General features: G+C 41.7%; 3 protein-coding genes across 12 annotated transcripts in view; 1 reads left to right on the forward strand and 2 right to left on the reverse strand.

The window, feature by feature from the left end:
- BCAS3 (BCAS3 microtubule associated cell migration factor) overlaps positions 1-5,322 on the reverse strand; it is a 488,663-nt gene extending 483,341 nt beyond the window's left edge. For 3 of the 8 annotated variants that reach the window (XM_034752354.1, XM_034752352.1, XM_034752353.1), the window contains exons 1-2: positions 5,202-5,303; positions 3,433-3,520 (exon numbers count right to left, since the gene is read on the reverse strand). In XM_034752354.1, coding sequence (XP_034608245.1) covers positions 3,433-3,503 — 71 coding nt within the window. In that variant the 5' untranslated portion in view covers positions 3,504-3,520; positions 5,202-5,303. Of the gene's footprint in view, positions 1-3,432; positions 3,521-4,471; positions 4,743-5,201 lie in introns of those variants that run through there. The other 5 variants (XM_034752355.1, XM_034752356.1, XM_034752349.1 and 2 more) reach the window with 4 other exon arrangements.
- Positions 5,323-12,064: 6,742 nt separating this feature from the next.
- PPM1D (protein phosphatase, Mg2+/Mn2+ dependent 1D) lies at positions 12,065-56,950 on the reverse strand. Of its 3 annotated transcripts, XM_034752598.1 has the most exons (7): positions 54,917-56,950; positions 54,005-54,064; positions 39,406-39,634; positions 36,641-36,765; positions 20,893-21,083; positions 20,101-20,343; positions 12,065-13,532 (listed from the first exon to the last, which is right to left on the reverse strand). In XM_034752598.1, the coding sequence occupies exons 1-7, from the start codon at positions 54,981-54,983 to the stop codon at positions 12,978-12,980; spliced, it is 1,470 nt and encodes a 489-aa protein (XP_034608489.1). In that variant the 5' UTR covers positions 54,984-56,950; the 3' UTR covers positions 12,065-12,977. The 3 variants fall into 3 exon arrangements, with proteins under 3 accessions (XP_034608489.1, XP_034608490.1, XP_034608488.1); XM_034752599.1 differs by lacking the exon at positions 54,005-54,064 and having other exon boundaries at positions 54,917-56,947; XM_034752597.1 differs by lacking the exons at positions 54,005-54,064; positions 54,917-56,950 and adding an exon at positions 49,729-50,414.
- A 4,453-nt stretch (positions 56,951-61,403) lies between these two features.
- APPBP2 (amyloid beta precursor protein binding protein 2) overlaps positions 61,404-72,089 on the forward strand; it is a 39,686-nt gene continuing 29,000 nt past the window's right edge. Inside the window, exon 1 of the mRNA XM_034752347.1 lies at positions 61,404-61,737. Within this exon, the coding sequence (XP_034608238.1) occupies positions 61,597-61,737 (141 nt within the window). The 5' untranslated portion in view covers positions 61,404-61,596. The remainder of the gene's footprint in view (positions 61,738-72,089) is intronic.

Below are 72,089 nucleotides of genomic sequence, written 5' to 3' on the forward strand. Positions count from 1 at the left end.
ATGGTTGTGCTTTCAAACATTTCCAATTCAATATTGACTTAATACAGCTTTGAAATTTTACTCTGAAGAAGAAAAATGCTGCTTTTACCCATCTTAATTTAAATTAAACAAGCACAGAAACAGGTTTCCTTACCTTGTCAAATCTTTATTTTAAAACTTTCCCTTTATTTTAGTAGTTTTGTGTTTAACACAGTACTTTATTGTACAGTATTTGTCTTTTTTGGAAGGGGGTCTCTGATGCCTGATTGCGTACTTCCTGTTCCAAATGAGGCATTTGGTTAACCGGTCAGTTCGTAACTCTAGTGTTCATTACTCTGACGTTCTACTGTACTACACAATACCCATAAAGTCTGGAAAATTTAGCACCCAAATACTTGATAAACTGACTATCCCACACTGGTCACAAAGTAAGGGCATTGAAGTCTGTAAAGGATTAAGACGTCTCTGCCTGTCACATGTCAGGGAAAAGTGTAAAAAGAAGGGAAAGTTGGATCAAAGGAGAAGGCTGTGTCCTCTTCCCTCCTGGCTGGTTAAAGCAAGCAAAGCCTTTGGGAATTATTCTTCAGTGTTTTTCCATTTGCTTTTTGTTTTGTGATTGATGTGTGGACAATAAAACAAGCCCTGAAGAAAGGGCATTAAAAGACTAATAGCTGAAACATTATTTCTCTTCCTGGGCTGGGGAAACTACCCGCCAGATTACATATGCTAGGCACTACCATGAAGTTAGTAGAAACCTCTCTTATCTGTTCCCAAGATAAAGCTGGCTAAGATTAGTGGGAAGGCATTTTCAGTGGAGGTCTTACGCTGTGGAACTCACGCCTCTTGGCAATTCATTATCAGCTGCAATTTAGAGTGCTGTGGGGTACAGTGCAAGGTACATATGTTCTGATAGACTTTAACTAAGGTTTTTATTAAAGTATCTTACATAAGAGAGAGGTGAGCATCTCAGATATGCTGTGTAGCTGCTGAACAACAAAATATGTAGACTGACCACATAAGGCTGATGATATCTTCGTATAATGCTAATCACCTAACTTGGCAATGGACATGTTCAGCTGCTCATATAATTTTTAAAAAGTTAGCAGTGATTCTAAATTTTATTCAGCTAACTCTCTGCATCCAACAACTTTGACATACTTCAGATTGAATATGTACCAAAATAATCATCAATCTGTTTTAACACAACGACTTAAGTGTTAAGTCTAGAATTACCAATAGCAGCAAATACAAGTTGTTGCCACTACTGCCCTTGCTGCTGGAACAAAGAAATCCAGATTCCTGCTACCAAAAGGCTCAGCCACTTTCCTTCTCAATAGAACTGTGTAAATATCTTGTCCACATAAAATGTTGTGGACATTCAGTACTTGGAAGGCTTTGTTCTCTCCAGTCATGACAGCACTAGGGGAGGTGATGTAAGTTTCTGCATACACTTTTATAACAGGTCGGTCCTACAGCTCCAGGAGCATCAGTTCTAAATGTAACAAGTTGCCTGCCCTGTGAAATGAAGGCAAATCTGAAAAACTGTTCCTGAAGATCGAGAAACGGTTTATTCTGGACCAAAACTGACAAAAGTGGATAAAAAGATTACTAAGCTAAAGAGAGTTTATCCTAGTGGTTAGAGCAGAGCACTTTAAGACAAGACTCCTGATTTCTATTCCTGATTGACTCATTGTGTAATCTTGGCCAGGTCATGATCTCTGCCCCTCTATAAACTTGTCTATACTACAGGATAATTAAAACCTAATTAATGTTTATGTATACTAGCCTTAACAAAAGGGTGGTAATGTCTTCATTTCATAAATATGTGCTGATGCTTTCCAAAGTATATCTTTAATGAGTAAACCAAGCAGGCAGGCTTTGGAAATGTTTTGTTCAATGTATGTACACTAAACCTCTCTTGGAAAGAAATTAAGCAAAGGTTAGCAGACAGAATGCTGAAGGCTAAGAACTTCTGAGAGAATTTCTTCTTTGATGTACTTATTTAAAAAAAAACTATGACACTTTAGTTTTTGCGAGGGTAATTGATAAATCAATAGTTGAAGTAGGTCTCAAGCTAGCTTCTCTTTTGTATATGGTTCTCTTGTTTTTGTGGGTTGTTAACATGTTCTGCCATTTGTTTGATAACCTACTAATTCAAAATGAGGGCAGGAAGTTCAGGTTTGTAACATGCGACCCAAAAAAAAAATCAGTTCTGAGATAAAGGATGAGAGATGTACCCATACCTGAGATATGCAAGTTGGGAAAACATAACCTGGAAAATAATCACCACACAAAAAGCACATAATCAAATATTCTTATAGAGCTTTTCTCTTTTAATTACTGTTTTTCCAAAGAGCAAGCTCCACAGAACAGGTTACTACAAACAGAACTGCATTTAGCAAATTGTAAGCTTTCTTTTACAGGCTTCTCCTCCCTTATATGAAAGCTTAGGTTGCAAAGACCTAGTTGTTTATGCAACTCACTGAGTTACAGGAACAGCTGCATTTTATTTGCTCCTGCTAAAAATTAAGTGAATCCTGAGATCTAAACAGACAGTCATCCCCATCATTATCACTGTACATGTTTTGTCAGCTCTTGTACGTAAAGTACAAGGTGCCAAAACACACATGAAATTGCAATGCAATAACATAGCAAAAAAAAACTAGTCAGCAGCATAATGCCACCACTAAGAATATTTCACCCATTCTGCTACAAAAGAACTTATGACAGGCAAAGCCAGGACTACACAAGTTTTCTGGTTACTCTAATTGAGGATGTTCACCATTCAACCATTGACATGTGAAGGTAACTTAGGGGAGACCTGGAAAGGTAGGAAAATCTATTACGCACTGTGTTTTGGAGGGACATAGGTAACTACATTTTTATTTTTTTTAACCTTCACTGTATTTGTCTTCTTTGTTCTCCTGAGTGAGTACACTGAAATCCACAACAACCCCACTTACCGAGACAGTGCAGATATCAGGATCTTTATACCTTTTAATATAAGAATGGAACAGAGAGAGACAGCACTGGGGGGAGGAGGAGGGAAATCTACAAATTCCCACTAAACACAAATTTGTTATGACTCAGTTGTATCTAGTGTCGAGTTTGTTTAGCAAGCAAAATATGTTTTGCAATCTTTTCTTGTTTATTTATAAAGTGTTCAATCATCTACCCTGTAACTTGTAAGGTTGGTGAACATTTTGGCCTACCAATTTCAAATGTATCCCTTTCAAAGAGAAGGCCTGCTGTGTATAATCTTGTAAATCTGGAAAGAGGCATTTATTTATTTTCTTTTGCTGGAAAATACTGAGCACAACAAAACTGTACAGTTTAGGACAGAAAGTTGCTGCTGATTTTGAGAGGACCACATTAGTGCCATGTACTTGTTGTACAGGAATATTCTAGGGATTTCAAACAAAGATAACTGGACATCTTCTAAAACATGCTTACGTGACAGCCTGTGGGCGAACCACAACTCCCCCTGTACATCGGCTAGGGCGACGAGGAGATTCTGTTGCCATCGTTGCTCTGCAGATACCTATGGGCAGTAGATTTCTTTTAAATCATCATTTATAGGGAAATGTTTATTTATGTTATCAATTTCTCTAGCTAGGATGACTGTAAGCTCTTCAAGAGGAGGGACCATTCCCTCAGATACATCTAAATCACTATACCCACCTCTGGCACTGTTTAAATAAATCTCTGCTTGTTCAAATATCCCAATCTATACCACAGAAAAAAAGGGAAAACAAAATCTTGCACGATAAAATGAGTTTTATTTCAAGAAACCATGTATTATGTAAACTGCACATATGCACCAACATCTTAGGAAAATATATAACAACAAATTTTATAAATATAGCAACTGCAGTACACCAGGTCGAGAGCAGCATTTAATCATGAGATATTGACCAGGAAGAATACACACATAAATTATAGAAACATAAGACTTTTAATCACAATGAATATGCTCTTGGGAAACAAGTCATTCAGTAAGTAATCACAATGGATCGGGTTAAACCCAATGCATAAGATTTCATGAAACAAAAGCATTCTGCTTTTAGTTGTTCAGAACAATTCAGATCAGTTCTCTTATGTAGAAAAACAAAACAGTTTTACCCACAGGGCAAAAGGCATTGACCGGACAGCAGTAATTATGACAGGTCCTAACCATGCCCCTCAACAGCTTCTATCATCCAATTAGCAATCAAGCAACAACAAAACAACAGTTGAATCCAGGTCACTGCAACCATATTACCCAAGGTAGTAGTCATTATTTAGTGTTGCATGTATGCATGGTACTTTGTACAGACAATAAAGACTGGAGATGAAATCCTGACCCCATTGACTTCAATGGGGTCAGGATTTGATCCATGATCCAAACATTTTACAGTCTAAGAGACATGGAGTGGAGGAGTTGTTTCGAACCCAGTGGTACATCTGTACCAGTCAGTGCCTGCTGTTGTCATGCAGCCATGAGCACTGTTACCTGCAACAGAACTCCGGCTCTTGTGCCACCAGAGTCCCAGGGTGGAAGAGAGCCTGAAGTGCACGGCTATTGGGAATAAACCAGTTCAGTCTTGAGAAACCCCACTGGCAATTCTTGAGCTGGGAGATTGAGCCTGACCAGCCTCCCACACTTGTGATCCCCAAATTGCCGCCCAGATACCACAGCTCACCAGACCAGTCCAATTTATTTTACTTCTCCTTACTCAGGCACCTTCAGTCTCTCCCCTCACCTTAGCCCTCCCTTCCTCTACCTCTGCACATCCCTCTATCACATCCCTCCTCACCTGCCTCCCCTGCCCCAAAGCCCCCTTTCCCAGACGTTTCCCCTTGCTCCCCCAACCCCCAACACTCCCTGCCTCCCCTCCCTTCTTTTTCCTCCCCTATCCCCACCCCCTCTCCCATCCTCCTTCCCCCCACATCCTCCTTTCCCAGCCCTTCTCCTTCCTTCCCTGTCACCACCCTGGCTGCTCCCCTTCCTCCCATCTCCCCTCCCCAGACCCTTCCCCTTCCTCCCTGCCCCCACCCCCTTCGCCCACTTCTTTCCCTTCCCGAGACCCTCCCTCCCTGCCCCACCCCCTCTCGCACTTCTACCCCTTCCTCCCCTCCCATCTCTTCCTCCCCTGCCCCATCCCCCTCCCCCTCCTCCACCAGTCTCCTCCCCTTCTATCTCCCCCCTCCCGTTTCCCATCTCCCCCTCCCCCGCCCCTTACCTGCTGCGTTGCTCCTTCGCCCTGGCTCCTCACTGACAGTGTTTGGGACCCTCTCGGGGACTGACACCTAGCACACGTTTACGCCAACAGCCAATCACCACACGGGAGAGGCAGGCCCCTCTGTCCAGTCAGCCAATCCCACTCCCTCCTATGGAGCATGGGCGGGACACCGATGACATGACGGTCGGTTGCACCCGCTCACTGGCCAGACTAGGTTGAGAGAACAGAGCGCAGCCTGGGCCCGTTCAGCTTTGTTTACATCCTGATCTCGCGAGAGCCATGGTGAGACCGACCCCCCCCCCCCGACGCACGTGCACGGAGGCAAAGCCCAGAATCCTGTCAGTCCCGGCCCAACGACCAATCAGAAGAAAAGACCTTCGACCCCGCCCACATCAAGGCGCTAGAATCCTATTTCACCGTCCGCTGCGTCATTCTGTAATCCCGGAAGTGGCCCGGCTGAGGCGAGGCGAACAAGGCCGCGGCAGTCCCCGGGAAGCTCCGAGCGGGTAGACGCCGCCCCGTCGCACACAGCGGGGCGGAAGCAGTCCCGGGGGGGGCGGGTAATGGCCGTGGCTTCACGGGGGAATCGAGCGGGGCGGGACTGACGCGGCCAGGCTGAGGGGGCCCGGGGACGGGAGGAGGCCGGCGAAGGGCGGCGAGGCCTGGCCCCTCCCGCCCGTCCTGGGAGCCGCCCTGTCATAGCGGGACAGGGCCAGAGCCGCCCAGGACGCGTGTTTGGAGGGGGCGGGGGGCGGGTAACCGCTCCCCCCGCTAGCGCCAGGCCGGGCCTGAACTAGTGTCCCAAAGGCCCTGGCGCAGCGCGGTGAGCGGAGGCAGGAAAACCCATCCGTTAGCGAGAGCGGCTGTGGTGACATCAGGGCTAAGATGGCCACTCGCTGCAGCCGCCCGATTGATTAGAGCAGGGGTCGGCAGCCTTTCAGAAGTGGGGTGCTGAGGCTCCCTTTATTCACTCTCATTTAAGGGTTTCGCGTGCCAGTCATACATTTTAATGCTTTTAGAAGGTCTCTTTCTAGAAGTCTGTAATATAGAACTCAGCTAGTGTTGTCTGTAAAGTAAAGAAGGTTTTTAAAATGTTGAAGAAGCTTCATTTAAAATTAAATTAAAATGCAGAGCCGCCCAGACCGGTGGCCATGACTCAGGCAGCGTGAGTGCCACTGAAAATCAGCTCACGTGCCACCTTTGGCACCCGTGCCATAGGTTGCCTACCCCTGGATTAGACAATAGATTTCCTTCCCACTTCCATACATAAATTCTGGAATCGGCCTCTTGGGTGTAAAACAAAAACCCAACCAATGCTGCCTTCAGGGGGCACGCTACAACGGTCTTGTCATGAGAGAGCTGTGTGATCCAGCTCAGAAATAAAATGCCATGCACACAACATGCAGTTGCATCACCTTCCCTTACATTTACAAGATGACTGCAACTCTTGTAGAGCCATGTCTCACCAATGGGGAAACCGCAAATGACAACACCACAAGTTTCTATCATCCAGACAGATTCAGTTGTGTGATTACTGATCTACATCGTTAGTTACAAGAGTGAATGTGAGTTAGGCCTTCAACAGAAAAAGAGTGGAGGGTCCCTAACAGGAAAAGATGCAGTGTTTCTCGAATTTAGCCACATGGGGCCACTAGGGGCTTTGCTTGCAGCCACAGCCTCCTGGGTGATGGTGGGGAAGCAGCAGCCCCTCCCCTGGGGCTGCCAGCAGTAGTTGGGCCCTGGCCCCCTCTGGGTGAGACAGAAAAGCTGGAGGAGCAGACAGCTGGTGTGAGTTCCCTACCTTCCTAGGGGTGGTGCAGTTGGGCTTCAGCCCTTGGGTGGTGGGTGGCAGGCTCCATCTATGGGGCTTTGGGCTCCATTCGGTGGCTATGTGGTGATGGGCTCTAGCCCCAAGCTTACCCTCCGCAATCACCCTGGTACTGCCCTGCTGCTCCCCATCCAGCACTTAATTGTCCCCAGGCTTGCTAGGCCTGAGTATGTCTGCTGTGAAAAGTGATATTTGTATGTTTAATATCACCTTTCACAGCAAACTTACCAGCGAGCAAGTCTTTTTTTTAAAAAGCAACCGAAAGAAACAATAAGAAAAAGACAAGAATGTACAAAGGACCTTATTTATGTTTCTGTTTTGTTTAGGTCCAGTAAAGAATAGAGACAACTCTACATTATTTTTATTACTGAGTCTGCAAACAAATTACAATGATTTGGACATGGATATGTGGACATTTATTTTTCCTAAAGTTAAGTATTTTAGGAAAAATTGTCAGAGAGGCCACCAGCAAGACTCGGTGGCCGCACTCTGACTCCACCAAAAAATTTATCGTGAGAACGCCTTATGCTGAGAGGTACTAGAGCAGTGGTTCTCGAACTTTTGTACTGGTGACCCCTTTCACATAGCAAACCTCTGAGCGTGACTCCCCCTTTATAAATTAAAAACACTTTAAATATATTTAACACCATTATAAATGCAGGAGGCAAAGCAGGGTTTGGGGTGAAGGCTGATGGCTTGCAACCCCTAGTTTGAGAACCCTTGTACTAGGGCCTGCAGTCACAAAGCTCTTTGAGATTGGGTGTGAGCATGCCTTTCAATTAACAATTGTCAGGATGAGTTAAGCAGAAGCCCTCTACTTAAGACAAAAAGGGATTGTGAATTTGTCCAAGAGTTTGGGCTGACATGATGGTGATCTTTTGCTGCGTGGTGTTTGTATAGGAGCATACGGGAAGGCAGAAGAGGAAAAGCAAGCAAGCCAGGTATTAACTGGTGAGTGCCATGTGGGATCCTAGAAAAAGCTAGGCAATGACTTTTTGGGTCTGTTCAGTTTGCTAAAGAGAGTGGGGGCTGTAAGCTAGTGAACTGTTCCTCTTGTGCCTGGTTCTTCCTAGACTCAGAGAAACAGGATGGTGTAGAGTCCTTGTAAATAAACAAGACTACATCCAAGAAAATACCATACTCCATCAATGTGTTACCAGCTAGAACATCCCCAAAGCCCCAAACTTTGACTAGACACTCAGGTCAAATGCTTCTAACAAACCTATCCTGTAGAGCAATATGAGGTACGTTTGGAGTTAGAATATACAAGGACTCTTCCTTGCCAGCCTGAAGAAGTGTTCAAATGTTAAGTTCCTATATCTGTTAGAGAGTTGCCCTTACAGGAAAAGAGCTGGACTTTTTGGTTGAATAGGTCAGCTGGCACAATGGTGACTTACATTACACACACCCTAAAACCACTAGTTGATACACAGATAACTTCCTCCTTGCACATACTATAATTTTGTTTCACAATGAAAAATGTTTGAAGGCTATGACTCAACAGGCCTAATTTGATTTAGTGCTGCCACTTAAGGAGGGCTGTCAGCTGTAAATTTTATTTTCTCCTTATCCTGATTGACTAATTAACTTATGTGGAGACAAATGACATCAAAATAGGCAAAGCTGAGAAAAGGGTAAGCTCTAGCCAGTTTACAGTAGCAAGCAAAATAAATTTTAAAAAATGGTAGGGAAATGATTGCTCTGGGGAATCTCCGTTTGCAATTGCAAGTTTTATTTGTACTATGCTTCTTCCTTTCAAATAATTCTCATTCTTAGTTTTGAATAAAATAAACAAAGACATTAAACTGATGACAGCTGGCGGGGGAGGAAGAGGGTGTCAGGGAAAAGAGGTCACACTTACCTGAATGCATGTGCTTGATGATATATTCAAATTTTGCTTCAACATATATAGTCAGAAAAAAAAAATGTACATGTGCCAGTGTATACAAAGTCTTTTTTCTTCAGTATATTTGCATGTAACTTGTGATAGAGATTCACATAATTCTTAATGTGTTACAGCCGGGTTTTTCTTGTGGGGGAAAAAAGTAGTCTTTGTAAAAAGACTGAACCATTTCACCAATCTTTCACTACAAGCTTTTACAGGTTTGTAGACTGGTGAAGAGTTGTTTGAATTCCATAGCAGATAGGCAGCTAAGTAGAACTATTCAATGCTTTGAAATTTAGAGATAAAAAAATGCAATTATTCATTTAACTAAAAATGGTTTACTAAGCAAGAATCAAAATTAAAGCCAGCAGTTAATATTAATATTATAGATCAGTAAGTCAAATATAGCTACTCGATTGCTTGTTAAAAACTGTTGTGTATGAATTTCTGTGTAACAGTAAAAATCATGATCGCTAGTAAAAACTGTTAATCATGGGTTACAAGCCCATAGTATGAGAAATTATTTCTTTTAAGGACCAACCTAGACCATACATTATTTATATCTGTAAGAGATGTTATTACATTCATTGGATGAAAGAGAATTATACATTTTCAGAAAGCCTATGATTCCATTTGGGGTTTCTGTAGCCATAGTAACATGTAGGTAGCAGAGCTAATTTTAGCCTGTGGTTTTATTGTTCCAGTATTAAAGAATTGGTTCCAAAAATATAATCCTGGCCATTGATGTAATTCTAGAATATTGGACTTTTCCTTGCGCATTTAAAAGCAAGTCACGTGTAGGAGCCTTCTGACCATAATGTACCCACCTAACACAAAACACATTCAGGATAAAATGCCAGAGTGTATATTGGGTCCATAGCCAAACCAGTACCTGGAATGTTCTGCACCACAAAACATAAATTAGAATAAAGATAAAGCAAGCACAATGATTAAAGAAACTAGATGACAGAAATACCAGCTCAGAAAAACATGCCTCCCCAAACACACAAAAAAAAGTGAAGGAAAAGAAAAAGGTCTGTCAAGTGATCCTAAAAATACTAACCAAACTGAAAGATTGCTCAAACACAGACAAATAGGCTTTGGTGGATACCTTCAGGGAAAACACTACAGACTGGGTTTCTAAACCAAGAAGTTCTTGCTCACAGCCCAACCAGACCTTGAGAGAAATAAAGGCCAACCCAATTAACTCCAAATGCATTTGAAAGACATAGCAGGACAGAATTTTAATACATTACCATCGAATTAATTTTTCATAGTAATTAAAGATGGAAGGGACTTAAGTCATCAAGTCAAGTGCCCACCACTAGTATATGCTGTTTAAGTAAAGCAGGTTGATTGAACACTGTATTTGCCTATGTCCCTTTAAAAATTCTATATAGCATTACAGGAACAATACAGATCTTAACTTCCAACTGAAAAATGCAAATACAGTAAAATTCTGTCAACTGAGGAGTTATACATTACCAGAAATCCAGTCAGTCAATCTATGCACTACCAGTATTGTTAGTGACTCAATAAGTTTAGCCCGAAGTACCATGTTAATACTAACATGTTGAGCAGGGAGCTAGCAAAATACATATACTAACAATGTTTTGAAAAAGGCTGTAGTAATTACCTCATTCAGTGTTGTGAGGATTCATTTGTAAAGCACTTGGAGTTGCTCTGTCAAAAGACATTGTAGAATGTCAACAGTCTTAAGCTGCGTAAATATTTAAGATTAAGCATTGACCAGTTACATTTAATTGAATTTAAATAATCCAAATAAAGAGGAGCTGTTTTGAAACTTTCCACAGGACACAGAAATAAGCCTAGTTCCATGTTTTAACTTGTTCAATTTGCTTTTGAGGCCTCTGTTTCTGAAAAACTGCACATAATTTGAATAAAATGGAAGACTGCATAAATCTTGTATTTTCATGTTGAATTGCAGCCCACCGGGATAACATACAACACTTCATCTTGTTCTGAGTGGCTAAGGTCCTTATAGATCAAGACAGAGCAATGGACTCTGAAGTCATTTTTATTGGCCACAGCAGTATAATTAAAAATAAAGGCAAACTCATTTAGCCATGTTTCACTCGTGGACCAAACTTAATGAGTTTTTGCTTACAAAAAAAAAAGTTGGACATCTTCCTTCTCCCATGTAATAAATTGATAGTGGCTCTGATGGAAGATAAGAGTTGCTTGTCAGATCCTCTGACAGGTGTACACGACGAAGAACCTACACTCTCTTCCTCCCTTCTGTCTGGCTCAACTTAGTTTCTATAGTGTTCAGTTGAAGCACATCAAACTTACACAAATAGTGGGTATTTGCAGAAGCAGCAGCTCTAACATCAAAACTCTGCAAAATGCCACTGATTCTCCCATAAAAAACAGACTCTGGTTAGTGAAGGAGAGATGCTGGAAGATAAAGCAAAACCCTCTGCTGAAAATGAGGATGGACATGCCTCTAGAATTTAAGAATGGAGAAATACAGTAGTAAGAGCAAAAGTGCATAAGAATCTTGATATCTCCAGTATTCCTGTTACAGAGATTGGGAGTAGGTGGTGGGGTGGGAAGGTGGATACCAATGGCTTTTCAGGATATATTTATGTTTTACTATAAATCATCCTGCATAACAACAGTTATGGACACTTTATAAAGGTATGTATGTACTATAAATGGCATTAGATCAGTCTGTTTTCTAAACTCAACATGCACAGGATGAACAGATTGGTATGCAATCAAGAAAGTTTTCCCCAACACCATGCTGGCATAAACCTTTTAGGTTTCTTTATCTCCCTCTGAAGCACTGAATAGGGACTACAAAAATCAGGTGGGCATATCTTTCCTGATCAAAATTTCCTGCGGAGGCAGGCAGGGGGGAGACAAAGCATGCAGAGAAGCAGTAGACTTCTCTAATCCAAGTCTGTATTTCTCATTCCAAAAGTCCTCTCCAAGGCACATCACAATATCTACCCCTCCCCCACTTTTTTAATAAAGCGTAGAATTGGGAACCATTTGATAAAAATGGGGTTTTTTTAAGACAGGGAAGGAACCATTTAATAGTTGCACAATTACACAAAATCACAGTGTTTAAAGAATTTGAGCGTAAGACATTGTACATACTTAAAGAACAAAGGCACCCCGAGCAAGTTTTCACTGTTTTATTTAGGTGAATGTACATATGGGTTCACATACTCAATGAAAACTGTAAATCATAAAATAATTTGATGACTTACTTTGGAAAGGAATTAGCAGTACCATCAGTTAGTGGAATAATAAAAAATGCCTTTATGGGGCATATATATTAAAAGGAATACCACTACCAAATGCCTGGATAAAATGCCAAATAAATTACTACAGGGAATGAGAATGGCTTTGTAGGATGGGTTGGGGTTTTCAGAAATTAAAAAAAAAACCACACACAATTTTTTTTGCTAAATACTTTGACGATTAAGGTTACAAAAAATACAACTGAATAAGATACTGCATAGTATTTTAATTAAGATAAAGAAATTGATATTGAGCTGTGTAAAGTAACACAACATCTCTGCTTCCATTTCATTTCTGAATAGAGAAATCTAAAATTTAAAAAACAAAAAATAGGCCTAGAGTAATTCTCTAAAAGACACACTTTGGGTTGAACGTATAGTACTACGAAAATACATATCTTCCATTCTATTTAATAATTTACTTCAGTTAAAAAGTTGTGAAATCCTCATCACAAGAAGCTTATACAAATTCATGACTTTAGTAAATTAACAAAAAAGATTAAACATTTTCTTTTAAACAAGGTTTAGCCCTGTTGTAACAATTATACAAGGGGGGGAAAAAAGACTACATTTGTATGAAGGAGTACAAATTTACACACATTTTACAGCGACTTATACCCTACACATCTACAAAATTCACAGTTATAATACAAGCAGTACAAGGCTGAGAATAAAGCTGTTCGATACCAAAAAGTTTTCTACTTTAAAAAAAAGAAACAGGAAGAGTTTCAAATTTCTGCACCAACTTCAAAATTCTAAATCAGACCAAACTGTGCTCACACAAACACCCTTCAGCAAACGCATACTGCCTTCCTGGTCTGGTGGAACAGCGAATTGCCAAGCTTCTTCTGCCCCCTCAGGCTTCGCCGCATGCTGAGCTTGTTTGAGTTTTTGCGCTGTGGAGTTGTGGACAGGCTTTCTGGCTGGACACTAATGTTTCGACTCAAGCTACGTCTTGGCTTCTTCAAAGCTGGGCCGGAGTTAGATTCTTCTAATGTCCGTTTAAAGTTTCCTGTAGGTGTCCTCTCCGCTTCTTGGGATTTTGTTTGGCCATTAGGAGACATCTTTAAGCTTTTTTGGTCCACGCTTGAATTTGCTGAGTTGGAAGGGGAGAGGGTAACTGACAAGCCATTGCTGTAAGATTCATGAATCCTCAAAGCTAGTGTTTTGCTGCAGTTCTCCTCCTGTGGGCCTGGATCCCTAGAGGATGCTACCGCCAACGGTATACTGCTTTTAGCAATCTCACTGGACAGCTCGGAATATTTATCCAAGATCACATTGCTATGCATGAGTGAAGGAACAGGCTCAGAGGAGTTCAGACGTGGCCATAGATCCTCTTCTAGAAGCTGGGATTAAAAAAGAGGGAATTATTTATCCATAAATATCATTATTCCACTTGTGTTACCACAGACCATGGCTAAAGTATGTGGGTGAAAGATACTATACATGACAGCAGATACTAAAGCTTCTTGGAGACAGGTCTAACTCCAGATCCAGATGCAAAACACACCTGAACATTTTCACGGTGGCGTTTAGGCTCTGAATCTAAACTTGCCAGTTTCAGCCCTCCAACCTTATGCAAGTATGTTAATTTCCATCGGTAAGTCTATGAGGACAGGTCTGCCATTAGATCTTTCAGAGACCTGTCTCGCCTTAGTTGGCATACGTGTTTTCATTCTCACTGGCGTAAAGTTAACAAGTCACCGAATTATGGGACCTACTTGCATCTTTCATTACTTTGGAATACCAACACTGAAAAGGATGTCTGCAGTGAATGCCGTGCACTCCCATTCTTCATCAGTATCCTCTGCAAAATGAAGATGCTATTGCTCTCTCTCTCTTTCTAATGGAGCATAAGCTTTCGTGGACTACAGTCTAATAAATTTGTTAGTCTCTAAGGTGCCACAAGTACTCCTGTTCTTCTTTTTGCGGATACAGACTAACATGGCTGCTACTCTGAAACCTCTCTTTCTAATGTTTTGTGAGATTGTTTGCAAAGTGCTTTGAAGATTAAAAATGTCCTTGAATGGCCAAGTATTATCAGGCTCTTTCTCCTGACCTGGATTACGTTTAGACTTTTTAGTTACTGCTGAACAAGATATCAGGTGCCTGAAGCAATGCTCTGTTGCTGGAGGAGTTCTAATGGTTGACAAGGAGATGGAATACGAGCCTCCCCTGGACAATACTATACTAACCTCTGAATTTGTTTGTTGCTTCCAATCCTTCTAGCTAAGTAACACACTTATTCCTTACAACTGGAGGAAGACTGAATAAAAGTTAGGCCCTGGCCTTTTAAAATGATCTTTATTCAGCAAAGTAAATTTGGCGGTTTTCTGCACAGCAAAGTTATTCTGTAATTTGAAGAAAGATAGTGTGGTATAATGCACTGGAAGCCAGGAATTCCCCAATTCTACTCCTGGCTTCATTGCTCTCTGTGACCTTCGGTAAGTCGTTTCTATCTCAATTTCACCCTCAGGAAAATAGGGAAGACTTCACTATCTCACAGGAGGGCTGTAAAAACTGCTGCTATTTATGCAGTGCCCTTTACATGTAAATGTTGACAATTATTAAAAGATTCAAATTGTGGAGAAATTCCTGGTTATTCAATGAGAGACCTTCAGAGCATTTTTTCAAGGCCACATCATTTTATGTATTACCAATGTAAGGACAATAACCCAATGACTATCTTATTCCAGAAACTGTATTATACTGCAAACTAAATGCACCTGCGGTTACTGCACTTGAAACTGAACGCACTGAAATAATACAAGAGATCTCAAAATCTAAGTATTTTTGAAATCAGACCTTGAGCAACCATAGTCCAATTTGAAGTCAAAGGGGCCTGTAGTTGCTCAACACATCTGAAAAATTAGACTCTAAGCTTTAATAAAAAAAAAAAAAACCCCAACCACACACTTCAAAAGACAGGCTGGAATATCAAAGGGATTTTTTTTTCCAGTGAGAAACCTGGACATTACTGAAAGATTATTTTAATCTTTGGTGACCCAATATAAACCAAATTTAGATAGTTATTGCACAAAAAAAACAAAAAAAAAAGATAAATTCAAACTTTTGAGATGCTGTCAATAGAGTTGATGACAGATATTTATGGACAGTACTTTAGAAGTTATTCTTTCACTCAGTTCTAGTGACAACCCAAAATCCCATGTCGTTTACACATTCGGAGGTGCTTTGTGAACTGTTGCCTAACAGGCTCAATTATACTCTTGAGACTGGCTCTTTGTTAGACTTTTAATCTGGCATGTCTTGCTATGCAAGATCCTCACGCTATGGCTCTCATCACCAATAGCCTTGCTCGATATGGATAGCTGCAACACCACAATGATTTGGGGCACTAAAATGGAAAAAGTTAGGAGAGGGAGTACAAGGAAATTTGGGGTGGAGTGGGGTAATGAGAAGGAAAAAAAAAAAAAGAATGGAGGATGTGGACCAGTCAAAAATCATTCCTTGGCAATCATTGATAGTTTTTTTTCTTTTTTAAACCTTAGGAATCTCTCAAGGATGAATCAGTAACAATTGGCACCAAAAAGATCTGACTCAGAAACAAGGGGATACTCTTATTTATTAATTAATTCAGGAACTTGGCTTTGGCCTCCATTTTTTTTCAGAGATAACAATTTCAGGTTTCCTAAGTATGGTTAAGACTCAAGGTTACAAATGCATCTTTAGTTCTTTGAAGATAACAGACAGCGTTTGTTCTTATCAATACTCTCCACTCTTACGCTTTGTCTGCACTATGCACCTTTTAGCGACATGGTTGTGCCGCTACAGCCAAGCCGCTAAAAGGCAAGCAGCGTAGCAGCTGTTTGTTGGCGAGAGAAAGCTCTCCCACCAACAAAAAAACTTCCACACCCAATGAGCGGCGGTAGCTTTGTCCTGCCAACAAAGCACTGTTCACGCGTGCTTTTTGTTGCAACACTTTTGTCTTTCGAGAGTGTGGTGTTGTTTTTTTAACACCTCTGAACGACAAAAGGTTTGTCGTTCGGTTGCCAGCGTAGACAAAGCCTTAAAGGCCAAGCCATTTCCCCCCAAGACATAATCCCCAGGAGTAAAATGTAAATAAAAGGAGTCATCATCAGTAACCTCTTGCCATTGGCGGACATCTAACACCCATGGCATGCACAGTTTTGATGATGGATCTTAGGCTGGGAAAAAGGCAACTGCAATCCATGAAAGCATTAACTATCTGGCTAATTCAGATCAGGTACTTCCCTCTGGTTTTAGGTATTGTGATACTGATCAACCTTCTGGTATGGTTATTAACAGGAGCAAAGACAGATGTTTTTCAGATGGGAGATAAATACTTGTAGTCTCTCTCCATACATGAAAATGCCAGATTCTTTACATAAAGGAACTCTTACTTAGAAGGGACAGAAATAAGCTCTACAGGAGGGTAAACAGACCTGAATTCCTAGTGTGACGTCTCACTTCCTCATGTGGGATAAGTGAATTTCAAGACAATAATATGACCACCACTAGACACCACTTTCACAAATGGATATTCACATCTAGGATCCTCCCCTCCCCAGGTTCACTCTTGTACCATGATTTCTTACAAATAAGCTGCATCCCAGGAAGAATTTGGCCTGCCCTACTTTTACATTACCATGTAGGAGCAAGGCTCCAATTTTTAAACCCCCTAAATTATGTAATCTGTGGCTCTCCCCCTAATATTTCCCCACATACATTTCTCAGAAGAAAAGTTATTTGGAAATAATTCTGTGGCTATTGTGAAAGTGCAACGTTTACTCTGATGGGAGGAATTAGTAAATACAGGCAAAAGTCAAACATTACTGGAGTTATGTATACTTCTGCAACACACTGGTTAAAAGCGACTGGACACAGATCTGAAAAAATACGTCTTAGAAAAAAGGGATTTGTCCACTTCTTGGCATGCCAAAATATTGGTTGTGAATCTATACAAATGACTTCCATTTAAGACTGAATATTTGGTTTTTACTATGTCCTTCAAAATTTTAAATCTCAATGAGTTTCTCATGATCTCATAATACAAGAACAACTCAGTCACTTTAAGTGAAGAGCAGGTAAATGTATATACCAAATAAAATACTTTATATACCATCGTGTATAAAATACTTTGTATACTGGTAGAATTCACTGTCAGAGTCAAATAATGGATTTTTTAAAAGGCCAGAGTATGATCACCACAGGGATCAGGAAGCAATTCTCTTCCCTGCTCCTCATGTACAGCATTATACAACTGGTTGGATTATGTATGGTTTGGGCAGCAGGGGTTGATCTTCTGGAAGATCAGGTATTAGTCATTGCAGAGGGCACACGTCCAACTTTTACGGTTTGAACCAGTAGGGAATATTCTGTTCCTCATAAGCTATTTTAATCCTCCCTCCAAAACTGAATTGGTTTCTTTTTAAAAGGCTGCTGTTTATCACTGAAGCAAGGCACAATGCAGTCTTCTATTTACCCACGCTCCGGTTCCCGTGCTAGTTAATTTTAGGTTTAAAGTAATTTGAATTTCATAGAAAGAAAATGAGTCAGAGGTGCCGCCTGTGCTTGAATTTTACCCAGAAGATTTATTTAGAAGCAATTTGCTATTTAAATGGAAAACCTGCTTGGCCAACCATTACATTAACCCGAGTGTGGAAATCTGCTCTTCTCACCATTACTGTGTCTCACTGAAATGAAAAGCTCCTCCCCTGCCCATTGCAAAAAAGCTACTTATTAGTCAAACCAGAATAATGACCTGAACACATAGGGAAGCTCCTTTTTGGGCTTTCACAAAAATACAAACAAAGGGACACAGATGCAGAGTCATTCCATTTATTCTAATCTGTCTAGAGATGTTTGTTTTTCCTTAAATGTTTCAATATTATTCTGATAGGACAGCTGCCCTGTTTTCTCTGTCTCTTTTTCCACTTCCTGCTTCCACTTTTTCCTTTCCTTCCACTTCTATACGGATTCTGTGAGAATAGATGGTATTTGTTACTAAAACAGCAACCTATACGAACGCTAAAAATTTTACTTGTGGTAGCTGTGTATTCATTTCAGTTTTAAAAGAAATCAAGTGGGATAGGAATGAATTATCCTAAATAAAATAAATATTTTTAAAATTAGAAAATAAAGTTGTAAAGCAGGACAAGGGGGGAAAAAAGTGTACTAAAAATGGAACCAGCAGATTTAATGGTAACCATTCTACGCCTGTGGCCAACCATCAGAGCCCTGCTAAGAAAAAGAGGCCGTAAAGGCCTTGTAGAAATGGGGAAATTGACCAGAATGGCTACAGAATAATAAGCTATTCTGCTATAGCTCCCTGTGTGGACACACTGTTGTTGAATAAAAGTGAATTTTATTCCAGAATAGTTACTAATTATGAATTAAAGTCACTTTTATTCCAGAACAGTGTGTTCTGGCCACATGGGGAGCTATTCTGGAATAGCTATAGCAATATAGCTTATTCTGCTGTATCCATTCCAGTTATTTTCCCTATAGAGACAATCCCTAAAACAAAATAAAAAGTTACCTTCATCTCAGTGCTAAACATCACTTTGAACTGTTAAAAGTAACAGTTTAGCACTTACCTTCCAGATGAAAGGCTCATATCAAGGCAAATGTTCTAACATGTGCTGCATACTCCAAAACAGCAAGAGGACTTTTAGGAGGGGATTTGCAGTCCCTTAAAAACAGCCTAGCAGCTCCAGCAGAGAGCAGAAGGGCAGTTTGAAAATGACCATGAAAGGAATGACACTCCTCTTCTGAAGTTTTGACCTAGAGCTTCCATTGCTTTTTGGTATTGGTCTGACTATTGGAGCACAGATTTCTACACCACACAGAATGTACTGAATTTACTTACATTTATTTACGGAGGGCCGGGGGGATATTTTAGAGTACTTATTTTAAATGCTAGTTCTGGGACATTTTCAAATCAACATGACCCAAAGTTTACTTGACAAGGGCTGGAAATAATTCAAAAGATGTACACAAAAAAACACTGACTGAAAAACAGGAATAATTACAGTTCAGATAATCTCTCGCCACAGAAGACTTTGGGATTGCTACTCTTTTTCAGTGGATTTTGGGTTCCTCCCATGCATTCTCCTGCTGCTACTGAATGGAAAAAACCCCACTTGCTGTTTTATTAGCTGTCTGTCTCTATATCAACCAAATGTTAAGTACTCTCATCCTAATCTTTGATTTTCAATTTTACTTTGCCTAAAGGATGGCTATTCAAAGACATTAGAGAACATCAAAGCACCACAGCTATTCCAGTTTGCGGAAACTGGCAATTATTGAAACAAACATCCACTCACAATTATACCCTAGTCTAACAACAAAATGGTAAAGATCTTCCAAAAGCCTCCCTTCTATGTTAATGGACAAGGTTCTAATTCAAAGTAAGATCCCTGTAAAATAAGGCTCTCTCTTTTAATGAAGAAAATGTAAGTTGACAGATGCAGATAAGCTCTCCCAACCTGAAAATAAAAGTGCTTTTAAAACAACTAATCATTTCTCTGTTTATGTAGGATGGGGAAATTCAACTACTCATCAGGAAGAATGCTGTACACATAATTTAAATACTGACCTTTTTTAAACTAAATACACCAACCACCATTCTATCATTATAGACTGCAGTTGTTAGCATTCAACTGGTAATTCAAAAAGTGTCAAGATTTTAAGATTATGCAGAGACTTTGAATGTCCCCAAGTCCAGAGCTTGGACTTTACATTCTTGACTTATTTTCCCAGGACTAAAAAACTGAAGAACGTATGGTAAAAGGAGAAGTATATGATCTTTCTAAGTCACATAAGAAGGCTGCCTCTCTTAGCGAGAAGCAGGAGGTAGATGGAGGAATTAGCTATACATTTTGTGGGTTTCATTCTTAAAATTGGAATGGTTTGGAATTCTAAATAATTTACCTTGATAGGAGGGGTACAGCAGCGGGAGGGTGTCATCATGCACATATCAGGACTGCTGTAGCAGGGGCCCTCTGCCAAGTTGAGATACAATTCCTCTTCATTTTCCCAGTTGCTCCGATTGTCCAGCACCGGCGAGATGCAGATTACAATGGCACTAGTATTATCTGCACGAAGCATGCGCTGCCTCCACCGGGCTAGTGCTCTGTTCACCAGCATTTTGGCACAAGACTGTCTGTGTTCTCCCTTAATGTTTAAAGCAAAAACAAAGAACACCCATCACCATTTTCTGTGATCATAAAGTGAAGAAATTATATGGCACAGGCTGCAATTCTCTACCTCTACATCATGGTGCTAAAGCATCAGAATTCAGACAAACGTGCATCTAGCAAACAGACAAACAGAACGGAAGTCAAAAACTGTTTGAATAAATTACTGTGCAAACACCAGTTACAGTGAAACTTTGTTCATGATGACATCACATGGAGGAAACTCATTTTACTAATTTTTTTTAAAAGGTAACTGAAGTTGTATTTGGACATACTTATTGTGACTTGTCCATGACTTTTACTAAAAATACCTGTGACTAAAACATATGCTATCCCAGTAAGTTTACCATCACTGTAATAGCTCCATGTATGTTGTAGCAGTATAATTAAGTAATAACACTCAATGATGCCACAATTGCATATGCTTTTAAGGAATATGTTACTGCAATAGAGTAACACAGCAAAAAAGTGAGTTAACAGGTACCATGTTACCTTAAAGTAGTTGTCAACATCAACATGCCCTCACCATAAAATACTGTTTCTCCTCATGATCTTGGCACATAGAAATAGCATCTTGAGGTGGGATCATGTTCCACAGTCCATCGCTGCCTAGGATAATGTATTTGTGCTTCTGGGGATCAAGCGTATATACACTAGTGTCTGGTTCAGGAGACACAACAAATTCACCACTGTAGAAATCGTAGCTCCACAGATCACCTGGGGAGGAGGAAAACAAGGAAAATGTTTAAAAAAAAAAAGTCAGTCAAGGGTCATCACTGTCCCCTTATTACAGCAGTCTTCAACACCAACCTTCAGTGAAATGCCTGTAAAGTCTATCAATGCAACTCCCTTAGTGAGACACTCTACATACGAGTTTTTGTTGTTGGTTTTTTAATTGCTCGTTTCTGGTAGTCCACTCTTTCAATAATATGTTTTGATTGATTGATTTTTTTACTTCATTTTAAAAACATGTTTATAAGAGGTTCTCTACTTCCTGTTGACGTTTGTTAGGGTCTTTTCAGGAAGGGAAAAACTGACTCAATACATAGGAAACAATGAAACTGACTATACTCTAATACGTCAAATATGCTAAGTAAAACTGTTGCAAGAGAGAAAAGTGGATTTTCCCCATTCATTTTTTCAGTTATAGTGATTTTAGGGGTTACTTGTAAAACCAGTAAAATTTTCAGACAAAAATGTGGTTTTCCAAATTGATCCCTTTAAATCAAGGAGCGCCATTATACTGTTATGCCTACATCTTCTTGCCTTCGCCTTTCAGGCCTGACAGCATGGTTTCTACAAGGCTAACCCCTACATTTCTTCTCTTGGACATTACCTGCCCTATATGTAGCATCCTATAATGGTAGAAACAGAATGAAAAGTAATTTTCTGATAAAAAGTATCCTCCACTTGATTCTAGTAAATAACTCCTTAGAAAGGCAACTGAAGGTTTGAAATTAACAGAGAATCCAATATAATATTTACTACCATTTTCCAGACCCTGGCAGGTCTCTTCCTGTATGCAATACGTAGCTTTAAAGTAGAAATTCATTCAATATCAGAGGGAAAAAGCATTTAGAATCTAAAGAACTCCATTTTAAAAGCAGGTTTTTCAGCTTGAGACTTCAAAAAGTAACTGTTTGTGTCCTTTTAACAGTTCTTTCTGACTCCAACATCTTCTTTCCCCACTCCAACGTGCCCCTTTAAAATAATAAAAATAAGCTTTGTCTCCCTGCTTCCTGGAGTAGGAACTTTTCCTTTCGCTCAGCTCGGCACTATCAACCAGTACAAAAGGTTTTTCAGAAACAGAACAAGGAATACTTCAAATCAATTACTCCACTTCACTATGGCAAACACCGATGGGCCATCCTCCTTAAAGAGCCAATTCACCTTCACAGCAGCAGCAGCAACCGTACACATGCTTCTACTAAATGCTAATTAAAAGCCTTGCCTACTTGAATAGAGGCACTCTCTCCATCAGCAGACTAGCAGAACAAAGCTCACTGGCCGGCAACAAGATGAAAATAAATACTGTCGCAGTCAAGCTGAGCTCCAGTGCACCAATTATTGTGCATGTATGTAATTGCCACTAAAAGTCTCCATACAGCACGAGCTTTTGTTCAAATCTTGACTGCCATTGCCACAACAGATAAGATCTTAACTCCTCATTTATTTTATCATCTTTTTATAGCTATTTTAGAATCTGTTCCTGCCTCCTATTAAAGTCTTGCCATGGAAGTCAATGGCGGCATGAGACTGAAACATGGGAACAGTTGTTTTGCTTGATTGTTTCAACTGATCCTTGACAGATCACTATTGTTTTTGTCAGTATTGCTTCTTTACCTCTTCTAACCAAACAGGCATAGTTATGAACAATTTTGTACAGTGATTACCCCCTACAGTGGCCTTGCATCCATGTATTTAAGTTTACACAAATAAACTTTGGACATATTATTTCACAGATTTAAACAAAAGCTATCCAATGTTCATATACTGTCTATAGAGAAGGTAGCACTTCCTTAACATCTAGACCAACTTTGAATGACCATCTATATCGAAGAGGCAAGAGTACAACTGAAAATGGAAAGGAGTAGGGGGGATTTTTTTTTTTTTTTTTAAACATACACATTCCAGTCAAAAAGAGCATCCTATCCATAGACAGACAGCAACTTCCATTTCTACATTAAAAAAGTTGTTGCAGAAATTCAGCTATCTGGTTCCCAACTCCGAGTCAGTTACTTTGGATTCCCAGCACTGAGATGATGCCCTCTGCCCTCTTTCCTTCCCTTTTACCCACCCTGGGTCAGGACAGTTATCTACCAGACAGAGGATGACTACCCAGTGGTTAAAGATATATTGGATAATGCAATCCAATCAAGGTGTGTTTGGGTTTGGCCAAAGAATGCTCATCATACCCATTTACAATCACATTTCTAGTTGCACCTGTGAATTAATGGCAGTAAACTTGTTTTCAAAGTAGGAGACACAAAATACAAAGCCAGGTGTGTAGCAGATTTAACTCTACATAAATAAACAAGGTGCATAATATTTACAGTGATTCAGACAGCTTAAATTTGTAACAGAGCTACTTTTCCTCCCTTTTACAATATATTAACTATATAGGCCAGAGGCAAAGAGTGGAGAAGTAAGGTGGGCACACACAGCAAGCTTGCTGGAAGTGTAAAAAAAAAAAAAAACTGCAAAGATTTCTAGGTGGTTTTGAAGAAGTATTCCTCCATCTCCATCTCTGGAGATATTTAAGAGTAGGTTAGATAAATGTCTATCAGGGATGGTCTAGACAGTATTTGGTCCTGCCATGCGGGCAGGGGACTGGACTCGATGACCTCTCGAGGTCCCTTCCAGTCCTAGAATCTATGAATCTATGAATAGGACTTGTACCCTATAGGTGCTATAAATAAGGCTATGTTTTAGTCACGGGTATTTTTAGTGAAAGTAATGGACAGGTCACGGGCAGTAAACAAAAATTCAAATTTACTATATACCCCTAACTAAAACTTGGGCCGGGGAGCCACGGCTGCTGGGTGGAGGTGACCCGGGATTCCTGCCAGTGCTTGGGGGGGGGGGGGGGGGGGGGGGGGGGGGGGGCGGCGCCGGGGCCGGGCCCCCGGCGGGGGGGGGGGGGGGGGGGGGCTAGCAGGCTCCCTACCCAGCTCCAACCGGCATGTCCGTGAAGTTCCTAGAGGGAGGAGCAGCCAGGGAGGCTCCGCGTGCTGCTCCCACCACAAGCACTGGTTCCGCAGCTCCCACTGGCCGGGAGCTGCAGCCAATGGGAGCTGCAGGGGTGATGTTTGCGGGCACAGGCAGCACACGGAGCCCCCTGACCCCTCTGCCTAGGAGCTGCAAGGACATGCCGGTTGGATCTGGGGAGCTCCCCACCCCCAGGTAAGCACCCCCCGCACCTCAACACCCTGCCCAGGCCCTGAGCCCTCTCCCACACCCAAACTGCTGCTGCTGGCCCAGGGGCAGCTCGTCTCAGGCAGCCCCTAAGCCAGCTGCACCGGCTGCTGAAGTCACGGAATCCGTGACCTCCGCAGCCTTAGCTATAAGCAACCGATCTTGCCACCGGTAAGGGATCTGAAGACCTGATAGCTGCTAAATACTGAACTCCCACTGAGAATCAACAAGAGCCCATGGCCTTCACAGGGTACAACTGCACAGTGCCATTGTCCTGAAGCTCATTTTTATGTGTGGGGCATGTAACACAGCAGCATGTTGGAGCCTTGCTTCTTAAACAGAAGTCTCCCTTTCTACATTCACAAGCAAGTTTCTGGACAGCATGTCATAAGAGCATGAGACAGAGGGAGGGGACAGTGAAAGCAGTGTGGTCTAAAAACTAGAGTAGTGGACTGGGTGTCAAGACTTGTGGGTTCCATTTTCCAATCTATCTGGGACTTATTCTGTGACCTTGGAAATGTCACTTACCCCAGCTTTACAGATGGGAAAACTGAGGGGATATTTCCCTTCTTCCAAGATGTTATCATTAAATGTTTATAAAGCACATTGAGCTCCCCATACAGAAGGGGACCTGCTTTTTTTTTAAAACTGTGTCAATAATACACCTTCACAATGTACATGTGCATTTCCTGTTGGTATTTCTGTAGGTGCTATTTTACTTACATTCAAGAAGAGGGGCATCTTTAGAAGGGATGCTGAAGAATTACCATGAAGCAACAATCTAAGAATTTCTTTGCTCTGAGTGGTTTGTGTTTCAGCTTCGATTATTTAATTATATAAGCGAGGTTCAGTGGTTGCATTGTGTACTTACCAATGGGTAATGTGGATTTTTTTTTTATTTCATTGTGCATGTGCAGAGAGCATATCACATTCATTACCTTCAGCACTGCGGGGGAATAATTTTAAGACAAACTTTCTTTTTCTTACAGCTGAGGGCAAAAGCAAAAAAGAAGGATTAATACTAATGGAGAGGAGAAGGAGCAGCAGCAGGAGGAGGGGCCCTCACTTTAATGACTTGGTTGGCCAATGAAAATGAGTGTGCATATCTGCCCATTCTAACGGACAGAGAAGCTTTTCAGTTTTCCATAGTTTAATATACATGTTTCATTTTGATTTTTAGAAACCTGTAAGTTTTCTAGGGGGAAAGGCTGGGACTTAAGGTGAAGAAAACATCAGGACAGGTTCACAGAACTCTAGAGCAGCGGTTCTCAAACTGTGGGTCAGGGCTGGCGTTAAGACTTGCTGGGGCCCGGGGCTGAAGCAGAAGCCCGAGTCCCACCGCCTGGGGCTGAAGCCCAAAAGCTTCAGCCTTGGGTGATGGTGCTCAGGTTACAGGCCCCCGACCTGGGGCTGAAGCCCTTGGTCTTTGGCTTTCCCCCACCCCTTGGGCAGTGGAGCTCGGACGGGCTCAGGCATCAGTCCCCCCCCGTGTGGGGTCATGTAGTAATTTTTGTTGTCAGAAGGGGGTCATGGTGCAATGAAGTTTGAGAACCCCTGCGCTAGAGGATCTAAAGCAAAAAACTTGCTCAAGGTAGCCTTTTCTCACAAAAACTTCCTTTTAACAGCTGTACCACTTATATGATTGCCAAAGCCTAATCTATAGTTACATAAAATGCTTCCGTTCAATACAAGAGAATAACTGTATACATTAATTTGATTTTCTCTTCCCTTTTCAGGCACACAGATTTCTAGGTTGGAGCTTTGTCTCTTATCAGTTCTCTTTTTCATAAACGCTAATTTCTTTATTCCTTGTTCCCTTTGAGGATCTAATTTCCCCATTATGTACAAACAGAATGGGCATTTTGCTCACCATATATCATATAAGATACTCTTTGATATAGAGAAGATGTGTTATACTTAAAGTTAAAATGGACAGTCCTAAGTTACACACCCCGATACTACACCAATCATCTTAGTTTCAGTGCACGTGACTGCTTGCAGGTCACACCCACATGCCCAACTCCACCTGCTGCCCTTTCTGAAAAACAGCAGAGTAATGATAAACAATAAATGATCCTGCTTTCAAAACAACGGATGTGGTCTCCTGAGCATCACACCACCACGGTGTCTTGGGTCAGGAGCTAAATGACTCCCAAGAATGGAATAAGCAGACAGCACAGAAGCACTACATCAAGACCCATAATCCAGAAGACAAGACAGTACACAGGGTTCATCCCTCCTAGACAACTCATTTTGGATCCAATCATGTGGTGGTGCCGAGCCCTCTCCGCTTCTTTTGGCTTCAGTGGGAACTAAAGGTGCTTGGCATCCTATAAGCCTCACTGTGAAGGGCTGAAAGTTTTTAATTCAGAGGGCTACGTTCAAGTTGAAATTGAAGCTGGAGGAGGGAATTTGGCACTGTCAGTTGGAATGAAGCAAGCCCCATTGCTGCAATTATTATGTGTATTACAGCAGCACCTAGAGGCCCAACTGACAGCGATCCATTGTGCTAAGCATTGTATAAAACACAAAAGTACGAAGAACTCACAATATAAAGTGACACGACAAAAGAAGTACGACTATTGTCGTTCCCAATTAATAGACAGGGAACTGAGATGTAAAGAAATTAAGGGACTTGCCAAGGAGACACAGGAAGCCTGTGAGAGCACAGTAGGAACTGAACTCAGATCACCTCAGTCCCAGTCCAGTTCCTTAATCATAATAAGTCCATCCTTCCTATGGAGAAAACTCGCCATACCATCAGTCTTTCCTATAGCAAGACTGGATACCTCTAGCTAAAACAGAAGTTGTGTGCAGAAATCATTTGGTGAAATTCTATGGGCCATGTTATGCAGGGTGATTCTAGTGGTCCTGTTCTGGCCTTTAAATCTGTGCATCTGTCGCTAACCAAAAGCTATGAGGTACTATTCACTTGCTTGTCTAGATAAATCAAGAAAAGAAAAATGAATCTAGTAGTAGCAACAGCAGATGGAAAGTTGGTCTAGAAAATAGTATTTCCAAAACTCATTGAACTGGAGTGGATAGACTGCTCTCCAAGTCGTGTTTTGCTAAGCATGTACATTTTGCCAAAAGGCATTCTTTATCACAGATGGTCTGAAGCCATTTTCCCTAACATTATTCCTCTGAAGGTGGCCATTCAAATTCACCACGGGCGTACAGTTGCAATGCAATACTATTAAATGCAACCTAGCTGTGAAGCCTTCAAGCTGAAAACCTTCATAGAATAAGCAAGAACTGCATACAAAATTACAAGCAAGCGGAGCAGCATTACCCTGCCACGAGTAACTCTCACTTAACCGATAGGCCAAATGGAGCTTTGGATAGGACTAGCTGAGAAAGGAGAAAAACCATCTGCATTTTGGTCCTCTGGCCTGGGGAAAACCCCATAAAAGTATATTCCTGCCCCAGCTACACTTTCCTTAGACTAGGGAGAAGCAAGCAGTCCTCACAAATGGTGTGGAAGGCAGTCAACTGCATTCATATGAAGTCTAAGTTGGGTGGGGGAGAGGAACGAGTCCCAGGATAGAAAAATGGATATTTTGGCTTCTTTTGTATGGACTGACTTCCTAATGAATATCATTTGGACCCTGACACCATACTGCACAGCAACAATTTTTAAAATATTCACATATTTATGCAGCACTTTTTTGCAATCCAGCCCTTTTTAATCATGACAGCAAACAAAAATCAAGCTGAGCAGCACATCAACATTATTAATGGAGTATATTGGGGGAATCTATCATCCACCTCCTTCCCCACCCTCAAAAGAGTCCATCCACCAGCTTGTTCGCTAGTCAGGCAGGCAAACGAATCTTGTTCTCCTGACCCATCTTCAGCACAGCAGATAGAGCCATACAGTTCACCTCAGAACGCCTTGCGCCCGGGGCCAGTAGAGACCAGGCATATCACTGGGGTGAGGCAGTACGTTTTGTTTTTTTAAATGGTGTAGCGCAGGAGTGTTCAACCTACAGCCCGCGGACCGTACACGGCCCACCAGAACATTTCATTAGGCCCATGGCCTGCTTCAATACAATATACTAACAGCCGATTCATTCGAATTTTGTCGGCATGTTTACAGCATTTTAGTTTACACAAGTGTGTAAAGAGACAATGAGGGACATAGAAACAACCTATCTAAATACATACCAAAGAAGCGGAACTTAAAATATAAAAGTCAATATAGGTGACTTTCAATCTCATTAGAATATGCAGAATCTGTTTGGCCCACAGAAGAGTGTGTTTAGGTTTATGGGACCCTCCTGGGTAATAAGGTTGGGCACCACTGGCGTAGCGTATGACAGAGTGTAAACCAACGCTTTTTAGAGTTGCTGCACAGGCAGAACACGGATGTCAACTGTGTATTTTCCACTGGCCAGCTGGCGATTGCAGCATCTACCATGGTGGTGGTGAAGTGACATAAAACTAGGGAAAACAGCAAGCCTTATGTAGCGAAATCTATGCTTCAATATTAGAAAAAAGGACGGGCGATTAGATAAAATCATGCAGAGGTAAAATGCACAATTCTCCCTAATTAATGAGTGCTTTACAAACATTAATTCAGTAGCTCAGTAAAGCAGGCAGGTACCTCCTTTTATAGATCGGGAAATTGAGGAAGCAAGGCAATATGACTTGCCTACAGCCATGCTAAGAGCAGAGCCAGTATCAGAAAATCAGGAGTTGCAGGCTCCCAGACTCCATTCACAAGACCACACTCCATCTTTGTTCTTAATTAAAATCATGTGATGCCACGTTACACGATTTGTTAAAAATCCTGTCATTCTACAGTCTTATGACCAGGGATTTTTTGTATTTGGGGGAAAAGTGACCACTCCTTCTACATCTCCCAGCAGATCAAATCATCTGACACTGGAATAAACTTTCTAGAGTAAGTTTCCAGGGCAGAGGCGGTATGCATGTCTACACAACTATATATATATATATAGAGAGAGAGAGAGAGAGAGAGAGAGACCTATCTCATAGAACTGGAAGGGACCTTGAAAGGTCATTGAGTCCAGTCCCCTTCACTAGCAGGACCAAGTACTGTCCCTGACAGGTTTTTTTGTCCCAGATCCCTAGGTGGCCCCCTCAAGGATTGAACCCACAACCCTGGGTTTAGCAGGCCAATGCTCAAACCACTGAGCTATCCCTCCCCCCAACAAGCATAGTGCTGGTGCTTAGACTACATGAACATGAAAAGATTTCAGACACACTTCACAAAAGACATTCATCTCTACCGAGTAAACGTTTAGCCCTAAAATACCAACTCTTTTTGTGCACTGTGTGCTGTCTGGGCCTAATTCAGTTCATTTTTTAAAGTATTAAGCAGTGTATTTCCCCCTTACCTGGTTATTGTTCTATTTTTGGATCACATTTTAGAATCTGCTTGCATCCCAACTGTAGCCAGGAAAGTAGTTTTTGAAAACCTGGTAGTTTATAATGTACTCAGACTTCAATCCAGTCCAGTCCCCTATCTCTCTCAAAGCAAAAATTTGCTGCAAAAGAATTGCTCAAATCAAACCTTTTCCTTACATTTCTGTAACATGTTTTTGTATTAAATAAACAACTTTTAATTTTGAGGGGGGGGGGAGTCTACTTTAACAAGTCACAATGAAAAGAAAAAGACAACCTCAATTTCATTTATCCCACAATAACTTTTTAATTAAACTTGTATCTCAGATTTTTGGCCTATCAACTCAAGCAAAGGAGCTCAGAATTTCTTCTTCCCACTCCGAATGAGGCAGCATTGCTAGGAATTAAATCTCTACAAGGGTTTGTACAGTAACCATTTAGCTCATTCAGGCTCATTTGCAAATGGAAAAAGGACTTTTCACTAAAACTAGTGGCTTATTTCTTAACTATTTCTTCTATAGCCACAAGGGGGCATCTTTACTGCAGTTGCAAGGGGAAAAAAATCATACAAAGTGCGGCATAATGTATTTTTACAAGATAGAAATAACCTAATCTATTAAAAAGAACAGGAGTACTTGTTAGTCTCTAAGGTGCCACAAGTACTCCTGTTCTTTTTGAGGATACAGACTAACACAGCTGCTTCCCTGAAACTAATCTATTAAACTTACTCCAGGAAAAAGGAAGGGCAAAGCTACCGGGAGGCTACTGCCAAGAGTATGCAGGTAAGTTACATAGATGCCAATAAGGCTTAAACCCTTTTATTACACCTGCAGAACAAACAAGACATAGGAATGTACTTGGCTGGATGCAGGAAGCATCTAAGCATCTAAAACTGAAAGGGATCTGAAACAAGGAGGGGGGGGGAGAGAAGAGAGAGAGAATAGAGAACCCAAGAATTATTGGGTCAACCAAAAAAAAAATATATATATATGAAAGGAGGTTACAAACTATGATGTGGAAATGGGAGAGAGGAAAGAAAAAAGTGAATATGGAAGGCTGCCTTGTGACTTTTGGTCTGGAATCACATCCCTCAGTGAGCACTAAGAAGGCATTTCAGACCCCAAAGGGACAGCCACTTCTCTGTAGTATTTTGGCCAGCTGCGTGAATAGAGAAAAATAAGAACACAAGGGGGAACAAAGTGGCCAAAAAACGGAGATGATTCCATCTTTAAAAATAACAATTATTGTTTTTAGTACAACTTCAAGGAAGAGAAAGAGTCATGCACAGGGAACTCCAGAGACAGCTAGAAGGAAAAAAATTCTCTTTCAAGGTAAATGGATCCACATGTGTTCCAACATGAATCCTATAACTCAAACAAGACAGCACAGACTTGTCACCCAATAGGAGCTGAAATGTATATTCTGCACTTTATTCAGACCTCTACGCTATTTTCTTCAACAGAAAACTTTTGGGGAGGATTCCACAGACTGATGGAGGACATCTCTAGGGCAAATTCCTTTGGACAAAATTTTAGCTGAAAATAATATAAAAATATTTCAGATTTATTTTACGTTCACAACAACGCTACCTTGTTGTTTTAAAATGTCCTGAGTTAAATGAAAGTCAGAGTCAACAGTGGAAGTAGCCCAAAAAGCTAGGGTTGTTTAGTGTTACCTTCAACATAGAAGGTTTTCTTTTTTCTTCACTTTTTTCCTTCAACTTAAAGATGTGCAAGCTTAAAAGATAAGACTGTTCTTGAGAGAGAAGAAGTGCTAATTTCTGCTAACAATATATCTTCAAATAATTTGGATGTCTTTACTCTGAATCCATAATTTAGGATGATTATAGAGAGTTAAACAGAGATGCAGTAGGAATCTTTATCTCCTGATGCGTAAGTATGTACATGCAAATACAGGCAAATGGATAATGTATTCAGGTTTCACCTCAGATGAGCAATCCTCACACTATTAATTAGGTATTAAGATTTTTTTAAAAAAAGTCTTATAAAGGGACAGTAGGCAGTACTCTCGGCTACCATCAAATAATTGTTTTCACCACTCAGTCTCTTATCAATAGAATCTGGACAATGCTTTGCTATCTCTAATGTTAGTATGTATCTACATCTTAAAACTGTAATTTAATAGGACACAGCATAAAGAATAATCCTAAGTATGAACAGATACACGTGACCTAAAAAGCATGTGTGTGAAAATTATGCCCACTCTGCACTGTAACTGATTTTTCTTTTTTAACAGTTCAATGAACATGAAAACTAAATCTTTATACAAGGACCTAATTAGATAATCTGAAGTCAACTAGACCTGCCACCCTAGCATTTCACAGCATACACATGAAAAAAAAAAATACAAGACAATTCTGGCATTCAATGGGCTGCTCTGACATGCCCCGCTCCTATGTAAGGAACTCTGTAAGAGCCAGCATTCTGGTAGATATTATGCGTTTAGTGTCCCAGTATATGGTGCATCTATTTTAGGTGTCAGCAGGAATCCTAATGTACTTATTAAAATTAGAATCACGCCTATATTATGCAGCCACCCAAAAAAAACCCTGGCTTTCCTAACGCACACATACAAAAATTATAAACATGCATACAGACACAAGAAATCACAAGGGTATACTTAAAGTGGCCATGTCAAGTAAAGAGTTTAACGATGAAGTGCCTAAGTATAGGTTTCACTGTTTATGAAGAATTAAGAGAACTATTCAACTATGATGAACCAAGGCCTCTCACATTATGTAATCTCACTGACAGTTGCTGATTTTGGCTCTGGACCAGTCCTCCTGGGGACAAAAAAAGAAAAATGAAAATCCTACAGAAAATAAGAACTGGGTTCAGATCCGAGCCACTGCCCCATCAAGAAACGGCCCACGTGATTTGCAAGGCTTTCTCAAGACCCACTCCTGCTACGATGCCCACAAGGTACTAGCCAACTAATCTTGGCCAGGTTGTGGAACAGCAGGAAATAACTTATAAATACCAGCTAAAGAAATATTCATAAGGATCCAGTTGTGTGCATAGCCGGCCTATACAACTCTGTGATTTTATGATTGCTTTAATCTCTTCTCCTACTGTTGTTATACTCAGCCATTGCTTCCTTTTTCAAATGACCATTTAAGCTATGCAGAGCCGAGACAACATCCTTGCTAGGTCTGTACACCACAACGTATTATAACAGGGCCCATATAGAGATTGGAGCCTTTGGATGCTACCAAAAAAACAAAGATAAAAATAGACCAGACATTTACTTCAGAATTATTTCTTCAACATCGAAGCTAACTACTTCTTCCGATTGAACCAAGTACATGGGAGCAAGAGATGCACCCCCGTGCTACCTACCAGGTACCTGGCCACTCACCCATAGAGCATTGAAAGACAGCCATATTTGATCACAGAAGTCGCTGCAGAAGCTAACGGGTTAATGTAACTTTGATAAGGAATGTAATTGAAGTGCTACCCATCTGGCAATCTTTCTAAAAGTGAGGGAGAGGCAGGGAAATCTATTTTACCACATGCTTTCTGGAGAATAGCCTTTCCAGAACAGCCAGTCTGCTCTTTGAGATTTCTCCCCAAAATGCTGTCTGTGAGCATGTTCAGTGGAGTCTTTGCAACACTATTCCTGAAATGGGAGTGGCTTGTAATAGGAGTGGCCTGTAAATCTACAGTGGGGAAGTGGTGAGTGTGGATCATTTGACACAAACATGTTGTTCTGCAGAGCAAGTGCTTAGAAGACCCAACTCCCATCTGAGCCACATAGGTGGTGCCACATTTTGAGGCCTCCCTAAAAATCTGAGGTGTTAACAGCTTGAGGGGGTTATACAGTGTCCATAAATAGCCATTACAAACCAAACTGGGCACATTCTACAGTAAGGTGGGCTTTTTTCAGAAGAGTTAAGTACAAATGTTTATGTTTAAATTACAATACAATCGTTTGCACCTCTATAGCATGTAATTAGAAGATCTAAGGGCACCTTATATACATTTACATAGCAACAAGAGCACACTAGGCACTTCACAGAAAAGTAACTAATTAAAAACGTACACATCCGATAGAGGGGTTGATAGGATATAAATAGATTACTTCATACATTACTTAATTACAGTCACCACTGAAGTGGAAAGCAGATGCTGTTTAAGAATATACAGCACCACTGTTTAGTTCAGGGCAGAAGGATAGTGTGCCCAAGTAGAAGAGCAACGGGAATTTGGGGAGAATTAATTTCACCAGGGTGGCTCATATACTGTGCCAATCTCATGTTTGCTGTCCAAATATTTGTTTTTCTATGGCATTGGCTATATTTAAAATGTTCACTGCATTCCTTACAGCGATGACCAGGTTTAGAGAAGGAAAATCAATAGATCATCAAAATTAAGATGTCCCCATTTCCATATCAGAATAAAAAGAGATTAAGGAACAGACCTGAGCTGCAGAAAGTTGGGAAATCACATTAATACACTGTGAAGTGTCAGAAGAGCAAAAGCTAGGAACACCACAAGACATAATTACCTTGTCTGTGTTCAGAAATTTGCAGTCTGTGAGCAGATGAACTTCTGTACCAGTGCCTGCTAGAGGCAGATGGGAATGCCTATTTAGCAGACTGACGTTCCCCCGGCAAAAAAATTTGGCCTAGACAATCATTTAGCTACCTGTACAGCTGGTATCTATATTTTATGTTACTGGCATCCTGCAAAAAATTAGTGTAATGCCCAAATCTGTGCACAGCGGAGCCATTCGTTGTACTGGTAACTAGTGAAATTGACTACAATGCTGGTAACAGAAAAGTATGTCAGGGTTAACTTGGTTATTAGCGTCAGAGCAAACTGAATTACTTGGAGAGACTCCAGTGCATGAAGTGTTGGTGCCAACCAGAGCAGCAATGCTGGGAGCCAGCCAAGTGGTCGAACAGAGCTTAGTAGCATGAATACCAAGTTGTGGTCGGCCTTGTGTAAGCAGCTTTTGAGGCCAGCATGCCCCTCACGGAGTCAAATCCTGTTTCCAAACTGAGCATCTGTGCACCATCTGAGTCCTAGGGAAACACAGCTGCGTTCCTTTTCCCAAGAGGTTGGCCATACCTCATGCACGAAGAGGATGTGAAGAGTTTACACCAAAACATTGTCATTCAAGCCAGTGTAAACTTGGCATCTTCAGGTCATCTAGGTACATCTTTTTAAAGATCCAAACATGCTTGACTTCGAATGCAAGAACTGCTGCCACAGGACAAATCTTCTCATTTTCTCCTCTCTTGCACCCAGACTCTCCAGCAACCCTTTCCATCCAGATGAGAATTGTAAAGGCCACAATAGGAGCCTAACAGATGGATCATGCGCTGAAGCCCCATCTGCACATAGAAACCAGCCAAAACTCTTTTGTCTGACTTGCTGAGAGGAATCAGACCCAAACACCATTGAATCTTCTGGAAAATTCACATAACTGGTTCAAAACCACAAAAAGGAAGAAGGAAAGGGGAGAATGAACCTTTAACCAAATTAAAAACTCTTCTACCTTTTACACAGTCTCCAGAGCAATACATGCTCACCTGTAGGAAAGAGGAGCAAGTGCATGTTTTGCCTAGTAACTGGAGTGCAAGACAGAAAGTTATGATTCCTGGGTTTGTTCCACAGCTCTATGTCTCCTAACCTTGAGCAAGTCACTTAACCTCTCTGGCTGTTTCACCATCTACGAAATAAGGATACTGTCTCCCATGGGGTTTTGAAACATAATGAACACTTGCAAGGTGTTACACAGAGACTACTAATAGAATTTAAAGAAGAGTCGTGTTACTTTTTGCCATGTCAAGCCATGTTCTTTACCTGATCCCTCATCTTGCTTTCTCCACACCCCAAGTTTGCCACAATACCTACACTTGCTATGTGTCTGTTATTGTCACACAAAAGAGTAATATCACTTGCTCTTAGCATTTGACAGTTTTAGGTGAAGCACAAACCGCACTGGCTTGTAAGCCAGTGGCAATATTACTAAGCAATTACTAAGTGAGACAGCACACTTAGTGCTGCCAGACTGCCTCACATGACAGCCTCTACTGGCTGGTTGAGGAACAATGATGCAGTCATAAGAGTGCTGACCAACTATCCCAAGATGAGTGAAGTCATGGTATTGTATTTATAAGTAAAATACAAGAATTAGAAATCACCTTTCCTAAAAGCTGTACCCAACAGGTCGTCTTCAGACGTGAACAGAACATTCCCAACTAAGAGCACAGAGGGGAAAGGAAGAGACAGAGTTGTACAAAGCTAGATTCAGCATTTAAATCCAGGGGAAGGAAGTGACAAGAAAAGACTCTTCAGTATGTAGGGACATCAAATGGTTTTTGCCAACTGCTGCCAAACTACAAAGCATTTCCTCCAAGAGTTCTTACACAATACATGGCAGACCCAAAACACATGGCCAATCTGCCTTCTGAACAGGATTCTGCCCAACATGCTTCCCCTACTAACCCCTTTATGGGATCACCAAAGGCAAAAATACGTATGTAAAAATATATGGCTAAGTCTTGGCAGTAATTCTTCTGTTATTTCCTGGGACCTTTAGATGGAAAATAGTAGGCAACATCACAAAGGGAAGAATCAAGTCTTTCATATTTTACTGCAATAATGCTGGATATCACCTCATCAAGCATTCTGGAGTGGTTTCCATTTATTTCAACAGAGAAGACTCAGCATGCTCTCCAGCTCACAGATACATATCACCTTTAAGGGGGGCAGGAGGGGGAGACTTGTGTTGAAGTGAAGCCAGCTTCGCAAGACTAACAGGGACACACGTCCTGTATATCACAGGGGAGAGCTTTCACTCACCCATTAAGCCAAATTTGGGAAATTCTCTATTCACACTGCTCTGATGCTCTATATGCAGGGACATCTTCCCTTCTATAAAAAGATACTGCTGCTTGTTTTGTGGCTTCAACATTTAGGGATCTTACTTCTCCGGTGCTAGGCCTGGACACCACTTACCAAGCGCTCGTGCCACAGCCAGGAATGGAATCTGGTCAATGACTGTACTCCTCCGCACTGGGCCATTGTGAGTCAGCCGAGGTCTCTTCCAGACAACCCGATTCACACCAGACTTATTGATCACACTAGAGGTATTAGAAACAAAGGGGTGGAGATTAAAAAAAACAATTAGTCACAACCCAGCTGACTTTGTATGGTTTAAGTTACAGAAACAGTTACCCCTACTGTGTATGGAATTAATGCTATGACCTCGGTTAAGGCCTGCAGTGTAGACGCATCCTTCAGAACACAGTAAGATTGTGATAATTTGAGGTTTTTAGCCCAGCTTTGGCAGACGAGGCAAAGGGGACAGAAAAAGAGATGAAAAGCTATGGGGATTTTTGGCTTCCTGCTGATCACCTGAACGCCACTAAATGTCTCCCTCACATCAGAGGAGACGACAAACTGAAAGTTTGTTCCCCTGAGATGCTGGGCTGTATAACATCAATGTCAAATCCCAAAGGGGCACTGTTATTTAGGGTTCTCTCTTTCGTTTTTTACTACCCGCCATGGCTCTGATAGTCAGCAGCAGGAGTGAGTGGTTTAAAAAAAATTTTTTTGAAAAGAGCCACCTTAAACAGTCTTAATGTAGAGGTTTTCTTGCTAGAGTAGCAACAGGAGGCAGAAATAACAGAACAGTCATCTGCTCTCAAGCCCGAATGAAAGAAACATCTCCACATTTAAATTTTAACACCTGCTCTCAGATGTGGAGCAGTGAAATTAGTTCGCTCACATACAGTTATTGGAGACATGAAGGAGAAGCTATGCGGAATAAGAGGCTTATTGTGGTGAGAGGCGATGAGCCATATACCCAGAAGAGGTAGTGGAAAAAGGCACTGGTGCAGCTTGGTAATGAGCTCACTCTCCAAGAAGCTATGGACCAGGTACCAAAGCTAGCTTCACTTATGGACTAGCCATAGGCAATTAGACACTGAAAAGCTACGGAGCAGCCTCCAAACTCCTTGTACGACATTTATTCCAGGTGCAACTCCAAGGACTTTGAAGCCCTTACATCAGTGATGAATTGAGCCCCATTATTGCATGGCATGGTGTGATATGCATAGGAGGAAGGATCACAAAGACTATATCCTCAGATTCACCATGCCCATTTGGAACCCTAGGGCCAAATCATGTTAATGTTATTTCTGCCTGGAAGAAGATCCCATCCCACACTGACATTTAAACAGATTTTTAGTGGGGAAGCTTTCTTAATTTGACTAGCAGATCCAATTCTCCTCTTCTCCCATCACCTTTTCCCCTCTCTCTCACGGGAAGTGAAGATGTCCTGCTAACACAATCCCACTATACTCCTGCCCAGTGGCACGTCTCACAGTTCTGGGAGTAGCTGGGCAGTCTATGCCAGTTTCGTCACCAACTCTGGGAAAAGCTGAAGGACCACCAACAAGACGACAATATCCCCACCACTCCTGTAAAAAAGGAAATTCTGGGAAATGGCCACTTGCAACTAGGAACTTCAAAATATATTCCGTGTCCTTCAGCCAGTGACAGAAAAGCACATTTGGAAACCTGTAACAGCTACAGGCACTAACCTAGTGAAACAGCAAGTTATCATTTCAGAAACCTCTTATCCCAAATGCAGCTAGCTGATCTGCTTCCACCTGCTAAAGACACAAATATCTGAAGGTTAATGAGCTGACAGGGTTCTTGTGTGAACGATGTCAACAGGAAAACCTTCAGTGATCTCTGCGCTCTGAACTGCTAAAAGAAGGGAACGGTGCCCATCCATCTGGTGCCGTACTGTTGAACAAAAGACCATAGGGCTCCTGTGAAGCTGTGCCAGATTCGAGCCCTGAGGTTTGTTTCACAGCACTGGTGCCATCTGACAAGGCTTCCTGCTTGCTCCCCTACCTCTCAGTTATAGGGAACATGCATGAACTGCAATTCGACTCCTTCTAGGATGTTTTAACATCAGTCAGTTCATGGAAAAGAAACCTAAACTCAGCTTTGGCAAGTAGAGGAGGTAGCAATGTTCAAATACTATGACAATGTTCAGATTTACAGTGTTTAAATATACATCTATGTTCTGTTATTCATTTGTGATCTTAGTTTTCTTTAAAGAAAAGCCTTGCAAGGCCTGTTCTACAGCTGGCATTGTTACCCCTAGGGCAATGTAAAATGCATCAGAAATTTTACTTTTATAGAGCAGATAGATGGTATCTTCCATAGCTAATTAGGATCTATTGCCAGTACAGGGTACTGTATTCCAATAGAGGCCTTACCAACTGCAAAATGACACTACGTTGCTACCAAAACCTTAATATTTTCTTCATTTGATAGAAAAAGCGCTCTACAGCTCCTAGTTAATATTTACATGGAAAAACAAATTTCTCTTTCAAATACTCTTAAGTCAAGGAGAACAAGGTCAGTCAGCAACCACCCCTCCCTTCCCCTCCCACTTTTTTCAGAATCCCAAATATACTTCTTACTTTGGAGATTTTCATTGGGCTTCCATTCGGAAATCAAAAATCACCCCGTCCCATAAACCTCCAGCAAAATGGCATTAGTACCAAACAGTAAAATGAACACAACTACTTCCCCACAGCTAACCCGCTGGATAGTCAGAGCCCAAATGGCAGAAACACAGAAAAAAAGGTTCAAACCGGTTCACTGAGCTGCGAATGCTTAAGTAGACTTGAACCCATTCGATCAGCAGGAAAAGGCCGGTGACATGAACAACTGAAATGAGAAACAAAACACAGAGTTACCTGCCCCCAAGCCCTTCGATTCTCTCCTTTTCTTTCGGAAGTTCAGGCTTATGGTCCTGTGTCACCTCCACAGCCCTAACGAAGTCGTCTTTGGGGTCATCCTGGACTCCCAGCACCACTCCTGAATCTCCGACATGCGCCACATACATCTTTGACCCACGGATAATTACCACACTGGCGGTAGTTCCTGATGTGCTTGGGAGGCCAGTCATGGTCTTCGGCCACTCTGCTGCAATGAGAAATAAAAGCTACATTTTTATTTTCTGAAACTTGTCATTAACCCCCCTCTTAGGAGATTATTTAAAAAGCCCCAAGATATGACAACTGCCTGAAGAAAAATATTTTGTAATGATGTCAAGAATGGATTAATAAGTAATATTCAGGCCAAATCATGCCAGTGTCAGTCAAACTAGAAACTGAGTGGCTGAACAGGTGTTTCTTCATCTGTTTCAAGCCTAACCACAAGCCACAGTGAAAATGGCCTTCATAGTCTCCATAGGTCTACGTTAAATAAAACCCACAGATTTTAGCACAGTTGTTAATTTCTATTCATGAAGAAACAAAAACCATGGAAGCAGAGGCACAGAAGATCAAGAGTAAGGGGTGTCTCAGAGAGGTCTGACTAAATTACAATGAGGTGTGTGTATGACCACATTATGACTGGTTCAAACCAATACCCTCAGGTTCTTCCTTTCTATGAGCATAAAATTAATTTAACTTCAGATTAAAAAATAAAAAATAATCCATACTGAGGTCAGAATACTGAGGTGGGATTTTGAAAGGCATCTCCCAGGGTTTAGTTGTCTGACTGCTACTGGAGGAAATAAGCGCACAAAATAAGAGATATGGTGTTAGGTGAGAATATCTCCCAAGATTCAGTGAAGCCTAATGTTCACCTCCCTATTAGAAGTTGTAGGAGTGTCAGATAAATCAGGTCACTTAGTTGTTTGGACATTACAAACCCTTACAGGGAACAGAATGACTGCCTTTATATCTATGTGTACTTTGGTTTTAAATATATTCTGAACAGTAGTTCAAAATAAATTGTCTATTTGCATCACCCAGGGGAAATTATTCACATGTCCACATTGAGGACAGAACTGCACAGGCTTATGTTTGCTATCTCACAGCCCCATGTAAAACTTACTACCCAAGCGATACTCCTCCAATTCAGAATTAAACGCATATTAAATATCTACACTGGCTTTTCCTCCTCCCCTTCCACATTAAATTCAAACCTCTTCACATTAAATTCCTGCTTTTTCTCAGTCACCACTCTGCCCCTGACAACATTTATCTTCATCTCCTCCTACGCTCCCCTCCTGCTCCAAAAGTTGTGCCCAAATTTCTCTCCTAACTGCTCCCTTTGTCTACTTCATCTACACTCCTGAATTGACGATTTTTTCCTGCAGCCCATTTAATGTTTCGGGCAGCCCCCCAGTTAAGATACACCTAGCCCCACAACATCCCTCCCTCCTTTAAGCATCAGACAGGTCACCATTCCATGAAGCCAACTGTCAACAGCAACCTCATCTTATGCCTGTTCTGCACTGCACCTGCTCATGTCTTTAGACCATAAACTCTTCAGAAAGGGGATTCGGTTCTCTGGCATATTTTATCTATTGTACTTTACAATTTACACTTACAATGGTTACCATTAAAGAGTTTGCATTTCCCATAGTACAGTATGCTCCACTGCAGTATATATTCCACCTATCAGAAATACCCTAGTACAGTAAATACCCTAGTACAGTATGTACTTTCCTATGGCATCCACTTTATAACAGAGCAAAAACAACATGAGGACCCTGATACACTTATTTAATCCGACAAGAATCAGTAAAGTGAGGATGAGTTATCTTTAGGTTCCAGCAACTTCTCGAACCATTCAAGGCAACTATGCTCCTTGTTGCAGCCTCCATATATTCTGGGATGGAAATGAAAACATACAGCAAGATCAGCATATTAGGCCTTGAAACCAGGTGCTTTAACCTGGGAGAATTACATCATTAAAAGGGAAGAACCCTCATCCCCCCTCACCTGAGCCCTCCAACCCTTCTCCCCAACCCCCATCACCATAATCCACTCTCTCCTCGCTGGAGTCCCAAACACCTCTTCACTTACTCCCCCCATTCCTCCACTCCTTCACCTCCCAGCAAGCATTCACATGTCTAATTTATTTTATTTTCAAAAACAGTTTGATTGCATTTTCCCCATATTTATTTTTAAAGACAGATTTTAGCAACACGCCTTCAAACCTTATCACTTCAAGGGCAGAAAACTGAACATTGGCTGAGGGTAGATCAAGAGATTCTGCGTACACGCTTTAGCTGACCAGCTGCAACGGAAACTGGCAGGCTAGAAAGCCTTTTGGCTATTCTGTGTGCACAGTAATCCATCTGGTGCATAAGAATTAGGCACATGCTTAACTAGAGAGCTAAACTCTCTCCTGAATACTATTTGCAATTTTGCTCCCCCCAGGGATACTGGGTGCCATGCACTCTCTAGGGTTAACTCTCGAGCAATTAAGACCCTTGTGCCAGGATTGCAGCCCTGGTAGAATCCATGAATCTTAAGAAAAGCTGCTGTTTCCCCCCCCCCCTTCCAAGGAGGGGGAGCTGTACCTCAAAAAACCTTTTCAAGTGACCCCAAATTTGGATCACTAATCCTACCCTTTCCCCCATAAGGCTCACCAAATTTCAAAGGAATCAAAGGGTATGTCTACACTACCAGCCGGATCAGCGAGCAGCGATCGATTCAGCAGGGATCGATTTATCGCGTCTAGACTAGACGCAATAAATCGACCCCCGAGCCCTCTCCCATCAACTCCTGTACTCCAGTGCCGCGAGAGGCGCAGGCGGAGTCGACGGGGGAGCGGCAGCAATCGACTCACCACGGTGAAGACACCGCAGTAATTCAATCTAAGTACGTTGACTTCAGCTACACTATTCACGTAGCTGGAGTTGCGTAACTTAAATCGACACCCCCTCTCCCGCCCAGTGTAGACCATGGCTAAATAACATTGGAGATTTTAAAGCACTTTAAAAAGTCCAGCTTGAAATAGAACGCTATTCTAAACCTGAACTATAGCAGAGCTGGCACTCCACTATACCAACAACAACTGTGGAGAAAGGCCCCCACTAATGAAATCTTGAAGAGAAATATTACTTTGGCCAGTATACATAAAGCCGATAAAACCTTTAGAAGGAATGTGTGCAGGCAGAGTCAGGAAAACAACGTGGGCAGCTGCATTCAAACACAATGCATCAATTATCATTTTTCTTAGCCATTGTTTAAAAAAGAAATGTTTTTTGGATTCTCTCTTTGGAATCAAAATCTTCAGTCAGAGACAGGGATAATCTTTAACATTCTTGTCCAGAAATTCTGTTTGAAGGTTATCACTTGTACAGGTTTAGGTGCCTTCCCACTGTTCACCTTCTGTTAACTGAACAAAAGGACTGGAGCCTTCAGACAATAAGGATATGTTTACACTACAGCCGCACAGCTACCACGCTGCAGCTGTCCCATTGTGGTGTAGAGGCTTCTTCCATCGACAGAAGGAGTTTTTCCATCAATGTAGATAGTCCACCTCTCTGAAAGATGGGAACTATGTCAAAAGAAGAATCATTCCATTGACTTAAAGACATGGACACCAGGGGTTAGGTGGGCCAAAGTTATGGTGCTCAGAGCACATCATTTTTCACAGCCCTGATCGATGTAGTCAGGTCAACCTAAGTTCTAGGTGCAGACCAGGCCAACATGTTGTGTAATTCTATAGCACTATTCAACAAGGGATCAAACATTCCTTTACAAACATTATGTCCCAAGATCTCTGGGAGGTGGACAACTACTATCCCACCCACTTTGCAAATGAGGCTTGTCCAAGTCCACAGAGCAAGTCGATGACAAAATTATGTCTAGAAGAACCCCAGAGTCCTAACTTCCAGTTGTGTGTTTAGCCAGCAGAAACCACTTCCTCCCCATTTAAAAATGTAATTAGATATCAATTTCATCCCCAATTATTTATTGAACACAAACTGCATTTGACCTGACAGGTGGATCAAAAAGGGCTTTGTCCAGCAAGCATGACAACTGTGGATATATTTAATACACTCATAAAATGGTGAGATTGAGGCAGAACTCTGAAATCCTCATTTCCATTTAACCTGTGCATTTATTACACAACATACACTGGTAGGAACTCATTAGCTGCAACAAACCCTTTTTAGCAATAAAGAAATGTATTAGACAATCAAATTAGTGTTTACGTAAAATGAGAAGCATTGTAACCAAAATCCCACATTTGAAAACAAAACGGATACAGCAAGAGCTCATGATTTTAAGCTCTCACTCAGCCACACCTATGTCCATCAACATTAAGGGGCTTAAGCAAGTTAAGCCTCGATTTGTTTTAGTGGTGAGTACTACATATAATCTAGAATAGGACTTTCTTCAGATATTCAGATCATGCAATCTCAAACTACGAGAGAGATGCGTTTTAACTAGTAAACCCAAATTATTAAAATCCTCTTTGTTCTGTGGGTAAGCAATACATTCATTATCATTGGCCACGCTAAAAAAGATTTAAAAAAAGCTGAAACAAATGTAATGATAGAGTTTATCCATGAGCGTTAGCCCAAAATGGATCTGACATGCGGCATTCAATGGCTTGTATATAGTCGGAAACAAAGAACTAAGGATTCTGTTAATATAATACTACTTTCAAAGAACGCAGACCTGATCAGACATCAGTGGATGAGTCAAGACTCCAGATCAATTACTAAAAACTATGACTCTGGGGGAAGGCGCTCACATGCCTCAAGTTTCTTCACACTTCAGAAAATGAGGATATCTGCCTACTTTAGAAAAGTGCTGTCATGCTGAACACTTGTAAAAGACTTCGGCTTTATTTTCACTGGGGTAATGGAGGTGTTGTTAACTCAAGTTAGCTAATGCAAGGTGGATTTTACCTGCCATTTCACTCTGAATCTCACTCATCGTTAGATTATCAAGTTTAAGATGGCTAACAGATCCCCTCCTCCCTTCATTGTTTTAAGACCCTCACAAAGCCCAGAGTTAAGAAGAGTAGCAGTTTTAACACAATTTCCTTGCTTTAACCACTTTAAAAAAAAAAAAAAAAATCAGGCTTTTCATAACCCTAACGCAGAATGGATGTTTTAAAAACACCAATACAGTGTTTTTCTTACACTAAATAAAAAGGTTCAGGAGTAGTCAGGTATGCACTTTTATTTCCAAAATAAGGACTCTTAGTACAAATTGTTTCAGTGTTAAGTCCAAAGCGAGGGTCAAGCCAAGACTAAGATTACTAAAATATAAAGATGTACATTTCTTTTTCATCCTGGCAAACGTAAACTAAAGACATAACAGGTGTGTCTACAACCACAACACCAGATGGTCAGACAAACGATCCTAACTTTCTCTGTTTGTTTGTGGTTTGGTTTGTTTTTTTAAGTACGAAGCTGTATCCACCACTGACTACACAACTATTCTCATGTGGCCCATTCCCTAGCTAACTCTTGAGCTGCAGCTAGTTGCCTTAAAGGATACACTGCAATAAAACAGCTGTGTTAGATCAGTGGTGATTCGCACAGTAATTTCAGATTTTCTGTAGTGTATAGAAGCCAGGTGCTGGTACAAACCTAACCACACCTGATCTGGTGATCTGGAATTGAGGCTTAAGTTCAGTATTTGTTTCAGTGGGATCACAGGTCCCAACAGGACTTCAATAACCTGCCACTGAGTATTATCTCAACCCAGCAACATGCATCTTTCAAGCTTTTTTTTCCCCCTTTCATTAAGTGTACACGTGAAATGTAAGACCAAGTTTCCTTTTAACAAAACAAGTCCAGTGCACTGTGTTTATACCAGACTCCAATATTCCAGATAATCCAATATGGTGGACAAAAGCTATTTTTCCTAAATCAGATGCACTGAGAGCACATGCCACTTTATCAGTTAAAAGCCACAATGCATTGTTTGTTCTGGACAGTATTAGGTTTTCTCCCTGTCCAAAATGCTCCAACAGCTTCCCAAGCCCCTCATTCAAAATACTGCCATCCCTCATTCAAAATACTGCCATGGCTCCCAAATGTTCCTTGCGTCTTCCCTCCTCTTCCCTACCTGGCCATTGAGAAAGAGCCTTCGCTCAATTACGCTATCTTAAGAAGTTTACATAATCTGTTTTAAAAACACACACAATGCATACCAGGGGTCTTAATAATGTTCCTTTAAGATTGAGGGACTGCCAGTAGGATTCTTTATAAACAGGGATTTTTCTGACAGTTAGAGGACTATTGCAAGGCAAGATCAAGATGACCCAACTATAAAGGCAAAGTTGTACATCATTAAGTTGACGAATTATTGCCCACTTTATTGTGCACTAAGTTAAGAGTGATCAAAAGAGGAATATTGAGATGAGACAACAACACCACACAATTGCATTCACCACTCAGAATTATACCCGCACTGCCTGTAAACAACAACCAATCTCTCATACATGTTCGGCAACAGAGGAACAATGAGAAACTGCTGTTATGTCCAAGTAATGTAATTCAACAATAGTTTTCTCGCTTCATTGGATCTATACTCCAACATTTACATTTAAATCATACAATTATATTCTCAGTGTCAGCGTCCGACTACAACATAGCTGCAACTGTGCACTAACACCATCACCTGCCTAATAGTTATAGACTCAGATACCTCTTCCCGCACAGTATCAATTTGTTTTAAAAGGAGTTAGATTTTGGGATGTCCTTAACAGCAGAAGACAAATGTGCTAACATGCACTAATACTTTTGGCACAGACAGGCCCCGAATTAGAAGTGTGTAAACTGGTTAACAGTGATAACAAATCTTCACCAGCCTTTTTATATACAAGGCTACATACAGTACTCTATAATAATGGTCCAGAGCAATTTAGGAACACTATTTTGAACCATTATGGTGAAGAATTTTAAATGGGCAAGTTGAAAACTTGTTTGGAGACATGTTAAGACAGGTGCCTACTCTTTCCACCTGTGAAAATCCTTCAGGGCTTGACAAGCTAGAAATTTACGCATTACTAGTAGTTGGTACTAAACCGGTGTCACAAATACAAATACCCCACCCTAACTGACAAAACAGACACCACCTTGGAGTTTGTATTACAAAGGAGTGCAGCCAGCCCAGTGTGCACAATAGTGGGGAAAAGAGAAATTTTGAACAAGAACAAGAGAACAAAGCCCTTCTCTTGAAGAAAGGACCTTGTGGTTATTTTGTTTTGTTTTCCATTCAGACTAAAACAGGATCTCATTGTTTAAGGTCTCCTCCAAAAGGCTCAGACAGCAGACTGCATGGAACTCAACCCACCTACCTTGGAAAGCGTGGAATCAGATCAGTCAACTCTGTCAGGAATGGAACAGCTCATTCCAGGGAATGCAAGTGTTCTAAGCCTGCCATTAAACTACACGTAAGCTAGTTGTAGTCACTGTGTAGCAAGAGATTTAATAAAACAACAAGATTGTAGAATTAAAACCTTACACACACACACCCCAAGCCCTTCTTCCTTCCACACAAAAATATCACTAAAACCCTACATAAATTGTGGAGCAGTTTTTGTTTGTTTTTTAAATGGGCAAAACAGTGTTAGAAAAACTAATAACGTTACTACAGTTGTGCAATTACATGGTAGAGTATTAAAAAAACACTTTTGTTTCTGGTCTCCCCATGCTGGTTTTCTGACCCTCTTTCCTCATCGATCAACAAAGCTTTTGCTACACACCGAAGAAGTTTTATAATCCAATTTAATGCTCCTCTCTCTCAGCTTTACTCTGCCCACAAAACCAAGACAGATCCCTCTTGCAAGACATTGGTCATCAGCTTGGAAATATCGGAGTTAATGGCTTATTGGCGGTAACCATGGACAGTCACTCAGGGTATGCGTACGCTACAAACACTACAGCGGCAGCCACACTGCTACAGTGTAGTTGCTTCCTAAATTGCCGGGAAAGGTTTTTCCCACCACTGTAGTTAATCCACCTCTCCAAGAGGCTAGATTGCTGGTAGAAGACTTCCATCAACCTAGCTTTGTCTACATTGGAGTTAATGAAAACTTCAAGCTAGCAAGTTTGTGCTCCAGAAATCAGGGAGGAAGGCTTACTGCAAAACTTACAGAGAAGTTACAGAACTACCAGCAAAAAACAGTGCCCTGCCTTAAGCTGTCCTCGAAAACTGTTTAGAACAGTCATATATCAGAAGCTCTGTTTGGTATTCACCAGTTGTTGCTCATAGCATTTCCTACATCACGTCAATAGTTTTGTTTTTATGGGGGGGGGGGGGTTGCACGTGCTATGAAAACCACCTTTGGTTACCACACTCAGCAGGGAGACAACTAGAAAACAAGCTCATTATCTTTTTCCTCCATGCTCTCTCCCCATTGTTTGGGTCCATATGACCACCCTACTTCCTGTCATGCAAGCCCATAATCTGGGGGTCAGCTGCCACTCCTCTCTTTTCCCTAATATCCAGGCTTTGATCAAGTTCTGCTGTTTCTTCCTCTACAATAGCTCTAAAATCCACTCCTTCCTTTCTGCCCCAACAGCCACTTTTCCCCACACACCCCACTCCAACTATGGCAACCTGTTCTTTCAGGATCTTTCCAATACTTATCTTACCCCTGAAAACCCTGCTCTGTCCAAAGTGTTTTTGCAAAAAGTCTCAATTGTTACTTCAACCATATCATTCCCTTTGAATCACTTCATTGGCTCCCTGCTGTGTTGTGCATGGAATCCTACTTTATCCTCGACTTCAAGGCCCAATATTCATAGTGCTCCCGCCTACAACTTTGACCTGGTCTCATTGTGTGTTCCCTCTCCCTGCCAGCCTTCATACTCCCTTTGTCTTCATGCTTTTCTTCCATGCTGTCCCATATGCATAAAGGGTCCCCAGACTAATCAATAAGCCACAACCCTCACCACATTTAAAATCCTTGTGAAATTTACTTCTGCAGTCTCACCTACTAGATGTGTGAGGAAACATCACATGCATGATAATATCATCACCTAAATCTTTCCCTCTTCTCTTGCATAATTAGGACACTCACTTATGTCATGCTGTATTGTTAGGGCAGAGACGGTGCTCTTTGTTTTGGAATGTACTGAGAATATTCCCAGATACTCAAATAGTAAAACAAGTAACAAATAATAATCCCAGTTGCAGCAGCCATGCTTTGAACCCTCCCATCAGCAATCAATGGGCAGAACTGGAGACAGGGCAATTAAGGAAAAATGTCTGCCAGGTCCTTTAGAAGGGACCCATTTGGTACTAAAAAGAACAGGAGTACTTGTGGCACCTTAGAGACTAACAAATTTGTTAGTCTCTAAGGTGCCACAAGTACGCCTGTTCTTTTTGCGGATACAGACTAACACGGCTGCTACTCTGAAACCTGTCATTTGGTACTAAAAGAAGTTCCCCCTTCGACTCAGGGCATTCCAGGTAAGGAAAGCCTGGAGGTGATCACATGCATAACTCCATAAAATACCAAGATCTACAGAACAGATTTAGCAGGGGTTCCAACTTGCATTGTTAGCAAGGCAACACACAGCTTCACAATCACCCTCTCCTCTTTTATCCAAAGTCTTTATCTAGTGCCTTTCTATCCATCACAATGTCTCCTCACAGCATGGGGTCCTTTCCCTTCCCCAAATAATCTTTACTAACCGTCTTGATCGAACCAGAAAACCATTTTTCCCCTGGAGACACATTTGCAGTCTCTCCACATGTAGACTGAAACGATTATGATGATGAAGTTGGCGTCCTGTTTCCAGCAGCAATGGAGGGAAACTTTGCAACCATATAACTCACCAGTATGTTAAAAAAAAAAAAAAAAAAAAAAGGAGAGAAGTCGAAAGTGAAGAAAGAAAGAGATAGCTGAAACCAGGGTGTTTCCCCCATTCTCGATAATAGTGCATGGATAAACTTGGTGGTGTCTTGTTCCCAGTGCAGGATGATACTGACCTGTTTCCAAAGGGGGAGGGAGGGAAGAGACAGGTGCTGCCCTTTTACCCCGGGTCGAGGGTGCAAATTGGAGGGAACAGGGGGAAAGTAGCAGACAGAGAAGTAAAAAGGCGATTATCCTACTCCTTAAGGGGGGGGGAGGAGAGAAGAGGCGATCACTGCCCAACCAATTCCCAAATGGGAGGGGCAGAGGGAGAAGCAGGAAGGGGGGAGGCTGCCGCCCTGATAACAGTTCGGAGGGGCGACGAAGATTAGGAGCAGAAGCGAGGGAGAAGTTGAACCGATCTGGCAGCGCCTGTAACTTACGCAGCTTTTTCCACATGGCCCGGTGGCAGGCGATGAAGCCTTTGCGCAGGGCCGCGCACACCTCGGCCGGCTCGGCGGAGCAGAATCCCTTCTGCTTCTTGATGAAACCCCAGAGGTTCTCCCGAGCGAACTGGGCCGCCTCCCGGCCCCCGTGCCCGTCACACACGGCGAAGAAGGCCACGGAGCGGCGAAGGCACCGGCTGGAGCCGGGGGACGGCTCTTCCTCTTCCGCCGCCTTCGGGCTAGCGCCTCTCCCCCGGCAGCTTGCGGGCAGGGGGTCGTGCCTGGCCCTGGACTCGGCCGCCCGCTGGCTTCCAGGCCCCGATCCGCCCTTGTAAGCGGGGCCCTCCTCCCCTTCGGCCGGCAGCTCCGGCTCCACCACGATCTGGGTCACATCCTCCATGTATTTCCTGCCGCCCTGGTCGGAGAACACGCTCACCCCCATCGAGTACAGACCCTCCATGGGGGGGACCGGGGTAGAGGCTGGAGCCGCTTCTCCGACGGTAGCAGGCCCCCAAAGAACCAGCGCGGGGTCTCCAGCCGAGCGGCTCTGGCGCGCTCCCCCGCCAGCAGCTCCAGCCGCGGCCGGTGACTATTGTTTATGTTCGAGGCGCTGTTTGGGCATGTCCGAGACGCGGAACGCGGCGCTCATGTAACAATCCCCGATGGAACCCGCAGGACCTGAGAGTTCCGAGGCGCAGCGCCCCCTGCCGCACGCCAGGGCTCACTGTACCTCCGGCGCCACCGTTCGAAACAGCGCCCCCTGCGCCCGTCCGCGAGTCGGGCCTTGCAACAACCCTCTGCAGCGCTCAGCGCGGTAACTAGCAGTGGCCCCCGCAGCCGCGGGCAGGGCGTTAAAAGCTTCTGCTGGTCCTAGGTCCACTTCAGAGGCTTCTCTGTAGGGGGACCACTGACCAGTTAACCAGTGTAAAAAATGGGGGTGGGAATAGACCCCTGTACAAGACAAAACCTCAAATATTGGGATTGTCCCTATAAAATTGGGACATCTGATCACCCTAGTTCTCTATTAAGAGTTAACTTTTAATTTAACTGAAGATTGCTATAGTACCATAAATGTACAGGCACTTTACAATGAGGGAGTACAGCTTTATTCAATAGGGTGCCAGCTACCAAGTCAAAGTCCTGAAACTTACCCCTTGCCATAGGCATCTTTAAAAACCTTTCACTCTAGTCCCTGATGGCTTTACCTCGCCTCACCTTGAAGACTGACTCAGCCTTGCTATCACAGCAGCAGCTCCTACAGGGCCCATGGAATAGGGTCCTGAACGACAGACAGAACTGCTAGGGCTGGATCCTTGGTTATATAACAGAACAAGATCTGTAAAAAGCAACAGAGTGTTCTGTGGCACCTTATAGACTAACAGATGTATTGGAGCATAAGCTTTTGTGGGTGAATACCCACTTCGTTGGATGCAGGTATTCCACTTCGTCGGAAGTGGGTATTCACCCACAAAAGCCTATGCTCCAATACGTCTGTTACCCTATAAGGTGCCACAGGATTCTTTGTCACTTTTTACAAATCCAGACTAATTAAACTGGTGCAACTTCTCATGTAGACAAGGTTTCATTCCAGTTTAAACATGTTTTATTTTGGTTTTAAGCCAATTGAAACAGGTTTAAGCTAAACTCAAATAAGCCACTCAAACCTAAACTCAAATAAGCCACTCAAACCAAAATAAGAGTGGCCTTGTCTTCACTAAGGAAAAAAAAGGTGTATTTTTAGTACATTAGTTAATATATGTTAAAAACCCAGTGTAGACAAAGTAATTGTAGTTTTAACTTGTTAGCTGGTAGAGGTAAACCCTAGGCTCCCCTGTAGGGAGATGTTAGCTAACATGTTAAAAGTACACCCTTTTTCCTAGCCCCAGTCTATGCTTAAAACTTACGTCGGCGTAGCTACAGTGCTCAGGGACTGTGGAAAATCCACACTCCTGAGTACCGTAGCTATACTGACCTAACTTCCGGTGTAGACACAGTTAGGTTGAAGGAAGAATGCTTCCGTCAAGCTAGCTCCAGCGCTTGGGGAGGTGATGTTCCTACAACAATGGAAAAACCACTTCCATCACTGTAGGTTGCATCTACACTACAGGGTTATGCTGGCATAGTTATGGCGCTGTAGCTATGCAGCTACATGGCCACATTGTACATAGTCATAATGTAGGCAGGGCTAGTTTCTACAAAGGGGTTTGCACCAGTTAAAGTATATTGGTTTAAAAATAGATTTAAATTAAACCAGTGCAATGTCGGTGTTTAGACAAGGCCTAAGGTGTGCTTTGACATTTTGTGGTAAGGTAACCTGTAATACTATTGTTTTAGCAGCTCAAGCCTGGTTTACACTATAAAGTTTTCTGGTAAAACTTGCCTTCTGTCAGCATGCATTCACCTTCAGTTCTGATAAAACCCTATACTTCTGCCAGTAAATGTATACCCCAGCAGCATAAGTTCAACTCCAACAAACAGCCCTCCAGCAACAATCCCACAATGCCACTGTTCCCACAGCAGTAACCACCTCTGTCAAATTTTTGAACTCCTCTACCAAGGGGTCACAGCAACCAGAAGCTATATATGTACACTTTTAAATCCCCAGCATGTTTTGGAAATGCCTTTCTTCCTGCTAGCCCATTGTTGCAAACACACAGGTATGGCTCCATGTAAAGCTAAAGCTAAAACTGCAGCTAAATCTTTTGCTTCTGCCTGTTCCAGGAAAGAAATCCTGGATTTCCTCAGTTAATGGGGGAAAGGAGCAGTGCAAGCACAGCTGCAAAAATTCCCACAAGAATAAGATGTTTATTTGAACAGTGCCAAGGAGATGCAGGAGCTGGGGTACAGCAGGGAGGAGTTCCAATGCTGGGCAAAGGAGAAGGAACTGCAACAGTCCTACCAAAAGGAGGGCAACAAAAAGGTCAGGTGCTACTCCCCAGAGCTACTGCTACTACGCAGAGCTAAATGACATACTGAGCAGGAACCCCACCACCAATCTGTGAGTGGCAGTGGATCTTCTGTGATTTCTAGATGATGGCACTCCAGAACTGTACAGATGAAGAAGAGGGAGGACATAGAAGATGCAGAGCCAACAGAGAGCCAGGCGCTCTTCTAGTCCCAGCCAAACCCAACCCAATCCAAATGAACCCAGAGAGTGAACCCACTGAAAAAGGGGACTCAGGAATGTGTAATTTAATGTTCCAAAGGTGTGAATGCTTGTATGTGTTGCCAGTCCCTTCCCCAATTCAAGGAGTAATTGACCTTGGTAAATAAATTCAGCCCTCTTTTCTTTGGTTAAATATTTTCCAAGCCCTCCACATTATATATGGTAAGTGGTATGCAATATATTCAACTCTAATTCAAATTATTACATCTCTAGTGATAGAGAGAGAGGATATAAACATTTTGAGTTTGCATTGTTACTAATTTAAAAATAATGAGTGACTAGATGCCTTAGGGGTTTTGCAATGGGAGATGGAGCCTTTCACCTTTAGAAAACTGCTGTTCAGGTTAGCTAATTAGCAATTGGTGCTTTGACAACATGAAATGCAAATGTTAAACCCAGCCAGGTTGATAGTGGCCAGAGGTTATTTACCCACTAATTGTTGCTAGGTGGCCTAAGTGAAGTGAGTTGGAAATCTCAGTAGAATTGCTAGTGGGCAAGTATCTATGGGTACATCTACACTGCAAATTAAGGAGTAATTGTAGCATGGTAGGCATACCTAAATTAGCTTTAATCTAGCTAAAATGGATAACAATAGCCGTGAAGATGCAGCAACACAGACCCCATCATAAGTAGCAATTTGAGTACATACCCAGGGTCCCTGGCAGACTTGAAGTGGGGCAGCTAGCTCACACTGAAGCCTGTGCCACAGCATCTTCAGTGCCATTGTTATCCAAACTAGATTGATTAAACCTAGAACAGATATGCCTACTGGCTCCACAATTACACCTTAAACTTCAATATAGGCATACCTTTAATCACAATTACCTCCACTAGGGTGACCAGATGTCCCGATTTTATAGAGACAGTCCCGATATTTGGGGCTTTTTTAAATATGGGCTCCTATTACCTCCCACCCCCATCCCGATTTTTCACATTTGCTATCTGGTCACCCTAACCTCCACAAATAGCATCCTTCCCTATTGTTAATCTTCCTCAGAGAAGCTAAGGATTGGAAAGGCATGGAAACTGATCTCCACCTTGAGACCCTTTCCTGTCAGGGTAGGGATGAAGTACACTGACCAATTGGTATGGGGAAGTTTGTACTACCTGTTCTTTGGATAAGATGCTTCCATCCCGATGCTGGCAGTTGGACACTGCACCAATCACCTGCAGTAATTCACTATTTTAAATAAGCACAAGATACAGGGTCACATACAGCTTCCTTGTACCTAATTGCTTATATACAGATAGAGAAAATTTCACAAGGAATTTGAGAGTAAAATGATTTAACTGTTTTCATCTCACTACTTAAAAATTATTCAGAAAGAGATACAAGATCTCCAGCTGGCCAGACTACAGAAAGACAGCAGTTTAGATTCTCTTCTCAAGACCAATATAGATGAAACCTACAAAACATTAAATTTACTTGTCTGAATTGGAGCAAGCAAAGAATGTCAGCACAAAGAAGAAAACTTTTTCTGACAAGAGGAATGTTCACAGAAACACTCTCCTTTTCTTCGTGTAGTTTTACAGGAGCCAATGCACCAGACTGCTGGTCTACAACTTAATTATTTCCTGTTAGAAGCTTACAATTTTAAACTTCCAACAAATTCCCCATAATACTGTTTTAAAGGTTCCTGTAATGTCCACATCAAGAAGATAGAGCTCGTCCATATTTTAGGCATGTAAATGAACTTCCTTCCCACTTCAAAATAAGCACATTATGTTACAAATGCAAGTAGAGTATTTTTACATTTGTCCTAGCAAGTTAATCCAATAATTTAAAATATCTATTTTAACACAACTGCTGAAGTGTGAACAAACATCTCAATCATACCAAAGCTTAAAGCCCTCATCTTGACTAAGAAGCTCCAGAGAAAACACAAATATGGGAGAATATTGTCTAAACCTTTCGAGAAATCTCACTTTTCACTGGTATTTTAATGAAATACTTCAATTACACATGGGTATACTCTCATCTATGTCAATATGTCAACTAGCTTCATGCAAGTATCTTACCTTTAGAAAATGAATGTAAGGAACAACATTGTTTTTTCAGGAGATGGACAGGTGAGGACTTTTCCATCTGTAATATCCAGGATTCTTTTTTCCCCTGTAAAACAGACAAAGCACTTATAGAGCACCTTTCACCAAAGAATCTCAAAATGCCTTAAAAGTATTTATCTTTTTGACCCAAAGTAATCTAGGGACCATGATAGGTATTCTAATTACAGCATACTTCCCGAATGAGGGGAGTTAAAGAAGCCTCCCCTTTCTCTCTGTGAAGTAGATATTAGATCTATTTTACAGGTGGAAGAAAATGAGGCAGAACAGTTAAGTGATTTAGCTAAGGTCACAAAAATAGTCAGTGACAGAACTAAGAAAAGAAACTAAGAGTCTTGACTCCTAACTTGCTGCTCTAACCATGAGACTCATGTCTAGCCTCATAATAGATCTTTAGTATCTATTTCATACATGCATACATATGTCCTCAAAAAAAATCTATTCACAAACACACATATATATAAAGTGGCAACTAAAATTATATCAATATAATTTGTTATATCAATATAACTTGTGGCATTAGTTTTTCAGGAACCATCACTTTGAGTTCATTGCCATGGTAAAAAACTCAAGCAGGTCCTTCCCTCTTCTTTCTAGGCTTAAGTACTAAGTGGTAGAACATTAATTCAGTTGTTCACAATGATTAAACCTGCCTCCATATCGCCAAAAGTGATTTTTTCCACAGGTACACCAGCTGAGGTGGAAAAGGAAACCTGAGCCTAACAGTTCCATCAGCTTGTCCAACCTTCAAGTATGTAAGGAATTAATTTAAATAGTCCAATGTTAGCCAGCAGTGATAACTTTGTAGTGATCTCAGCTTAGTTTTGGAAAACTTTAGGTCATAGGAACAACAGGTTCAAAGTACATCAGCATGAACTCATGCTTCTGTATTTCCTCCATAGAATCTCTCTGTCTGCATTTATTCCAAGGGGAACTTTTCAGATGATATTGTAGCAATCAAGGTCTCATTTGCACTCAGAATACGCTATAACCAGGAGATTGTGATCTGGTTTTCTTATATGACATTCCCATTCTCCTCACTGTTAGGCTGATCAGTTTCTTCGATGATTTTTCAAAGGCTGAAACATGGAAAAAGTAAATGAAGACATGAGATGTGACATGTACTTTGTATTATTTAAAAATTAACTTTTCATAATCCAAGGTATTAGGGAAAAAAGGAAGTTTGTTTACAAAACATTTAAAAGATGACAGTGTCCTTTGTCTTTGTTTATTTCCTATACATCAATACACACACACTTAAAATACCAGGGACTATATAAGTATATAACTCTTTCTCCTCTCACATACCACAAACTCACGTAAGGCTCTTTCTGAAGACGGGTCTTTGCTTCACAGTCAAAGGCCTGATCAGTACTAGCCTTGAAGTGATGGCAGAAGAACTACTGACTTCAGTATGAAAAAATATACTGATGAAATATACCCTTGACTGACACAGTTACGCCAACCTAACCCCGAGCGTAGACACAGCTATATCAATGGAAGAATGCTTCTGTCAATGTATCTACCATCGTTCAGTGAGGTGGTGTTCCTGTACCAATGGAAAAACCCCATCGGTTGGAGTAGGCTGTGTCTACACTATGGATTATGTCTAGTATCTACAGAGACTCCTATAACTTGTATTATATTAATAGATCATTGATGTTGATTTTCAATAAGTCTTGGAGCTCTGGGGAAGTTCCAGAAGACTGGAATAACACTAATGTTGTGCCAATTTTTAAAAAGGGTAATCAGGATGACTGTTATAGGCCTTTCAGGCTGACATTGGTCCTGGGCAAGATAATGGAGCAGCTGATACAGGACTCAATTAATAAAGAATTAAGTAAGGGTAATGTAATGGAAAATAGATCCTATCAGACTAACTCAATATCTTTTTTTGACAAGATTACAAGTTTGGGAGATAAAGGTAATAGTGTTGACATAACATACTTAGACTTTTCCAGGGCATTTGACTTGATACTGCACAACATTTTGATTAAAAAACTAGAACTATATAAAATTAGCCTGGCACACATTAAATGAATTAAAAACTGTCTATTAGGTCTCAAAGTAATTGTAAATAGGGCATTGTCACAGAGCAAGTATGTTTCCAGTGGGATCCCGCAAGGATGAGTTCATGACCCTATGGCAGTGTTTCCCAAACTTGGGACGGTCAGTACGGCGGTCAGTACGTCCTTCGGCCCGCGCTGCTTCCAGCAGCTCCCATTGGCCTGGAGCAGTGAACCACGGCCAGTGGGAGCCGCGATCGGCCGGACCTGCGGACGTGGCAGGTAAACAAACCGGCCCGGCCCGCCAGAGGCTTTCCCTACACGAGCAGCGTCCCAAGTTTGGGAAACACTGCCCTATGGTATTTAACATTTTTATCAGTGACTTGGAAGAAAACATAAAATCATCGTTGATAAAGTTTGCAGTTGACACAAAAAATGGGGGAGTGGTAAATAACAAAGAGGACAGGTCACTTATTCAGAGAGATGTAGGTGCAAACTAATAATATGCATTTTAATAACACTAAGTGTAAATGTATACATCTAGGAACAAAGAACATTGGCCATGCTTACAGGATGGGGGACTCTATTCTGGGAAGCAGTGACTCTGAAAAAGATTTTGCAATTGTCATGAATAGTCAAATATGAGATTCTAGTGTGATGCTGTGGCCAAAAGAGCGAATCGATCCTGGGATGCACAAACAGGGAATATCGAGTAGGGGTAGAGAGGTTATTTTACCTCTGTATTTGGCATTGATGTGACCACTACTGGAATACTGTCCTGTTCTAGAGCCCACAATTCAAGAAGAATGTTGATAAATTGGAGAGGGTTCAGAGAAGAGCCATCAGAATAATTAAAGGATTAGAAAACATGACTTATAGTGATACATTCCAAGATTAAAATCTATTTTTCTTAACAAAGAGACGGTTAAGAGGAGACTTTAATACAGTCCAAGTACCTACATAAGTGACACGATATGCCGGAATAGTCTCTGTACTGTAGACATAACCAAAGATGTTTTCTGACTTTGGCAACTTAGGCATGCATAATTGTTATTAATATAAGCGCATCAAAGAGGTCATTGAATGGTACACATTCTGCTTATAAATTAATAATATGGCTTAAAGGAGTACATTATTTTTTAGCAACCAGAAGGTTATTACAAAATAAAAACAGATAAGCAGTGTATGTAAGCATTGCAGAACAGTTACAGTGAATAAAGTAGGTCAGCCAGTTTCTATAATTAAAGCCTGCTAAATGAAGAAAGCAGGCATATTTGTCAGACATAATAAGGCCAAGTGACAAATCTCAAGCAACAGAATTCATAGAGATGGAACATAATGCATGCTAATAAACTGAGACCAGGAAAACAAGCTCAAAGCCAGACTTGGATAACATTATTAGAAGTAACCACACTCCTGCCTATTCAACATTTCCCAGAGAGTTAAGAAATGTATATTGTACATTTGTCTCTCGCAATAGTGAGAAACACACAAGTACAGAAAATCCACAGACAGCCTTTTTAACAACATTAATAACCATTAATGTAAAATTTAAAATAATAAAAACCAACTGACTCATTGTGCAATCTTTATTTTGGAGAAGTTCTATGGCCTGTGTTGTACAGGAGGACAGACTAGATGATGAGTGCTCCCCTCTGGCCTTGAAATCTATGAATCTTGGGCACGTCAACTGCTTTCTCTTAATCTGTGAAATGGATAGGATAACCCGCACAGAGCTTTAGTGAGGGTTAATTAATTTTTAAGTACTTTGAGGTTATATAAAAGACTATTCATAAAGTAGATTAGGAATAAAGTAATAAGTATTATTAAATGTACTGTACTGGCCCTTTGTTTAATTCTATTATACCTTAATTCATTCATTTATTCTTAAGGGGTGAAGGGTATGAGTTTCCAACAGGGGAAACTCATTCCTACCCAGTGAGGATGTATCCTATTATCCACTCTGGAGAATCATCAGACAATAATAGAAATATGCTAGCCAAGATTTTGAGAGACAACAAAAAGAAAAAAGAGAAGAGAAATAATGGTTACTGATACTCTGTCAAGGGAAAAAATCCTAAAAGGACAATATCCTCTTGCAACCTGTATTTGAAAAACAAACACCTCTGACAGTGACATCTACAAGGTTATTGGAAACAGATGAAAGCCCAATCCCTTGGAACTTTTAGAAAGGATAAAGTAATACACCGCTACCTCGATATAACGTGACCCGATATAACACGAATACAGATATAACGCAGTAAAGCAGGGCTCTGGTGTGGCGGGGCTGCACAGTCCGGTAGATCAAAGCAAGTTCCATATAACGCGGTTTCACCTATAACACGGTAAGATTTTTGGCTCCCGAGGACAGCGTTATATCGAGGTAGAGGTGTATGTTGTTGGCAGCAATCCTACATTGGCCATGGCAGGTTGGACTAATCCTGGATCGAGGCTAAAACACCATTTCCGAACAGTTATAGATCTGTGATTTTATCTATCCATGTTTGCAATAAAAACATTTACAATACAGAAGTCCCTAACTCAAAGTCATGGTTTTTAACTCATGGCATTTAATTGCAGCTATTGATCCTGAGCCATAGTTATTCAGTGTAAGACCTACATTCTGCAGATTTCTAAGGGTACGTCTATACCCAGCCGCTAGTTCGGCGGCTGGCAATCGAACTTCTGGGTTCGACTTATCGCGTCTTGTCTGGACGTGATAAGTCGAACCTGGAAGTGCTCGCCGTCGACTGCGGTACTCCAGCTAGACGAGAGGAGTACCGCGGAGTCGACGGGGGAGCCGCGGAGTCGACGGGGGAGCCTGCCTGCCGCGTATGGACCGAGGTAAGATCGAACTAAGGTACTTCGAACTTCAGCTACGTTATTCACGTAGCTGAAGTTGCGTACCTTAGTTCGATTTGGGGGGTTAGTGTAGACCAAGCCTAAGAATGTCTGCTGTGCATATTCTTACTTTCTGCCTGCATTCTGCTTGGGTAGGTGGCTGCATATAGGCTTCTTTTTCAGACTAGATGATCCTAATATTCCTTGTGTTCCTACAATCTATGAGTCTATGAACTGTGGCAGAGAACTAGCTATCACAATCCTTAATGGGATGGGTAGGCCCTATAAGGAAGGCAAGTTAGAGAAAATAAACTCTGAAACAACACGGTAAGGAGAAAAATGGGACATTGGCTAATGACAGTAGAGAGACAAGGTGAGTGAGGTAACATCTTTTATTGGACCAACTTCTGTTGGTGAGAGAGACAAGCTTTTGAACCATAAAGAGTTCTTCTTCAGGATAGTGTCATTTCCATAATCAGTCAAAGTTGCATCTACAGTAGGGGGCAGGGGAAAAAGCTATATTTTACCCTGTTTTAGCTAACACATGGTAATTTATACACTGTAATATTCCCGTGAGGACAAGGCAGTTGTTGTTTTAACACGTTAGCAAGTTGAGGTAAAACTAAGCTCCTGCTCCTCCTCGGTGTTTACGACCTCAACCTGCTAAAACTACAAATAATCTCGTCCACACTACGTATTAATTAATGCATGGTAAAAAACAACAACAACAAAAACACCCTTTCTCTTAGTGAAGACAAGGCTGAAGGGTACTGGGATCCACATTTTAGCTCATCACTGAAAAAAAAAGAAAATTACATTCCCAGGTTACGAAGTTACTGAATATTTAGAGCCATGATCAGTCTTTTTGCTTGTATGCTCTCTCTCTCCCCCACACCGCTTGTTTTATTAGACTGTACCTCCTTCATAGCAGGGACAGCCCCCAGTGTTTTTTGGACACGAACACGACAGGAATAAGGAAAATAATTTAGAAGGCAGTTTGGTGGGGACAGGACACAGAGTACTGCATGGCAGTGGTGACTAATTCACAGCTGCTTCTCTCCCCAAGAGCCAGGTTTTCCTCTCACGGGCACCAGTTTTAGGCCGCTGTAACTCCATGACAGGTTTCAGAGTAGCAGCCGTGTTAGTCTGTATCCGCAAAAAGAACAGGAGTACGTGTGGCACCTTAGAGACTAACAAATTTATTAGAGCATAAGCTTTCGTGGACTACAGCCCACTTCTTCGGATGCAACTCCATGAGTTCCACTGACCTCCCCTCTTCCCAGCCCTTCTTCCCGACCATCTCCCTCTTCCACCCCACCCAAACGCACCCCTCTTCCCCCTCTCTGCCCGAAATGCACCCGCTTTCCCCCTCTGCTCCCCACTTTCCACTCCTCCCTCCCCATTGCCCCCCCTTACACCGTCTCCTCACCCCCACCTGGCTTCACCACCTCCCTCTCGGCCCCTTCACCTCCCCCGGGCGCCCCTCTGCCGGCCCTTCCTCCCCCTCACACCTTCCCCCCGTTCTCTCCCGTCCCTCCCCCCACCTTCTCCCTGACGCCTCCCCCCGGCTCCGGCCCAGCGGGAGCAAATCATCCCCCGGCCTCATCTCCCCACCCCCTCGCCGTGCGCGCTCTCCGGCGCCGCCGCCGCGGCCGCTGGCTCCTCCTGGCCCTCCCCGGGCGGAGAGCGTCCGGGTGCTGCTGGGCGGTGGGAGCCCCCCGGGTGCGGGGCGTGGGGGGAGGTGGAGCGGGCCGGGCGGGCAGGCGGCGGCGGCTCCGCACACCCAAGATGGCGGCGGTGGAGCTGGAGTGGGTGCCCGAGACGCTCTATAACACGGCGATCTCGGCCGTGGTGGATAGTTACGGGCGGGCCCGGCGCCGCGACATCCGCTCTCTGCCCGAGAACATCCAGTTCGACGTGTACTACAAGGTGAGGGGGGCCGGGCCGGGCCTGGGGCAGATCCGCTCCCCGCCCGCTCGTGGGCCCCTCCGAGGGGAGGGCCTCGGGCCCTGTTTGCCCCCGGGGCTGGGCTCAGGTCGGGGGGAGAGTGCGGGGCGGTCGCAGCTAGGGCCGGGGGTGGGGGAGCTCCTGGGTCCGAGACTCCGTCAGGGCCCCGGGCTGCTGCTGCTTCTCCTTCCCCGGCCGGCGCAGGACGCCGGACAGGGACGGGGATAGCGAGGGGCTGGCTGGGTGGGGGACCCCTTTCGGGGGTGATGATTGGGGGGTGAACCCAAATATTTTTGGCGGGATCCTGGGGGGTGGGGGGGGAGGGGGGCGCGCTGTGTGGGGGGGGGGGGGTGAGAGAAGGGAGGCCTTGCCTCGTTTTTAGAGAGGGAGACTTGGGAGGGTGAGCGTAGTTTTTTTAGAGGGGGGGGTCTTTCCTTTTGTGTGTTGGGGCTGGGGGTGCGTGGGGGGAGAAGAGTAAGATGATGCTCAGGGTAGAGGGACCAGAATCGCCTCCACTTTATACTTTCTCCACTGACCTACTGGGGAAACAGCAACCAGGTGAAAAGGTTGGGACCTTGCTTGAAACCGCTTAATTCATTGACCGTAGTCTTGTCATTTGGGGGGATGGGGGAGACTCCCCTTGTTCCCCTAAATCTAGAGTCCGTATAAAAGGTGTATTCACTTCACCGGTGGCGTCCACTAGATTGGCATTTCATATCAAAGAAGTGTTCAAAATGAGCATCCTAGGAAGCAGGAGGATCTAGAGCCCGCTGAGGTGGGGCATTGCCTTTTCACTCTCAGGTCAGAAAGCTTTTAAAGAAATGTAGTGTGTTTTAAAGGGAAAATAAACATTTTTTCAGAAATATATTTGAGACGGATAACAGCCCTCTTATCAGCATAGTGTAGCAGTATTCAGAGCTAAGGATGATCACTTGCGACAGACAAATCTTTCCTACCAGAGGGTAACAGGCAAGGAAATTTATATATGCTAGATATTATTCATCTGCATTATGTGTTAGGCTAAGTGATATGGAAAAGTCTCTCTCTTGTGCATACACTCATAGATAGTATGGCTGTAGAGAGTGATTTATGGTGAGCTATTAATTTAACACGGTTTTGTGACTAATCTGAAGGAGTGCTTTGATTTTTTTTGTTTTTGTTTTTGAAACTGCCAATAGCTGTAACCACTGATAATCAGAATTTGCTGGCGCTGTCTCTCTTGGTATTTTTTCAGAAGCAGTGGTTATATTTCAATAATCACTAAAGATACACAAAGAACAGGGGCTTTTAGGGGAAGTATTTCTTGAATTTTTTTTATTATATTCACAGCCTTTATTCCTGAATCCTTGAAACCTGATCTGTAAGGGAGGTTAATAGGTAACTGACTTCTTTTACTATGTGTTCAGCTTGAATCTGATTCGTTCTGATTGTTCTTTTTCCATTATGGAACAATTCAATCCATCTGATTGATAAAAGAGACTTCTCTCTAGTCTCCCCTTTATGCTCACTTACAGGAGTATGTTGCCCTGGTTTGGAGTGCCTAAGAAGTGAACATGCAAACCTTGTTCCAGTGTTACCTGACCTCAAGAATGATTTTTCTGTCACACTAATCAGGGACCTTTGGTACTAAAACACCAACTTGCATCCATTTAAAAATATATATTTTTGCTAAAGAATATACCAAAAATCAAAATTCAGAATCCCAGGAATCTGCAAAATGTGTATAACTTGCATTCCCACTAAATAAAATGTTGATTTATGTAATTTCCACATGAAGAGTAAATAAAACTACATGACACTGTTTGTTGACTGTCTTGCATAATAGTTTGTATTGTCATCTGGATTTTTCACTTTGTGTCTTTGTTCATGTCCTTAAGTATGGTTTAACCATGGATGTAACCTAATTTAGGCTCCGATGCTAGAAGAAACTCTGCACTTATGCAGAGCCCCATTCATTTCAGGGTGGGGCTGGGGGGGAGGGAGGGGTGCATGAATCTCCTTGTAAAATCAGGCCCTAGACTGTAAACTCTTTGGAGCAATGACTGTCTTTTTACTGCATGTCTCTAGAGCACCCAGTACAATGGGACCTTGATTGGTGCGCCTAGGTACTATTGCAATACAAACTAATAATGTGGCTGAATCAGATTATGATACAGTTGGCCAGAAGTATGGCTAAAGCCAAACTGTATTAGAACCATTTTGTTTTTTGGGGGAAGGGGATGATTGCAGTTTGTTTTAAATTGCCAAGACTTTTAAAATGCTAGTGATTTTCAGTCCCCAAGTTGAGATTGTTTAAGGAGGCCTGATTTTTCAGAGGGCAGATGCTCATGTCCTTTTAAGATGTGTTAAGTAGGAAAACCAAAATTCACTAGTACTCTAAGGGCTTGTCTACATTGTGCGTTAGTCCTCACCACTTGCCAGTAAATTCTAATACACACAAGTATCTTGTGCGCTAACTGGCCTATGTGGACCCTGCTGATGTATGCTAGAGTTCCCTAATGTATGTTAATAAAGTACGGTTTGGAACAAGACTACATTAAAGCGCACTAAAGAACTTCTAATGCCTCTGCTATCATGTAGGCAAGCCCTTAGAAAACCTTGGCTGGGTGTTCACTGTATTTACATAATTGTTGGTCCCATGGAGATAGCGGTTCACTGAGGCCCTAACACTTTTTACTCCTTAGTATCTATTCTCTGGAAATAATTGAGGAAAAGTAATTGTCTGATTGAGCATTAGCAATATTGAATATCAGCTAGTATGTAATGGAGAATAAATGCATAAACGGCATATACGTGCTTTCAGATTTTGGAGCGAGAACCTCTTTCTGGATGCAGATGTTTAAAGGCATGAAAACCTTTTTATATCACATTGGTGATTGCAAATAACAGTTAAATTAATATGCAGGGGTTCCCCAAAATCCCACTAAGTTTGTAACCATTTGTGTTTATGAAAAACTTCACTGCACATTCTGCAAAAATAAGTGTGGTAACTAACTGTGGTCACATTCCGCCTTCATCAAGATTATTAATATTAACTAACTGTGACCCTTCAAAGCTGTAAATGTATTTTACATATAATGGCCAATATAACCACTTGCAAAACCATCACTAACTACACCATTTATAGCCTCAAAACTTCAAAATAGTTCTGCTGTTCCTTAAAGCTCCAGGTCTCCCAGCCAGTTCACTTGAAATAAGAAATCATAGGTAGGTCAAATGTTGGCCATAATGGTCAAAATAGAGAAGTTATTTAAAGCCTTTCATGGGGCATTGAGAAGTATAACGTTTAATGGTTTGGGGCCTAGGATCGGAAAGACTGCCTCTTTCCCTGTAGTATAGCAACACTTGAAATTAGCAGAGACACTCAAACTGACAGCCCTCATATTTTAAAATGGAGGGAGGGAATTGCTGGCAGAACTTATATATTCTCTTAGGCTATTCAGGGAGTTGAATCTGGTTGTGGTGGACTTAAGTGTTTAGCGGGCAGCTTGTAATAAGAAGTGGACTATCCTGGGAAGTTACCTGGACAGCAAAGTCTTTTATATGAAGAATGTTTATCCTCCTACAGCACTGTTAATAAAATGTTGAGGTGTTTAAAAGCATGGCAAGGCCCTCTTATTAAATGTAAGCGAATTAGCAGTGCCATATCAACATGACTTTAAGGGAAATAGCATTTGTCTAACCAGCTAAAGGCAATTTTGTGGATCCATTATTTGGATTTTCAAGAAGTTTTTGAAAGTCTCTCTCATAAGTGACAATCAGAGTCAGTCTTATGGGTGAGTGGGCGATGTAGGTAACTGCCCAGGGGTTAGCGGGGTGCCATCCATGTACCTCAAGCTTCCAGGTCTGGGCTGCTGGAACAGGGATGAGTGCAGGCGAGCCTAGGGTTGGAGACCCTGGCCAGGTGGGGCCAGCTTGACGGGGTGCAGGCAATGCCACTTAGAGCTGCCAGCTGTCAGAGCAGGCGAGTCAGCCCCTAGGTCCGCCTTTCCCATGGGCATGAGTGGTGGCTGCACATCTGGTCTCCTCCTGCTAGGTGGTCAGGGGGGATATGGCCGTGGGAACCCCTGGGCTCAGAAACTCCTCCCTGTGCAGCCCACCTGGGCTCCGCAGCCCGGAACTGATCCTCAGACCCTGCGCCCCACGCTGCTGGTCTCAAACTCAAAGAAATGGAGCCAAAATACAAGCTCACCCAGGGTGTCCGGCCCTGGTTACTATTAAGGAAAATTATGGTGGAGTTAGGTGCAGAGTTCTAATGTAGATTAAAAACTAATTAAAGGAACACTATCAATATTTTTAAAAAGATTACATTTCTGTTAGAAAAGCTTTAAAACTATATTTTATTACAAGAAGTAACTGAGATTAAAGGGAAAATATTTTTCTACTTCTTTCAGTTTCCTTTGTGCACTTGCCAGCACTTTGTGCATATCCCAATTTCATTGTTTCGCTTATATAATTAGCTATGTACATTTCCCCTGTTTGTGGGGTCTTGCATGGGCAACATGGGAGAGAAAAACTGATTAAATTATGGTTGTGAAACAAAAATCATTGACAAAGATACACAGCAGCAAGTGAAATATTTGGAACAGCTTTCAACTATTTTTTTTTTAAGTTGTCTATATTTCAACCTGACCGTGTTAATTTTGAGCAGTAGGCATTGTAGTTGTGGTAAGTAATGATAAATGGAGCTGATATTGGTTTGTTCCAGGGCAGTATTGGGACCAGTGTTTGATATCCGTGACGTGGAGGAAGAAGTAGACAGCAAGCTGATGAAGTTTGCCAATGATACAATTCTTCAAATTAGTGAAAACTTTGGAAGACTATCAGGAGCACTGATTCTTCACAAATCAATAACATAATGGGACTCAACAAAAGGAAATATGTATGGGGGGGCAGGTTTGGTCAGAAGAATCTGGTATTCGCTCTGACAGATACAAGATACTGGACAAGCTGCACCAATAGTCTGATTTAGTTGGGCATTTTCTATGTAAGTGATGACCTATATGATTTTTCTGGCCATGTATGCTTTTTTTTTGGACTTCCTTGCTCCTTTGGCACATTTGAAGATTTGAAAACTGTGTTAGTTGTAGTGTTTTCTTTTTTACACTCTTGGACTACAGTTTTGTGCCAATATAGACTAATAGGCTGACCTGTGTGGTTTATATTGGTTAACGTGGAATGTTCTCAAATGCTTAGGCCTAGTCTACACCTAAAACTTAGGTCAACCTTCCTATGACACTCAGGGGTGTGAAAAATTCACATGCCCAAGCTATATAGTTAAGCCGACGTATATCCTGTTACAGACACCTCCAGGTCAATGAAAGAATTCTTCCATAGGTCTAGCATGGGGATGGGTTTACTGCAGCAATGGAAGATCCCCTTCAGTCCCTGTAGAAAGTGTTCATATTGGCATAGTTGCAGCTGTGTGCTGTTGTAGTACTTGTAGTGTAGACATAGCCTTGGGTTCGCCTTTCAAAATTCCCTTTTCAAAATTTTAAGTTGGGCTAAATTGACTTATTAATATCAGTCTTTTGAGGACTTCTGACGAGTTCGTTAATCACAGGAACAACGGGGGAATGGTATTAATTTGCTTCAACACATTGGTACTTAAAACTATAACATTCAGTAATTGCACTACAATAAAATTAATTTGTACTATGAGAATAGCTATTTAGGGAAAAGCAATATCACTGTAATCACTTCGTCTAATTGAAGTTATGAGGTAAAACTTCCAGAGTGTTTTTATAAAAACGAATGGTAGGTTCTGAGTTAGCTTAATCTAGAATTGCATGATCCATGTTTTGACTGTAGCTGAAGTACCATGTTTTCTTACTGCGTGTTCTGCTAATCCAGAAGAGGAACGCACACAGCTAATAAAAGCTGTTGTATTATGTCTAACTAATCAGTTCTCCTCTAGAGCAAAACAACATGAATAAATAGAAATTTGCTGAAACAGCACATGGCTTGCAATAGAATGTCAACTCTGCTTTGCAACCGTATTTAATGACTCTGAGCAGCGGTGATATTATACTGTGGTTGAGTTTGCTTGAATCGTGTGTCTCTCTGTGATGACTTTCCTTGTTGATGAATTACAGTCTCATAGAAATGTTTGTAACAAAAAAAATTTGTTTTGTTTCATGGCTCATGACACCTGGGCAGTTAATTTAGTGAGGGAGGAAAGGGTAGATAAACTGTGAAAGCAACTGCAGCTATTCTTTCAGATTGAGGGTTTCTGACCAGAGTAGTATAAACAAGGCCATAAATAAGCGCTGTTGTAAGTGAAGGGAAAAAGCCTTAAGTTGATGGGTTACTTTTATAAGATTTTTGCTGTGAATATTCTGTGTGATTTCATAAAGATTTTATCAAACCTTATGTTTGTGCGGTTCTAGCATGCTGTAATTTTGGGGCATAAATCAAGTGTGGAATGGAAAAGACTTTTTCTCCCCACCCCTTTCTCCTCCCCACTTATTCAAGAAAAGCACTTTTCAGGAGAGCATCCAATGCTAGCTAGCATGGAAGGATTCATAGATGATGGTAAGTCCAGACGGGACTATTGTGATCATCTAGGCAGACCTCCTGCATGATAGATGGGCCATGGGAGTGCCCTTAATTAATTCCTGTTTGATCTAGGGCACATCTTTTAGAAAAACATCCAGTTCCTGATTTTAAAATGTCCAGTGATGGTGTGTCTAATCTAAATTTGGCTAGCTTCAACTTTTAGCTGATGGATCTTGTTATACCGTTTGTCTGCTAGAGTGAAGCACCTTTTTTATAAGATATTTCTTTCCCCAAATCTTCTCTTTGATAAATTGAATAGATTGAGTTCCTTGAATCTCTTGCTATAAGGCATGCTTTCCAATCCTTTAGGCATTCTTATGGCTCTTCTGTGAACCCCATCCAATTTTTCAACATCCTTTTTGAACTATGGTAATCAGAACAGGGTGGAGTATTTCAGTAACGATCGTACCTGAGCCAAATACAAAGCAATATAATTTTTCTCCTCCTAAAGTAAAAATGTATCTGTTTGTAGCTATCCTTGTCTCCAGATTACATTGACTTTACACTTCTCAATTTTGTCCTATTTATAAACAATATTTTAATAGTGTTGGAAATGAGTAGAGGAAAATTCTTTCGAAGGGACGCACTAAACTTAAAATCTAGCCATTTAAGGGAAAAAAATAAATTTTTAAGTAGTACACCTGTTCCAAATGTCACTAACAGTTTTTTAAAAGCACATTTTCATATTCCTGTGAAAATGTTTCTCTCCCTTTCTTTGTTAACAGTTGCACAAATAGAGGAAACTGACTATTCATGGGAAAGAGTGAAACTGCATACAAAGTGCTGTGAAATGTACAAAGTAAATAAACTAGAAAAAAAAGTCTAATCTCTGTAATAATCCTAGCTGTTGCCTATAATAGGTTTAAAAATCATTTAATAGTGTGGGTTTTTTTATCATGACATCATAAAAAGTAAAATACACAAAGGAGTTTCTTTAGGAAGGTGTTTTACATGTCAGATCTTTGAACATCCATCTTGATGATCATGCTGTAATAAATCTACATTGTTACAACTTCTCTAGAAGAATATAATTTTATAATGTATGCCCTTTCATCCTGAAGGGTCTCAAAGCACTTTGCAGGCCTTTTATGAGAATTATCTAATCTTGCCAATTGTAAGGTAGAATTCAGCACATGTTTAACAGCATACATCAGCATGTTAACGCCAGTGGGGGGAGGGAGGGCTGGAAGAGGGATAAGAACTACAAGATCCAGCTGAAAGGTTAGGGGCGTGTTGAGTAAAAAAGAGTGTTGCTTTAGACTAGAAGCTAGTACACTTGGTCTAACAAGAAGCACCACAGAATATTTAATAAGAACTAGAACTAATTGACATTTTTTTTATTTGGGGAGGGGAGGAAGGAGAAACTCATCCTGTTTTTTGTTTGTTTGTGTCTCACTGAACGACTGCAACGTCATAAGCAAATGCACAATAGTACTGTACCTTGGAATTTGTTCAATATTGACTTGGGCTCTGATCCTGCAAAAATATATGCATGTGAGTAGACCCATTGACGTGAATGAAACTACTAAAGTCCTTAAAATTGACTATGTGAGTTTGCAAAATCATTGCCTTTAAGTGCCAGCTGTATTGCCAACATCGCAGGGTTTGTCTGTACAGAGAGTTGCCCTGGTTTAACCGCAGGTGTGAATTTAAACCAGTTTAGTTAAGTAGTGCAACCCCCTGAATGTCTTAAGCTAAACCAATAAAAGCCGCTATTAAACTAAGATAAGTGCCCACATGAGGGTTTGCAGTAATTTAACTAAACCAATTTATTAAACCAGTGCAAGTTTGTTTGTAGAGAAGACCTTACTTTAGCCTCCTGAAGTTTCATATCCAAATACTCATGGTCTGTTTAACTTGAATTTTGGCAAGATCACAGCCTACCTTCTTAGTACCAAGAAATATTTTTAAGTGTGGTTAGCTAGAAAGGTGCTAAATTGGGCCTGGTCTACTTTTAAAATTAGATTGGCCTGGCTACCACGACTCACAAGGTGGATTAGCTACAGCAACAGAAAAACCCTTACCATCTCTGTAAAAAGAGTCTATATGGTGCTATAACAGCATAGCTACAGTGCGACAGCTGTGCCACTGTAGTGCCCATAGTGTAGACAAGCCCTGTTGGATTTCCCTGGCCATTGTAAATGGAAATGAAGATTAGTGTGCATTCTAAAGTTAGGTGCAGTGTTTTGAAAATTTAGCAACTGTAGCTAAAATAATATAGATTTCTAAAGGAATTATTCTATGCTATAGTGTCAAGCAATTTTGTTTTGTTTTTTTCCTCTGAAGGCAGGTTAGAAACTGTGGTGTATATCGTTTTAACAAGACAAATGCTTTGTTAATTTTTTAGCAGCTCTTTCCTTTATTTTAGTTATAGACAAGTCTGTTGTGCTCTTCACTGGAATATTGGCATATCTGACAATATTAAAGATATGTCAAATTATTTCTAGAAATATAGAGCATTCCATTTTTCAGGATGACTTCATATAATTTGATAGGGTGGTGATGGTTAACTTTCTTCTTAGTTTCCTACTATTTTTTATAAACAATCCTTTGTCAAGGGATCCTCGTGTGTGTGTTGTGGGGGTGGGGAATCCTCATGAGATTCAGCGGCACCCAGCTGGTATGATAGTGTCTTTTTAAAGAGATTTTCTCCATTTTAGGATTGAGTAGTGTCATTCTTAGAACTCTGGAAAAACATATGATAGTCTTCCATTTCTCTGCAATTTTTTGATTATTACATTTAAAAATACCAAGCCATGCATGAAGTGCCAAGACTTAGGTTGCACACCACTGTGCTATAGCAACATTATGGCCCGCGGGCCGCATGCGGCCCATCAGGGTAATCGGATTGCGGGCCGCAAGACATTTTGCGGATGTTGACCATCCGCAGGCATGGCCCCCCCCATAGCTCCCAGTGGACCTGCGGTTCATCGTTCCCGGCCACTGGGAGCTGCGGGGGGCCATGCCTGTGGAAGGTCAACATCCGCAAAATGTCTTGCGGCCCGCAATCCGATTACCCTGATGGGCCACAGGTTGCCCACCACTGCTGTAGCACCTTTATTTTTTGATACAGTTGGAAGCCATTCTAGACGAGTCCTATGTAATTTTTCTGTAGATGGCTATTAAATGATCTATCACAGTAATTGATATCTTTACATTTCTGCTATGACTTCTAACGCAGAAAACCTGAGTTAATTGTTGAACATGAGTTTACATTTAAACACCAGATAGCTTAAGTTGTGTCAGGAAAAAGTATTTCTTTAAAGAAACAAATATTCTCAGAGGTTCAGACCTACAACAGTGCTTGACAAGGGATATTTCCCTTGAACTTAGCATTTGTTTCAAATAAACTAGCTGGCCTTGTGACCATGAATTCTCAGTCTCTGTGTAGGTTTCCAGCAGAGAACAATTTCTTCCTTTCTTGGGTCACATAGTGCAGGTTTGAGATACTTGGATAACAGTGAAAATCCTGTTTCCAAGGATTTCTGAATGTGTTTGTGCTTACTAGGAGTGAATCTTTTAGAAAAACTGCCTGCTACTCATCATAATTTGAAGTCCCCCTTTCCTTTCTAAATCAAGTATCTGTTACCATGTGTTTGAAAATGCAGCATTCATACCACCACAGATTAAGTAGACTTAATCTAGATTACTTCCTTTAAATTTTTTGCCAGTATTTGCAGAAAATGGGTGGATAGTAAATATGCCAAGCAGGCAGAATTTCAGGTTACACTAGGGAAAATGAAAGTTTGTCATTTGATTGGCAGGCGTGCAAGTCT

Source organism: Trachemys scripta, chromosome 18 (genome assembly GCF_013100865.1).
Source record: "Trachemys scripta elegans isolate TJP31775 chromosome 18, CAS_Tse_1.0, whole genome shotgun sequence".
NCBI lineage: Eukaryota > Metazoa > Chordata > Testudines > Emydidae > Trachemys > Trachemys scripta.

Bases quoted from the DNA above. Each gene is read 5' to 3' on its own strand.
- PPM1D (XM_034752597.1), bottom strand. From the start codon at position 50,191: ATGGAGGGTCTGTACTCGATGGGGGTGAGCGTGTTCTCCGACCAGGGC. The intron at 39,635-49,728 runs GTAAGTTACAGG...TTCTCATTGCAG, and splicing joins GGCCATGTGGAAAAAGCTGC to CAGAGTGGCCGAAGACCATG. The intron at 36,766-39,405 runs GTAACTCTGTGT...TAATACCTCTAG, and splicing joins ATCGAAGGGCTTGGGGGCAG to TGTGATCAATAAGTCTGGTG.